General features: G+C 42.5%; 4 protein-coding genes across 7 annotated transcripts in view; 3 read left to right on the forward strand and 1 right to left on the reverse strand.

The window, feature by feature from the left end:
- The first annotated feature begins 9,474 nt into the window (after positions 1 to 9,474).
- LOC118792216 (DNA topoisomerase 1-like) lies at positions 9,475 to 16,226 on the forward strand. Of its 3 annotated transcripts, XM_036549996.1 has the most exons (16): positions 9,475 to 9,564; positions 9,751 to 9,789; positions 11,894 to 11,910; positions 12,142 to 12,257; positions 12,406 to 12,527; positions 12,614 to 12,736; positions 12,885 to 13,072; positions 13,195 to 13,339; positions 13,543 to 13,686; positions 13,879 to 14,064; positions 14,472 to 14,540; positions 14,712 to 14,826; positions 15,140 to 15,267; positions 15,366 to 15,460; positions 15,730 to 15,879; positions 16,124 to 16,226. In XM_036549996.1, the coding sequence occupies exons 1-16, from the start codon at positions 9,532 to 9,534 to the stop codon at positions 16,224 to 16,226; spliced, it is 1,773 nt and encodes a 590-aa protein (XP_036405889.1). In that variant the 5' UTR covers positions 9,475 to 9,531. The 3 variants fall into 3 exon arrangements, with proteins under 3 accessions (XP_036405889.1, XP_036405891.1, XP_036405890.1); XM_036549998.1 differs by lacking the exons at positions 9,475 to 9,564; positions 9,751 to 9,789 and adding an exon at positions 9,595 to 9,699 and having other exon boundaries at positions 11,900 to 11,910; XM_036549997.1 differs by lacking the exons at positions 9,475 to 9,564; positions 9,751 to 9,789 and adding an exon at positions 11,443 to 11,528 and having other exon boundaries at positions 11,881 to 11,910.
- Positions 16,227 to 17,130: 904 nt separating this feature from the next.
- Positions 17,131 to 42,047, forward strand: ylpm1 (YLP motif containing 1). Of its 2 annotated transcripts, XM_036549515.1 has the most exons (21): positions 17,131 to 17,963; positions 18,291 to 18,509; positions 19,726 to 19,923; positions 21,033 to 21,649; positions 22,244 to 24,547; positions 27,010 to 27,136; positions 28,077 to 28,275; positions 28,399 to 28,488; positions 28,767 to 28,944; positions 30,059 to 30,252; positions 30,340 to 30,494; positions 30,611 to 30,673; positions 30,951 to 31,070; positions 31,246 to 31,422; positions 31,632 to 31,715; positions 32,099 to 32,182; positions 32,498 to 32,584; positions 36,592 to 36,643; positions 40,181 to 40,308; positions 40,696 to 40,880; positions 41,352 to 42,047. In XM_036549515.1, exons 1-20 carry the CDS (start codon positions 17,370 to 17,372, stop codon positions 40,840 to 40,842), a joined length of 5,817 nt encoding a protein of 1,938 aa, XP_036405408.1. In that variant the 5' UTR covers positions 17,131 to 17,369; the 3' UTR covers positions 40,843 to 40,880; positions 41,352 to 42,047. The 2 variants fall into 2 exon arrangements, with proteins under 2 accessions (XP_036405408.1, XP_036405410.1); XM_036549517.1 differs by lacking the exons at positions 36,592 to 36,643; positions 40,696 to 40,880; positions 41,352 to 42,047 and having other exon boundaries at positions 40,181 to 40,262.
- Positions 42,048 to 45,453: 3,406 nt separating this feature from the next.
- Positions 45,454 to 55,303, reverse strand: LOC118792465 (prospero homeobox protein 1-like). The gene is made up of 5 exons (XM_036550320.1): positions 54,597 to 55,303; positions 53,773 to 54,527; positions 51,324 to 51,433; positions 49,821 to 50,015; positions 45,454 to 45,621 (listed from the first exon to the last, which is right to left on the reverse strand). The coding sequence occupies exons 1-5, from the start codon at positions 55,301 to 55,303 to the stop codon at positions 45,454 to 45,456; spliced, it is 1,935 nt and encodes a 644-aa protein (XP_036406213.1).
- Positions 55,304 to 59,026: 3,723 nt separating this feature from the next.
- LOC118792081 (dihydrolipoyllysine-residue succinyltransferase component of 2-oxoglutarate dehydrogenase complex, mitochondrial-like) overlaps positions 59,027 to 70,565 on the forward strand; it is a 16,522-nt gene continuing 4,983 nt past the window's right edge. The window contains exons 1-9 of the mRNA XM_036549782.1: positions 59,027 to 59,154; positions 62,766 to 62,799; positions 63,029 to 63,071; positions 63,884 to 63,945; positions 64,193 to 64,267; positions 66,676 to 66,731; positions 68,687 to 68,795; positions 69,198 to 69,383; positions 69,714 to 69,799. Of these exons, the coding sequence (XP_036405675.1) occupies positions 59,092 to 59,154; positions 62,766 to 62,799; positions 63,029 to 63,071; positions 63,884 to 63,945; positions 64,193 to 64,267; positions 66,676 to 66,731; positions 68,687 to 68,795; positions 69,198 to 69,383; positions 69,714 to 69,799 (714 nt within the window). The 5' untranslated portion in view covers positions 59,027 to 59,091. The remainder of the gene's footprint in view (positions 59,155 to 62,765; positions 62,800 to 63,028; positions 63,072 to 63,883; positions 63,946 to 64,192; positions 64,268 to 66,675; positions 66,732 to 68,686; positions 68,796 to 69,197; positions 69,384 to 69,713; positions 69,800 to 70,565) is intronic.

Raw genomic sequence — 70,565 nt, forward strand, 5'->3', positions numbered from 1 at the left:
GAAGGTTGTGAACTGCAACATTTGCAAACCTGACCTTGCCTGGCTTGGGAGCACATGGATGTATGCTCGAGCATCTGAAGAGGTGGCTCTCTGGATGATGAAGACTCGTCTTGTTAAGTTAGTTAGGTAGCTAGCACAGTTAATGTTAAAAGCCATGTTACTTCACATTATGAGCTGTAACGTTTTCTATTTTGAAGTACATTTTCTCTTGATCAATAAATTATTAATGTCGTTGAACATAGAGTGTAGCAAATAATAACCTATTATTCGCAATAACCTGTTCACAACCTGTTCACATTCCAAATGTGCCCTAACATTACAATGTTAAACCAGAGCCCATCTACTATTTAGAAATTCTCTGCTTTAAATGTTGCATCGTTGTCATGCCAACGTTTATGGCTGGAGATAGTGTTGCTGCCGAGTGCACAGCGTGCATTTAGAGAACACCGGAGAATTTGATACTTTCTGAATCGCGAAAGATTGTGTCTATGCTTGCGTGCCCAATGTGGGTTGCATTGGAATTAATTCGAACGAGTTATGGGTTTGTTGGATCTCATAATGCTACCATGGATGGCTTTCTTCAAAGGAAGCAGACTTGTACTCCCCAGCAAGCGACTGCCCTCGCTGAATTAGTCCTAGTAACTATTCATTAAAAGAAGTATTTTTGAATGAAGTTCTCATCTTTATTGTCTTTATTGTTAGTTAGTATATGCCTAAAACAACCTCAAGCTAAATTTAAAAGCCAATAGATAAATAAGAGCCAAGTAATTGTATGATTCATAATCTAAATAGTCGATTATTTGTTTCAATAATCGATAGATTATTCGACTATCAAAATAGTCGTTAGTTGCAGCCCTAGTACCAACCTGCTCCTGGGAAACCCTATGCTGAGCCCACCATCTTTGTGAACGACCAAAAGCTTTCAGCCATTGACAAGTTTACTTACCTTGGAAGTACTTTGTCTCGTGCTGTGCACATAGATGATGAAGTTAACATCAGGATTGCTAAGGCCGGTGCAGCCCTTAGACTGGTCTACGTGACTCGGTATGGGAAAGGACTGGCATCAAACGGGAGACAAAACTGAAGGTCTGCCAGGCTGTCATATTACCAACACTTCTGTATGGGTGCGAAGCCTGGACAGTCTACCACAGGGGTGTCCAAACCTCTCCTGGAGGGCCACTTGTCCTGCATGTTTTAGATCTCTCCCCGCTCCAACACAGCTGATTCAAATGATCAGTTTGTCATTCAGTAGGTTCAGGAGTTCGTTACGAGTTGATCATTTGAATCAGCTGTGTTGGAGCAGGGAGAGATCTAAAACATGCAGGACAAGTGGCCCTGCAGGAGAGGTTTGGACACCCCTGGTCTACCAGGCCCATGCCAGGGAATTGAACCATCTCCACCTGAGCTGTCTGAGGAAACTGCTGAGGATCAAGTGGAAGGATATAATCCCTGACACTGAAGTCCTTAGCAGGGCTAATATTCCCAGCACCCCCACCCTGTTTGCGAAGGCACAGCTCAGACGGACTGGTCATGTGACCAAAATGCCCTGCACGAGACTGCCAAGACAAGTCTTCTTTGGCGAGCTGAAAAATGGCAAGCAAGCGCAAGGTGGCCCAAAAAAGCTTTACAAGGATACCCTGAAAGCTTCCTTGAAGAGATTTGGATTTGACCTGAAAAGCTGGGAATCCCTAGTTCAGGACTGACCTGCCTGAAGAAGAAAAGTCCAGGAAGGTGCAGCCCTCTGTGAGAGCAGATGACGCTCCTGTGCTATGTTGAAGAGGCAGCAGCGTAAATCTGCCAAGGAAGGACTTGTGGCTGCACCTCAGAGCTCTACATCCTCCCTGACCCGTCCAGTGTGCCACAGAGAATTCTGGTCTCAGATTGGTCTGTCCAGCCATATGCGCACCCACCAAAACCCAACAAAATGAGATGTGCCGTAGTCATCATCAATTATGATGGACAAACAAGAGATGGTGTGTGTGTGTCTGTGTCTGTGTCTGTGTGCACATGTGTGCACATAAGCATGTGCGTTAGTGTTTTGCAGGCCTGCCAATGAGCAATTGTGCTTGTGCATTTTTTTCACCCTAATCATTTTTACTTCATTCAGCAGACACTTTTATCCAGAGGGACTTACTGAGCGTGAGTACTAACTGTGTTAAATGAAGTTGCATGAAAAGTTGTACAAGCAGGACACTACTAACCACATTCACACATGCATCTGTGCCAGAAGTGATAATGAGATCACAAAGGCGTACTTGGCTCATTGGGTATGTGCAACTCAAACCTGACCAATTTCATCCTTCATTCTCTTGGAGAAAAGAACCATTCACGTTTTCTAAAGTTAGCATATATAGATACTTCATCACTCTTGGGTTCTAGGACTGGCCAGTGAGACAAATTTCAGCATGAAACAGAAACACTAATCTGTGAACTTCCTGTGTTGCAATTTCTGCATCTTTCCTCCTTCCTGTCTCTGATTTTCTTGCATAGTAATGTTCCTTTACAACAGAGAGATTGTTGGCCTACAAACTAGACCAAAGATTCCATGCCCAAAGATTTTCAGACACACTACTGTTTTCCATACATCTCAAAAATCGCAGAACACACCTACAGTTTTTGTTCTGTTGTTGTCATAGTCCATTAGACTTCCTCTGGTAATAAATGCTCTTAAATGCACAGTGCATCAACCCAGTCTGTACCTTGTGAGTGGATGTCATGTGGTTGAGCCACAGAATGTTGTCTGCCATATTTGAGAATCCTTTGTTCATGTTTGTGGCAGATGTGTAGGATGGAATATTCACAGAACATTCACAATAGGAAAGATCCAGATCACCATCAAGACTTTAAGACTACTGAGAAAAAATGAATTTGTGTCAGGTTATACTGGGTGCAATGGTGTATTTAGGCTTTGTATTGTCAGATCAGATTTACCCAGTTGCTTTTGCTGGGGAACCCTTAGCCAATTTTTAAATAATATGTAAAGACATTATATTAGTATATAATAGTCTACTGATGAATGGTGAGGAATTGGCTTATTTGGCTCTGTGTTATGCAATAAGTCCTGTCTTAATGAGCCCCAAGTTTGTACAAGGTTATAAAGAGATAACAAAATCAGTCTGTTTGCAGAACATGCATCTTGTCCAGGCACTCCCACTCCCAATTTGTGGGATAATTCCTGTTCATCAAAGAGACAAATAGACTCAGATGCAGCCCATCTCGTTTGAGGGACGTCTTTAGATCTCCGATAATCTGTACAGTGGACATCTACGCAGCTAAGTGCCCGGCTTTGAACCAAAACTGGTTATTCTAAATTCATCAATCAAGACCATCAACACAAATAAAGCTCCTGTGTGACCCGGTTTGATTGTTGCCTTGACGCACAATGTTTGATGCAGCACCACAGGCAGGGACGAGCGCTCACGAATGTGCCGGCGCGAATGACGGCAGGATGAATGTACACGGTAACGCGGTACACAAGCATTCATGCTTGATAAAAGGGACAATCAAGGACATTCTCCCGCATTATCCTTTTATCCTCATTTGTTTCTTTCCAAACTAGAAAACTGGACAGGTTGACGTATTGGGCAGCCAAAACGTTTCATCCCCTTAGGCGTCTTGGTACTGCTTACGCGAGCACCAAGCTCCGTAAACGTTCCATGTATTATTCATCGCCTCATAGATCTAAGGCCGATTTGTATATTCCTGCGAATTTAAGCATTCCTTATTTAAATATATGCCAAAGTCCTATCTCTTCCTCCTTGAATACCAGACTCCTGTAGTATGTGAATGTTAACCTCCAGTCTTCATGCCAAATAGACAATGCTTTATCGCCCTCCGTTTGTTTTTTGCTACTTGCCTCTGTCTCTTCTAAATTATTGCACCTGTTTCTCTCTGATTACGTTTGCAGCGGTGCAAACAATTACTTTTCATCTTTATCGCCATGAATGATCAGCCTGTTTTATGGATCTCATTTATTACGGGCGGACAGATACCTGTTTATTAGAATTTAAAACAGTGTGGTGTTGTGGTGATTGCTCCGTTTGTCTGCGTGTACATTTTAACTTCTACCCGGCAGGCTGAACAACAAACACACAATCCAGTCAAATGGGATTTAAGAGTCGCCTGGGGTGCAGTTGCATGAACATTTTTGACCAGTTCAGTCTTTGCATTTCAGAACAGTTGACCATTATTTGTGTATCAAAACAGCCAGGACGTTGGCTCTGAATAGAAGGGCTTCACATGGAAAAGGCCGACTCTCTTTTCAGACTACAGGGCTGTCTCTTTAATGTACCATAGGGAATAACTCAAATAAATTCAATCTCTACTCTCGGATGCTGAATTACCTTAGTTTCCTCCAAGGACTTTTATAAATTTCATCATTAGTAAAATCAGCCAGTGGATCAGTAAGCCAAATAAAGTCTGTCAAGCTATTTCATAACAGTTTTTTTCTGTGCCTTTTTGTTTCATAATATATAATACATTTTGTATAATTTTAGGTGAGGGAGGAAGAAGTTCTGACTGATTCATTAATCTAATTGTCATCACTTCAATTCATCTTTTAATTAGTCAAAATTAATGTTATTAATCATGTTGATGGCAAAGAGCCTTTTAATGTTGGGATTACAATGGCAAACGGATGTGTTCTGGGGTGATAGGAAGGATGGGGGATCCTCGTTTTTATTTGAATAAGTGGCAGGATATCTGTCACAGGACACTTTACATGAAGACTGCTGAAATGTCCACCAGAGGTGCGGCTTCATTGTCCACCCAACATGGCTTCCTTTCTGTCTTACAGTGAACTGGTAGAAACTCTTCATCCTTCATCCAACTTTTGCATTGAAAGTGAAACACACATGAGTCAATGCAGAGTCATAAACATTATGGCCAAAGGAGGATTCAGGAGAATTTTCAGATGATCCCAATATAATTAACAAACTTACGCAAACTGGTCCCACTCAAAAGTGTAAAAATTCCACTTCATTTCCATGTCATCTGTTCATGGCATCCGTCCTCTACCCCACCTCCCACTTTGTTTTCCATGTTTATTGTGACCAATTATTGTGATCACCAGGTGATCAACCCTAACCATTCAAACTCTTTTGCTGTGACACATTATGTTGGCATGTCCATCTCTTTGTCCTATCACAAAATGAATCGTGTTCAGGAGAAAGCAGCAATATTTACATGGATTCCTTTTTAAAAAGGCAGTCATGTTTGCAGAATGAGATAAGGGAAATGAGGGCTATCACATAGCCTCTTTTGCCAGTCCAACCCCAGATCCTCTGCTTTTCATTGCGTGAGAGTTGTCACATTATTTATTTGGCAGAGACCTTCATCAGTTTATGTAGTTGGACATTGGCTAAAGCAGTTTGGGTTAAGTACTTCGCTGAATGGTACGGCAGCAGTGCCATACCTGGGAACCCAATCTGCAGTCTTTGAAGCACAAGCCCTGCACCTCACTGCCATGCCACACTGTAGCATGGACACCAGGAGCCATTTCTGCACAGCATTTAGAGGTGTAGCACTCCCTCCCGAGCAGGTTTTGGGGGATGATGGGTAGAGTGAAATGGAGGTGATGGATCTGGAGGATGTAGAGAAGGGCAAGACTGAGTGACAGGGTGAGAGACAGCATCTAGTCCCCAGCTCCTCCTAGCAGTCCTAACCAGCGTATTACTGATCAAGGCTCAGGGAGTGGTTGTCTGGGTGAAATCCTGTGTAAAGTGCTACCACAAAAATACTTCAGTTAAGAAGAGACAAGCTGATGATGGAGCTGTTGTAAAGGATTCCTAGCTATACTCCAGGGAGATGTACCCAGTTTCATCTCTCTCACAAGATGCTAAAATGTAACCAGAACTGCTCAGATGGTGCTGTTGTACAATGTTGTACAAAGTCCACAGTCCTGCTTCAGCAATGACCAAAATCTACCAGTAGTTCCCCCATGATGTCTGACCTTACCTCTGAAGTAAATAACTTCGTTCACAGTTTTCCTCTAAGTAATTGAGCAGATGACTAAAAAAAAAAAAACAACAATCATAGCAAGGCAATGATGCCCTCTAGTGGTGGTGATTAATACTCAGGTAACAGCAATGTATCTTGTTGGAGTGCCACTGGATACTCCAACAAAGCTCATCAATACCAACTACTTTAATTCAGTATAATTGAGCTTTAACTGGACACTGCTCTGAGTTTTATAAAAGTATCTGCTATTGTTCTTTATGAAAGAAATGTTTTTGGTGTCTGATGACAGGTGACACTTTTTAGGATAGTGTAACGTGCGATGGCATCTCTCTCCCCCTATCATGTTGTCTTACTGGCTACGTAATGTCTTGTTGCCCCTTATGTCAGCCTGTGCACTATGTATTATGATGCAGGAAAGTTGAATGCAGGAAGTTATGCAGATTACAGACTTGTGTGAACTGCTTATTTTGCTTAAGGTTTAATGATATTGAGAGACACTGAATAGAATTCTGATTTCCCAAGAGCAAAGTAGAATGTTCAGATACCCTGGAATTGTCAGAATTCCCAGCTCCTATGAAGTCACAGCAGGGAGAGTTGTTGTTTATAAGTAGGCTACAGTCAGACAGCGTTTCAATTTGGACAAAGTACTGCGAAACTACAACTACAAACTACAACTCTGCTACTGTTATTTCCATGATGGACAAGACACTCCTAGCATGGAGAAGAAAAAAGTACGAAAACTAGTGCTTTGGGACTTCCTGGCCTCATGGCCTCTGCCAACCCTGTGAGTGTAAAATATCTCAATCTCTAGCTTTTCCTCAAGATCAATGTGTTCTTGCTGTAATCTACTAGTCTGGACTGGTCAAGATGATAATTAAACTCTAATCTAGATTTGATATCTCTTGATTTCTCTGCTATGTGTCTTATGAATGTATGTAGAGTTCTGAGGATGTGTTTGTCCTTGAAATGAGACATTTAAAAGTAATGGTATTTAATTTTAAATGATTAATTTATCAATTCATAGAAGTATTCATTTATTAATAATACAGATGATACTTATTTGGTTAAAAGGTTAAAAACATGAAAAATTGGTCAAGGAACAAGTATTAAGATTTTTTTGTTTGTCTGGATCAGTACTTAGTTGATAGGATTACTTATTTGTTTTCACTGAATCATGTGTTCACTGTTTTGATGTAGTTTTTTGTAACACGTCCATAACTCCCTAAAATTGTCATCTCCAACTATGCCAAAATTATCATCAGTTATACAAAAATCTTACTACAGAGGGACACAACATGTCTGCAATTTGTAGAATGCTCAGGTTGCTTGGAATTCTTAGAATCTCCAATCTCTATGATGTCACAGAGAGAGAGAGAAAGTCCTATTATTTTTGTTATTATTGTTGTTGCTGTTATTATGGTTACGATCATCATTAATGTATGGTGTTATTATATGAAATTGCTATGGCAACACATGTAATGACATGTCAACTGAAGGAACCATAGGTGTTCTATGATGATGTATGGATTTATGGATTTATAATGAGCCAACAAATCAGAGTATTTCTTGCTTCATCAATAGCTGAGCTGACTATCTGGTTGATAAATCTGTTCAATCGGAACAAATCAGAGCCATATGAACTGTTACCTGTTTTGAGTTTCAACATGGTAATTAGCTAACATCATCTGTCAACAGGGCATCATGTTTTTCAGGATGCTCAATATGGATATTGAACAATACATCCAGAAAATAGACATTACCTGCTGATATTTATCTGTCAATTTTGGAAAAAAAAAAAAAAAACAAGTAGCACAGCTTGCAAAAGCAACAGCAAAATTCATAGCTTCCCCCATTGCCCAGAAAGAAGAAAGATTTTGGAAATGAAAGAGTCTGAATGACTAGTCCTGTCTGTAGCATGTGAAATGGCTGGTCTGTTAGCAAATGTTAGCGGTTTTATCTAGCTATTTGCCCCATTGTTTGAATGACTTGACCTCTTCAGACTGCATCTCAGTTCCACCTCAATTCCCACCCCCAACACCTGCTACTTCTAGATTTTTATGTTTATTTTACATGTAGTATTTTGATGTCGTGTACCTGGATTCTGTTGCCTACTCAACTCCCGTTGCCTAGCTCAATTAACTTGAATGGATGCACTTATGTTCTGTTGTACTGGAAGCCACTCTGGATAAGAGCTTTTGCTAAATGCATGTAATGTAATATAATAGCATGAAGGTGTAAAAAGATGTCAAATCCAGATCAGTATTAAATAAACAGCCCATCAAACATAATTTAAAAGGATGTTATTTGAAACTAAGAACAGCATACAAAACATTAAATTACAGCAATCCAAAATTGAGTTGGATTTTGTGCTGATCTTTTGAAATGTATCCTCATCTGGTAAACTGAAAATCCCCTGTCAATTAACATGTGCTGTCCTCATCTCTCAGCTCGAAAAAGAGGAAAGGAGAGAGCGAGAAGGAGGAGGGAGATGAGAAGAGAGGAAGGACTGAGAAGAGGGGAGAGGGAGAAGCAGGGCCAAGCAAGGAGAGGAGGAGGAGGAAGGAGGAGGAAGCAAGAAAGGAGAGGTTAAGGAAAGAGAGGTGGAGGAAGATGTGGAAGGAAAGGAGAGAGACTAAAAAGGAGCAAGGAGAGAGAGAGAGTGGCCCAACAGAGGACAAGACAAAGCACAAGGAGGAGAAAGGGGAGGGGTCAAAGATCAAACTGAAAGACAACGAGGAGGAGGATAAGGATAAAAAGGCAGGGTCAGTCAAGATGAAGAGAAAGACTGATGATGAGACAGAGGAGGTGCTAAAGAAGAAAATGAGTGTGAAGAAAGAGGAGAAAAGGGTGTTGCTAAATAGGGAGAAGAAGGACAAGGAGCGGCAAAAGGCACTGTTAATGAAGAAGAAGATGAGGATGAAAAAGGAGTCAAAGGAGTTGGTGCTAATTAAGGAGAAGATGCTTAAAGATCAGAGAGAGGTGGTGCTAACGACAAAGGAGATAATGAAGAAGGAGGAGGAGAAAGAGGTGGTGGTCAGCAAGGAGAAGGTGATGACTCAAGAGGAGAAAGAGATGGTGCTCAGCAAGGAGAAGGAGGTGATTGGAGAGGAGAAAGAGGTGGTGCTCAGCAAGGAGAAGGTGATGACTCAAAAGGAGAAAGAGATGGTGCTCAGCAAGGAGAAGGAGGTGATTGGAGAGGAGCAAGAGGTGGTGCTCAGCAAGGAGAAGGAGGTGATTGGAGAGGAGAAGCAGATGGTGCTTGGCCAGGAGAAGGAGGTGACTGGAGAGGGGAAAGAGATGGTGGTCAGCAAGGAGAAGGTGATGACTCAAGAGGAGAAAGAGATGGTGATCAGCAAGGAGAAGGAGGTGATTGGAGAGGAGAAAGAGATGGTGCTGAGCAAGGAGAAGGAGGTGATTGGAAAGGAGAAAGAGATGGTGGTCAGCAAGGAGAAGGTGATGACTCAAGAGGAGAAAGAGATGGTGCTCAGCAAGGAGAAGGAGGTAACTGGAGAGGAGAAAGAGATAAAGAAGAATGAGAAGGAGGATGAGAAGAAGAAGGCAGGGTCAGTCAAGATGAAGAGAAAGACTGAGGATGAGACAGAGGAGGTGCTGAATAAGAAAATAAGTGTGAAGAAAGAGGAGAAAAGGGTGTTGCTAAAGAAGGAGAAGAAGGACAAGGAGCGGCAAAAGGCGCTGCTAATGAAGAAGAAGATGAGGATGAATAAGGAGCCAAAAGAGTTGGTGCTAATTAAGGAGAAGATGCTTAAAGACAACAGAGAGGTGGCCCCAAAGACAGAGAAGATGACAATGAAGAAGGAGGAGGAGAAAGAGGTGGTGCTCAGCAAGGAAAAGGTGGTGCTGATAAAAGAGGAGGTGATTAAGAACAACATGGTGCTAAGCCAGGAAAAGGTGAAAATTAAAGACCTAAAAGATATAGTGCTCAGCCAGGAGAAGATGAAGAGTAAGGACCTAAAAGAGACAGTGCTAAGCCAAGAGAAGGTGAAGACTAGGGATCTAAAAGACATAGTGCTAAGCAAGGAGAGGGTAAAGACTAAGGACCTAAAAGACATAGTGCTAAGCCAGGAAAGGGTGAAGATTAAGGACATAAAAGATATAGTGCTAAGCCAGGAGAAGGTAAAGACTAAGGACCTAAAAGACATAGTGCTAAGCCAGGAAAGGGTGAAGATTAAGGACCTAAAAGATATGGTCCTAAGCCGGAAGAACGTGAAGACCAGTGAGCAGAAAGAGATGTTGTTTGGCAAAGATAAGATGAACAAGGAGCAGAACAAGTTGGTGCTCCAGAAGGAGATGATAATGAATAAGGACAAGCAGAAAGATGTGGTGAAGGAGAAGATGAAGATGGCTAAGGAGCAGAAACCTGTGGTGATATTGAAGGAGAAGATTACCAATGACCCAAAAGAGATGATGCTCAGCAAGGAGAAGGTGAAGACTGAGGAGCAGAGAGAGGTGGTGCTGATAAAGGAGGAGGTGATCAAGAACCAGGAAGAGATGGTGCTGAGCAAAGAGGAGGTGAATAAGGAGCAGAAAGCTATGTTACTAAGCCAGGAAAAGGTGAAGACTAAGGATCTAAAAGACATAGTCCAAAGCCAGGAGAAGGTGAAGATTAAGGACCTAAAAGATATGGTCCTAAGCCGGGAGAAGGTGAAGACCAGAGAGCAGAAAGAGATGTTGTTTGGCAAAGATAAGATGAACAAGGAGCAGAACAAGTTGGTGCTCCAGGAGGAGATGATAATGAATAAGGACAAGCAGAAAGATGTGGTGAAGGAGAAGATGAAGATGACTAAGGAGCAGAAACCTGTGGCGATATTGAAGGAGAAGATTACCAATGACCCAAAAGAGATGATGCTCAGCAAGGAGAAGGTGAAAACTGAGGAGCAGAGAGAGGTGGTGCTGATAAAGGAGGAGGTGACCAAGAACCAGGAAGAGATGGTTCTGAGCAAAGAGGAGGTGAATAAGGAGCAGAAAGCTATGTTACTAAGCCAGGAGAAGGTGAAGACTAAGGACCTAAAAGACATGGTCCTAAGCCAGGAGAAGGTGAAGACTAAGGACCCAAAAGAAATGGTCCTAAGCCAGGAGAATAAGGAGCAGAAATGTGTGGCCCTAAGTAAGGAGAAGGAGAAGACAGGGGAGCAGAAAAAGATGCTGCTGGAAAAGAGGAAGATGAATTATGAGCAGGCGAAGCCATTGTTCAAGCAGGAGGAGATGAGAATGAATAAGGAGGAGCAGAGAGATGCAGTGAAAGAGAAGATGAAGATGGATAAGAAGCGGATAAAGGAGAAGGCAATGAAGATAAAAAGAAGTACTGAGGATGAGAAAAAAGAGGTCCTGAAGAAGATGCACACAAAGAAAGAGCATAAAGATTTAGTGCGAAAGAAGGAAATGATGACTAATGAGCAGAAAACTCTGATGCGAATGAAGGAGGCGATGACAAAGGAGCAGAAAGAGATGGTGCTAAAGAAGGAGAAGAATAAGGAGGAGCAGAAAGATGTGGTGATAATGAAAGAAAAGATGAGCAATGAGGAAGGTGAAGCAGTTCTGATGAAGAAGAAAAGAACAATCACTGAGGAAGAGAACAGAAAATTTGCTGGTGATATGAAGGTAAGAACGCTCGGTATATAGACAGTGCAGTGCTCTCCAGATGCACACACCCTCACGCACCCCCCCCCCAAAAAAAAAACACATACACATACTGACATGCACCTACACACATACATACCCACAGACAAACAGATCCACACCCCACCACACACACAAAGGGTGCAAGTGACAGAGAAAATGGACTATCAGACCCAGAGACCTAGAGTCTCATGTTGTTTTACTTTCCCAGAAGCCTAAGAAAGATCAAGCATGGCTAAATACCAAAGATGAGGAGGTCAAGCCTACAAGGCCAATGAATGTGAGACATGAAGAGGAGCCACAGCGATGGAGGTGGTACGGCAGGCTAGTGTGTGTGCGTGTGTGTGTGTGTGTGTGACAATGGAAGGGGCGGCAGCTCTGTGGGGACTTGGTCATTAAGAAGTCGGTCACAAATGGTGTGACAAAATGTTTTACTTAGCCTATGAACTGTTAACATGCAATTTGTAAGTAAATCTTTATGTCTCTCTCCCCCTGTTCCCTCTCTCTATCCCTCCTTCCCCTCCCTCCATCTGTGTACCTTACAAGGTGGGAGGAGAAGGGGTACAAGGATGGGACTAAGTGGAAGTTCCTGGAACACAAGGGGCCCCTCTTTCCCCCAGAATACCAGCCCCTCCCTGATGATGTCCATTTCTACTATGACGGTGAGTATCAGCTCCTCTCAGCTTGAACCCAGGAGCCCTTAGGTGATCCAGTATTATTTTGTGATGACTTTAAGAAGGTTCAAGATGAGGTTAGCATTTGTGTGTTATGTCCCCAGATGAGATAAGTGTCTGTGTGTTGTGTCGCCAGGGCAAGCAGTGAAGCTCAGTCCAGCAGCAGAGGAGGTGGCCCTGTTCTTTGTCCAGATGATGGATCACGAGTACACCACCAAGGACGTGTTCCGCAACAACTTCTTCAAGGACTGGAGGAGGGTGAGAGAAGGGGAAGAAGAGTCTGTGTGTCTGCAGGGTGTGAGGGTGGCGAGTGGTCGTTTCATTGGCTGTGTTTCTCTGGACAGGAGATGACTGTGGAGGAGAGGATGCTGATAACTGACCTGAATAAATGTGACTTTGGGGAACTCTTCCGTATGCATCAGGCGAGGGTGGAGGTCCAACACAACATGAGCAAGGAGGAGAAACAGGTGGGGAGGGTTCAGACAGACAGGTGGGCAGGGTTTAGAGCTATCCCTCGATCCAGGGTTTCCTCCCTTTTTTATCCTCTGTTTGTTCTCCCTCTCTCTTCCCCACTTAGCACCTGATTGGTTGTTCTTGTTGTTCAATTATTTTCAGGCAATAAAGGAGGCAAATCAGAAAATAACAGAGGAATATGGCTACTGCACATTGGACCACCACCGTGAGCGCATCGGTAACTTCAGGATTGAGCCCCCTGGCCTATTCCGCGGCCGGGGGGACCACCCCAAACAGGGCATGCTGAAGAGGAGGATCCAGCCTGAAGACATCATCATCAACTGTAGCAAGTAAGAGACATACTGGTAATCAGAGGCATGCTGGGAGTTAGAGGCATAGTAACAGTGAGTGATGAGAGTGATGGGATTTAAAGAGAGATGTTAAATAGCGCACTTCACTCTCCTCCCCACAGAGATTCTCGGGTCCCAGAGCCTCCTGCTGGCCACCGATGGAAAGAGGTGCGCCATGACAATGCAGTGACATGGCTTGCCAGCTGGACGGAGAACGTGCAGGGGTCCTGCAAATACATCATGCTGGATGCCAGCTCTAAGCTCAAGGTAGGAGCAGGGCACAGTGGACCCAACCATTCCTAACATGATAGGGCCTTACACCTCAACAGCACCACGGTTTAACAGAATAAATACACAGGGCAGGAAGTTATGTTACATTCTCTCACCTACTCTGCTGGTTTGAGGACAGGAGGACTGAGAGATGTAGAGGGTAGAAAGTTTTGCAGCCTCCCTCCACTCTGTCCACTCAGGGTGAGAAGGACAGGGAGAAGTATGAGGTGGCCCGCAGACTGAGCGCCTGTGTGGACCAGATCCGGTCTCAGTACTACCAGGACATGAAATCCAAACACATGGTGATCCGCCAGAGAGCTGTGGCCCTCTACTTCATTGACAAGGTGAGCTGGGGGGCGACTTTGTGTCTCACAGGGATCCTTACTGTAGGTGAATTGGTCCAGATTATAGTATGGTACAGGTAAAATGGCACCCCAACACTTTGGTCGACTTTTGGATGAATAGACCTGTTGATCCTGATGACGCCCAGGCTTACCCGAGTCTCTGACCCACCTTCTCACACTGTGTCCCTGCAGCTGGCCCTGAGGGTGGGCAATGAGAAGGAGGTGAGCGAGACAGCGGACACAGTCGGCTGCTGCTCCCTGAGGGTGGAGCACATAACCCTGCACGAGGAGCTGGAGGGAGAACAGCATGTGGTGGAGCTCGACTTTCTGGGCAAGGACTCCATCCGCTACCACAACAAGGTCCCTATCGCTAAAAGGGTGAGTAGGAAGTCAGCCTTGGCCTCTGTTAGCAGAGCACTAATGTTTCCATCAAACCTCATTTAGACGAGGCTCGGTGGTTTAAGAAGAGCTTTTATAATCATGTGGAATAGAATAAGAAATGACATACTAAGAAAACTCCTCTGAATCAGCTTCCTTTTTAAACTCAGACAGAACTAATCAAATGCCATGTCAGCTCAAACAGAACTAAGTATTCCGCCTCACAACAATATTAGAAAAGATATATCTTGAAACCTTGAAAACAATTGTGACAATCATTCAAACCAGGGAAAAAAAGTAAAGAAACGATATGAAGAATTCAGGGAGTGCTTAAATTTAGCTGGGTTATTTAGAAACGCAGAAAGCGATACTTCTTTTGACATAAACATTATGGTCCACTGTTCCAGGTTTTCAAAAATCTGAAACATTTCCTGGAGAACAAGGAGAAAGGAGATGAGCTGTTTGACCGCTTGACAGTGAGTTTCAAACCAGGGTGTTTCTCTCCTCTCTCACTTTGAATGTGAACCTCCCCTGGTACCTGTGGCTGAAAAAGGAAAGATCAGTCAAAATTTAATGCATAAATCTGTGTAACTGTGTGTCTGTGTGTTTGGGTGTGTCATTAACACTCTTACCCTCCCTCTGATCAGACATCCATGTTGAATAAATATCTGAGCTCTCTGATGCCTGGCCTGACTGCCAAAGTGTTTCGGACCTACAATGCCTCTGTAACCCTTCAGCAGAAGCTTAGAGAGCTGTCCCAGAGTGAGTGCTTTTACATCTCTACATGTAACACCTTACACTTCAGTCATATATACCTCTACATATACTACACTTACTCCTACACCCAGTGCAATATGCTTGTACATATGTCACATTCAGTCCTACGCTCAATCATATATACCTCTACATATACTAAGCGTGGCTTCTACATCCAATCTGATATACCTGGAATACCTGTACACCCATAAGCATCACTGCAGGTTGTGTCTCCTACTCTAACCTTAGAGAGTGACTGTAGCCTTTCTTCTCTCTCTCCCTTCTTTCTCTCTCCTTCTCTGTCCCTCTTTTGGCATAGTGTCACACAGCCAGGCTGAGAAACTGCTCTCCTACAACAGGGCCAACCGTGCAGTTGCAGTGCTCTGCAACCACCAGCGAGCAGCGCCAAAGACCTTTGAGCAGTCCATGGTCAACCTGCAGGCAAAGGTGAGGGAGGGAGAAGGTAGTTTAAGTATTATTTTTCTTTCTGCTGTGTTGTTCTGTACTTGACTCCCATTACACAATATTCTTCCTCCCTCCTCCAGATTGACTGTAAGAAAGAGCAGTTGGCCCAGGCCAAGACTGAGCTAAAACAGGCCAAGAGGGAGGCCAAGGCATGCCCAGACAGACAGCTGCAGGAGTAAGTGTCTTGAAAGTGTCCTGCTATTCTTATTCATGCCAGAGGTTTACAGGTGTACACACACTTTTGGAACGGGTCATTTGTACAATTGAATCTCCATGGTCTAATTCTTTCAGTCCTGTCTAAATCTTTCTTTGCACATGTGAGTATTCCTGGGTGGTAGACATGGGCATTTACTGCTCTGATGATGGAACGTGTGCGTATGTGTCATATACAGCGTGTGTGTGTGTGTCTGTTATACATGGTGTGTAACGCAGCTCATGTTTCAGCATGGTGGAGAAGAAAAGGAAGGCCATCCAGCATCACCAGGATCGGCTACTGAATTTGATCATTCAGGCCACAGACAGAGAGGAGAGCAAACAGATTGCTCTGGGAACCTCCAAACTCAACTACCTGGACCCACGTATCAGCATCGCTTGGTGAGCACACACATACACACACACACACACACACACACACACACATACACGTACACACACAAACACCCACACACACACACGTATGTACACACAGTCAAACACACCTCATCAACCCACAGGTGCTAAGTGTGCAAACATACACACAAACTCACACACAAACATACACACACAGACTGCTAAAGTGGATAGCTGTATGTGACCATGGTTTGGTATGCTCTACATACATCCTTTCCACTCTCTCTAGGTGCATGAAAATGAATGTGCCCCTGGAGAAAATTTATAACAAAAGCCAAAGAGATAAGTTTGCCTGGGCTATTGACATGACCGAACCAGACTTTGAATTCTGAGCCAGGAGCATGGACTACTTTCATACTCTTCCCTACATGTATAGAACATAACAATAGTTTTTTTTTTTTTAAATCAATTAAATAAATGCTTTTATCCTCTGCATTGTACATGTCCCATTCCCTTCTTTCAATGCTGCTTCTTGGTTTTAGCATTGTTAGCTCTTTCATTTTGCTTCTGTCTGTTCTGTAGTTTTCACCTTAATAAAATACTTTTGCAAACAAATGTCTTTGTTTCTGTTGTCTTATTTAATGAAAGTTTAACTATGCTTTTAGCTGAAAATCTTACAGCAACGACTCTGTTTGTGCAGTTTACTGAAAGTTCCACCACTGAGAACTTCTTCAAAATGAACTGCTTTTTTAACAATACTTGCAATGTTTTAGACTGGGGGTGTAACTCCTGTGTCTCCTCTGAATTTGTATCTCACACTATTCACAGTATATCACACCAGTCACAGTGACAATAAGGACGGTGATCCACAAAACATTACTGGAAAGGCATAATCATTCTGATTGCATGGATGAGGGAGATATATCCTCTATTCTCCTGAATTATCACTGTATTCTCAGGAATGAGTCTGTATTCCAGTAATATAACAGGGCAACATAACACGTAAGAATAACACAGATATAACGAATCTTACGGACCAAAATCTAAAAGAAGATAATCACCACTGTATAACTTTCACAACTTTAACTTAGAGCATTCATGAAACCTAAATAGCTTCAGAACTACATAATATGAAAACTAAACGTGCGTTCCCTATGTTTTCTGTCGTTGTGTTTTCCCCGACGTTTGTCAATAAAGTTATTCAAAGTAGACAGGGGCGTTTCAAAGGTGAGTGCGTCACTGACAACAACGTACCGTTACGTCATCGCGTCTCCATGAGCCTTCGTAAAAGGGTAACATAGCAGAAGGAAATGGGACGGATAGCTTTGGAGAGATTTGTGTCTTATTGTCCCTCGAAAATATGAATTGAAATGGAATAAAATATGTCTGTATGCTATCTTTCATAGCGAGGTAATTTGCGACACGTAAGCAACGTTGGCGCTAAACCTACAGTTACATAATAAACGTTATTTAACGTGGGCCGGCTTTGTGTGGAGAAGCCAAAGGCCTACACATCGCTAAGCTTAGCTACCAGCATGTATCCCTCCTGGGGAAATTACGGCGGTGGCCATCAGCCTCCTCCTCAGCCGCATTTCGGCGTTAGACCGCCGCATTTACGGGGACCGCCACCGGCGGGAGGTGGATTCGGCGGATATGGGGCGCCTGCGCCCGCACCGACCCAGTCCAACTTCTCGAGTCTGCGGGAGCAGCATCTTCAGCAGATGCAGCAACTGCAGCAGCTGCATCAGAAGCAGCTCCAGTCGGTGCTCCATCATAACACCGGCCCCTATGGCGGCGCACCTCCGGGCCCTTGGCAGGGCAGCGGCTCGGGATTTTCGAGCCTGGGTCCCGGAGCCCCGTCTCCTTCCAATTTCCAAGACCATCAGCCACCGAGGGGTCCCTCCGTTCCTCCACCGCTGCAGCAGCCACCTCCACAGCCGGTACAGCAGCCACAGTCTGACGCACAGCGCCCCCCGCCCGAACCAACACCTCCGGTGCCTCCCCAAAACAGTTCCAGCATCGCACCTCATCAAGCAAATAAACACGATGCCGCAGTTAAAAAAGACACACCTGAGCCCAGCAAAGCGGAGGAGGAGGAGAAGCCAGATTTTTCTTCTATGACTCTGCAGGTGAGTGCAGTTCTTAAATAAATCATTTGCCAGTTCTATCAGTAATTAGGAAATGTTGCAGATACAATACCCAATAAGTAACCTGAACGATGATTGTCGACTATCCAATAGTTTCAGCGGAAAGGTCGAATGCTAAAAAGTGACACTGCTTGTTTAAAATCGGTGCAACTATTCGTGAACGATTACGTTACAAAATATCAACGAGGCTTTGAGGCTTTTAGATTTTTAAAATTACACCGTCAGTTGACTTTATCCATTTTCACATTTGTTTTTGCATTAACTCAATTTGAGAGTAACTAAGTATCACTTTCCATTTTAAACATATAGGAGCAGCAGCAGTACTGGTATAAACAGCATCTCCAGAATCTGCAGAGGTTGAAAAACGAGAAGGCGAAACACAATAAACCTCAAGGAGACAGTCAACCCCCACCTGCCAGTCAGATCCCTGCAGCCCCTCCCCCTCCGGCAGAGCCCCCCAAGAATACGCCCCCACCGCCCCCACCGAAAGAAGAGCCCCCACCTCCGCCCCCTCCAGAGGACTCCAAGGTAAGAAAGAATACATTACCTGTCAAATCTGGTGAACTGTCAGGAGTGCCAACCATTCCCACTACCAAAACAACATATAATATTTTCACATTTGTAGGCAGCAATGCCCCTCAGGATAAAGTGTCCTTTCTTAAAGACTTAATTGAAAATGAGGCAGAGAGTGGTGTCAGTGAGAAACTTTGTCTGCTGGAATGCAAGCTCTGTTAGAATTCAGTCAGACTCTGACAACTGTGCAATAACAACATGCTTGCAGAATTGACAAGAGCAGTTAACTGTGACTTTTCTTTGAGTGTGCACACCTGGTGCGTGTAAACAAACCTGTGTTTCGTGGTGAATTCAAGCATACTCTGGCATAAATATATAATAAATCTGTAGGTGAAAAAGGTACAAGGAACTGTGAACAGGTGTAATAACCAGTGCACGACTTGAACTAGTCATGCTTGACATGACAACATGCAAACCTAGATACAGAACTAGCCCTACCACTGAAGGTTTGCAAATTAAAATCTGATATGGAACTTGAGCAAGAATTTGAACTGTGTTATTATCCACGCTCACACGTGGTTCATATGGTCAGTAAATAAATATGTAGTCACGCTAATATTTTAATGGGGAGTTGACAGATAGAATTTAAGTTCTCACATACTCGTAGTCTAGAAACAAGCCTGATTTAGTGTGGTGTTCCTGCATATTTACATTTACATTTATTTATTTAGCAGACGCTTTTATCCAAAGCGACTTACAAAAGTATATAGCTTGTGTATCCTCAAAAACACTTTTCATTGATTATAGAAAGTGCTATGATACTTGCAGCCAGTGTGTTGACCCCAGGGTGATTTCTGTTGGTATTTTCACACTTGTCTGAATGCATACCTAAAGTTCCTAGAGAGGATTCTGCAACAGTTGGACAAGAGCATGCCTAGTGTATTTTATTTCTGTCTTGTCTTCTGGTACTTTCTCTCTTTGCCCCACTGCCATTAAAATGAACCTATTTGTTATTCTCATTTCTGTGCTGGGTATGAGTGAGAACTAGTTCTGCATTTTTCCCCTCTTTTGTTCAAAACGGTTCAAAACCCACTCAATATGTTACGTCATTGGTATCCACATGCCGTTCAGCTTTACCTGAGCCATGCTGTGTTTAAAACTGCATGCAGTCAGGGGTTCGCTCTTACGCCTGTTAAATGCACCCATTTCCCCTCTCTCCCGTGATGCGCAGCCCAGCATCATCACCCCCCCAGGCGACCCGGCGGAGGCAGCGCGGCTGCAGCAGCTGCAGGCGGCGGCGGCTCAGTGGCAGCAGACACAGCAGCAGCGGGCGGGCTTCCAGTACCAGGCCCTGATGCAGCAGCATGCCCAGCTCCAGCAGGTCCTGCAGCAGTACCAGCAGTTCATCCAGCAGCCTGCACACTTACAGGTAACCACACACTGCACACTGGAGGAGCGTCTACTTTAGTTTAATTTTCATTATATTGTTTGGGTTTCCAGATGGTTTTACGGAAAAGTGGTTATACAAAGGTTGTCCTGCCAGACATTTAGTTTTGTGGAGAAAGAAACAAAATAGCCTTTCTATCATGAAAGGAGATGGTTCCATGTATTAAAAGGCATGCTTTCAGTCTTGTATAAGATTGATTGTTTTGGTGAGAAAGCTTTGGAAATAGATGTAGGTTTTGTGGCTAGGACAGCAGTGTGGTGTAGTGGTAAGGAGCACAGCTCATAACCAGAAGGTTGTTAGATCGATTCCCTGCTGGGGCACTTCTGTTTTACGTGATCAAGTTACTTAAACCGTTAAACAGTTGCCTCAGTAAATATCTAGCTTAATAAATGGATAAAACTGTAACCTATGGGGGCTCCCGAATGGCTCAGATGGTAAAAGCAGTTGTTCTGAGTGTAGACTGAGCACTACGCCCGGGTTTGAACCCGACCGTGTCACTAGCCGACAGTGACTGGGAGCTCACAGGCGGAACACATTGGCTTCGTTCCGCCGGGGATAGGGCTGGGTACATCGGCAGGGGCTTCGGTCCCATTAGCAACAGCAACCCTTGCTGGTTGATCGGGCGCCTGTGGTCTACATGCCAAAGCTGCATATGAAATTTCTTCCTCATCTCTGTGCTAGCTTAGCTTGTGGAACGCAGTGCGAAAAGAAGCAGGGGCTGACATCACATGTCTCGGAGGAGGGCATGTGCTTGTCCACGCTCTCCTGGATTGACAGTGGGGGTTGTGCAATGGGAATGTGCAACATCGATGATGACAGATTGGACATTCCAGAATTCGAGGAATTGGCCATTCCAAATTGGGGAGAAAATGGACAATGGAAAAAAAAAGCTGTAACCTATGTTAATCATTCTCAATAAAACTGACGGCTAAATGACAGTTATGTGTATGTAATTTCGCTCAGGGTTGACAGAATGACTAAACTGTTATGCAGCGTTTATGTAAAACAATGGTCAAGTGATACCTACACTCTTGAGTGTGCTTACTGTCATGGTCGACTGTGTTTTGTTGCTGACCCCTGCCCCCATGTAGACCATGCCCGTGGAAATGCAGCTCAGGCACTATGAAATGCAGCAGCAGCAGTTTGGCCCAGTGTACCAGGAGTGGGACCGGCAGTTCAAGCTGTGGCAGGAGCAGTTCCAGTCCTACCCACACAAGGACGAGCTGCAGGACTACGAGAGCCAGTGGAAGCAGTGGCAGGAACAGATGAAGTCCACCTCCGTCCACCTGCAGGAGAGGGTCACCACCCTCAGGGCCATGCAGCACCAGTACACCGGTGCCCCCTACGGGGGCATGATGGGCATGGGACAGTTTGGGCAGTACCGCCCCCCTGTGCCGGAGGCCCCCATGCCGTCGTCGCTCGCTGTTCCACCTGCCATCCCCCCTCCCTCGAAGCTGGAGCCCACGCCTCCTCCGGTGCCCCCTCCGCAGTCCCCCCGGCCCACGATGCCACAGGGGCCTGCCGTCCCTCCGCCACGCATGCCACCGCCACCCACCACGGAGCCCCACCCCCCGCCTTCCACAGCCCCCGTTCCTGCGACTCCGGCTGCGCCCGCCCCTCCCGACCCCTTCCCTGCTGCTGGGCCACCGGTTCGGGGACCCAGGCCCCCTGGCCCACAGTCCCGCTTTGAAGGCCCAAGAGGCCCCAGGTAGGGTGCAGTTTGCAGTCCATAGTTATGCCATATTAGAAATGAAGCCACTATGTATTTGTTAAAAATCTGGACATAAAATGCAACTGTTTTTGCTTCCCCATATTAGGGATGAAACCACAACATGTGTTTGTTTATAAATGTTTTTGCATTCGCAAAATTTCGCAAAATAGTTGGGGGTGGTTTTAAATTGTTGTCAAGGGCTATGGGATGTTTGCATGAGGGGTGCTGGATGCGATGATACTTTATTACATAAATTTTGTCGCATTGACAGTCACTTTTAAAAGTCCACTGTTTGGCTGTTTGACATGTTAGCAATAAATGGAAGATGTCCACTGTTTTCCTGGAAGAAGGGAATAAATGTGTGCTACGTGTGTTTGCATTACATCATTTTCACTTGGCATGTCCTCTTATCCAGTGCGACTTACGGTTTTATCCATTTATACAGCTGGACATTTTTATTGGGGCATTTGTGGGTTAAGTACCCTACTCATGGGTGCAACAGTAGTGCTCCAGCAGGGAGGTGAATAAGCAACCTTTCAGCTGCAAGGTCACACTGCTTCCCTAAAATGAGTCAATGCTTTTTTGTTGCAGGTTTGAAGGTCCCAGAGGCAACGGGTTCCCAAGGTTTGAGCCTCCGCCAAGATTTAACGTACCACCACGGTTTGAGCTGCGACAGAGGTTTGACCAGCCGCCGAGGGGTAACCAGCCCGCCCAATTCGGAGCGCCGGGAAGATTTGACGCTCCTGCCAGGCCAAGCGGCCCCTCCCGATTCGAGAGGCCTCCTGGACCCCACCTGCCGCCCAGGTTCGGCCTGCCGCCTAAGGCGGATCCCACCACGGAAAATAAACCACTTGCGGCTAAGGCTGATGCACCCTCAGATCCACAGTCACAAGGCAAACCTTCCGAAACACCCAAAATGCAGGCGGTCGCTAAAGCAGATGAGAAAGACCTGGATTCCTGTGGAGCCATGTCTGATGACATATTGGACTCGGGAGATGGCTTTTTCATCCAAAGCGAACCTATACCTCAGACCACGGTCAAGCCAGAGACACAGAAGAAACCCGAAGACCTGGACAAGGAAAGCGGCAACAAGTCCAAACCAGCGGCCGATGCTGTGGGCGCCAAGGTGCCAGTATCTGCAGAGCACCCCGTTCCGCCGAACCAGACTCCCATAAACGGCAACAAGGGCCCCATAAATCAAGGAGGGGGCCCTGCAAATAGCGCCATCGGCGGAGGGGTGCCACAGCGACCCCAGCCTCCCGGACCCCCTCCGCCCAAAACTGGCGCTCCCGAGCCTCCTTCCGGGTTCCACCAGAAGGACCACCCGATGGGGCCACTGCCAATGGGGCCGCTGCCAATGGGGCCACCGCCAATGGGACCACCAGCCATGGCGCGCGGGAGGGGGCGTGGGCTGCCGCTGCCACCTCCGGGCCGGGGGCAGGGGCGAGGGCAGCCTGGGGGACCTGTGGGACCCCCGTGCGGGTTCAGCCCCAGTTCAGGCTCACGGGCCCAGGACATGGATCAGATGGAGTACGACTACAGGCCTCAGCACGGGGAGGAGGAAGGCTATGAATGGCAGGACCCTGCGTTAGACGGGATGCACGGGAGGAGGCCGCCACCCCCTCATGAGGAGATGTGGGGCGGGGAGGAGGAGGAGGATGAACACTACCAAGAGGAATACTATGAAGAGCCAGGAAGAGGAGGCCCCCCTCTGGGCCGAGAGCCCCCCGAAGGGCCTGGGAGGGAGAGACACTGGAAAGAGCAGGAGCCCGAATACTGGGAAGAGGGAGACCCCTACTGGATGGAGAGGAGGCCCCCGATGCGCCATGGGCCCCCATTCCCCCACGAGGAGAGCAGACGCCCTCCCCCTCCGCATGGGCTCAGGCACCACGGCCCCAGGCGCCCCCCGTTTCCTCACGAGGACATGGAGCATGACCCTTGGGGCCCGCCACCGCCACCGCGCCACGACATGATGGAGCGGGACCCCATGGGCCCGCCCCCGCGCCGCGATCATGGGCCCCCGCGGCCGCCCCTTCACCCGGACATGCTGGAACGGGACATGCGGAGGCCCCCTCCGTCAACGCGGGATGCACTGGAGCGGGACCTCAGGGGACCGCCCCCCTACCACCGGGAGCCAATGGAGCGGGACCCAGGCTGGCCCTGCCCGCCCCACGACAGAGACAGGCGACCCCCGATGCCTCACGAAATCCTCGAGAGAGACTCAAGGAGGGGACCTCCCATGGGCCACGATGGGATGGAGAGGGATCTGCGCCGCCCCCCGCCCCCCCACGATGGCCCAGACCGAGGCATGGAGCACGGAATGTATGACCGGGGTTACAGGGGAGAGTTCAGGCCTGAGGGAGATGAGTATAGGAGACCGCCGCACGACTACCACTCCCAGGATTATGAGCGCGAGGAGGACTTCTACCCCCCTCAAGGGGAGTGGGAAGGGGAGCGCCGAGACAGGGAGTATCCCCCTTACCCTCCGCGAGGGCCTCCGGAGCGTTTCCGGGAAGACCAGTGGGCTGGGGAACGGGAGCGGCCGTACCCCTATGAGGGAGAGGCCCGTGAGAGGGGGGAGCTCAGGGCACGGGAGTACCCAGAGGAATCTGCGTATCGGCGTGATGAGCCTGCTTACCCGCCTCTACCCCCGCCAGAGTGGGAGAGGCCCCTGCCCGAAAGAAGCTTCCCCCCGGAGGAGCGAAGGCCCCTGTATGAGGCCTGTCCTGAACCTCCTGTGGAGCTGCCCCCACCCACTGTACCGGCACCACCTCCAAATCCATCAGAGACCCCCCTGGACCAGGCCTCACCTGGAGCTGGCAAGGGTATCCTGGCTCTTTCTCAAAGGCAACATGAGATCATTTTGAAAGCTGCTCAGGAGCTTAAAATGATAAGGTAATTACAGCAGGCCCACCAGCAACATTGATTGTAAACCAAGATTTTGACATTCATAAATATGTCCCTTTTTTGTATTCGACCAGCTGCTGATTTGTAGGAACTAGGGCTGGGCGATATAGCCATCGCTATGTATCGCATAGCTATTTCTAGCGCAATAACCGCTATCTCAGTTATAGGCGTATGTGGCGTTAGGTTTCTTCCCATATTTTTTTCCCTTCAGTCATAGCCCAGCTGATGTGGGAGCACACCTCCAAAGATCAGTGAAATGCTTCCAGGGCAGAAAAATATCACTTGTATCTATATGTTGGTTAACTTACCTATTAACTTAGCATATATTTTCACTCTTTGTAGCCATGTGTTTCTATCTACCACATGGAAGCAGCATAGTGCCATTGCTGTGATGTCAACATTGAATAAATACGAGTGGCATTTTTTCCCCGGAAGCATTTCACATGGCCTCGGCTCCCGCATCAGGTATGACTAAAGGGAAAAAACTAGGGCTGCCCCCAACCAAAGATTTTCCTAGTCGACTAATAGTCGTTAGTTCAAGTCATTAGTCGATTAGTCGTTGCACATTTATGACATTAACTTGAATAATTAAATATATATTTTTTGGGGCATCAGAAAATGGTTTGAGTTCCAGGGCTGAGGAAGAATGTTATAAGTAACATTGTTAACACTGTGCTACAGTGACAGAGAAATACAAAACCGTGATAATGAGCCTTTAAAATATAAATTTTACAAGTGCAGCACGAAGCGAGCCGTCTGTTATTACAATGCTAACAGCAAAAGCAGTAATGATTCTGAATGTGTCAGAACAACCAGCAAGGAGACTGAATTTTGTTAATTTATTTCAACACAGTATAACATAATGCAACTTATGAACTTGTAACACCAGCACAATAACTTAAAACAAATGATAAATAAAAAACAACATGAAGTTAAACATGCAGTAAGCGAGGTAATTAAGTTTCCCCAGTCCCCATTAACACTTGGATAAGTCTAATAGCGCATATGACAGTATATTTATTTAGCTGCATATAGGCTTAACTTTGCAATTCATTAATGTTAATTAGGCCATTAATTATTTACCATAATGGAATAACCCTTTTGCGCGTATGGTCACACCGGTGTGATTAGCCATTTAGCGCATATGATAAAACCGGGTTTTAGCGATTTACAATTAGAACACTAGATTGGAAAAATTCTAGCTAATTTTAGCTTTGAGGAAAGTGATTTAATGTTAAAAAATATAGCAAATGCTAACTGAAAACTACGAGAAGCTTAATAGCACTAATGAAAACATAACGATCCATGTAACATAATGTAGCGCACTACATTGCATAAAAATAAGTTACGTGCGAAAGGGATAATAACGTTAGGCTACTTAGGGGAGAGCTGGGACGAAAGTAACACTTTTCAGATATGTCATTTTAAAAGATAACGTTACAGACAGAAACTAATTTTCATTGTGATCAACAACTCACATGTGTGTTCTATCAATACCAGGTGCTGGTATTTTGTACAAATGTGGTACGACTTCGGTATAATAATATAATAAATATAGTTGTTATTGTAGAGGCACGAAAGAAACAACTGTTACAATCGTCCTGATAAAGACTCCTGACAGTTAAACCTGACTTGCTTCTAAACTGAGAAACTCTGACATGGCAAACTTCAGGATGTGTTAAAGTACTAATTAATCTTTCAAATGATCACGACTATGACACATGAAACAATAGGCACAATATGTCGTTCAAAAAAAATGTACAGCTTGAGTGAATTAACTTTCTGTGATCGAAAACAGCTTCTTGGGTATAACTCCAGTCAGGCAAATCAGACTTGTATGGGCTCGGAGAAAATTCGTCCCGTGTTACGTTTGTACCGGCTCTCCCCTACATGTTTCAGATGATAAGTCATGTTTGAGGTCAACGAATGATAGGCGAATCTTTGCATGCAGAGTTTGCATGTCACCTTCTTGGGGTCGTCCTTTACACGTACGAAATGATCCCACACTTTGGATGATTTCCTGCCTGACATAGTTTGACGATAAGGCTTTTTAACGACAAGGCGCAGCTCCCGAATGGAGTTTGAGGGGTTTTTTTCTGCGACTAACCGACCAATGAAAACTTGGTTGACTAAGACTCTTCTAATCGACTAATGTTTGGTCGACTATTAGGGGGCAGCCCTAGAAAAAACATACGGGAAGAAACCTAACGCCACATACCGGGGATAGCTGTTATTGCGCTAAAAATAGCTATACAATATATTGCGACGGCTATATCACCCAGCCCTAGTAGGAACCATTTGTAGTTTGTAATGTGTACCATATAATGTTATTTCGGATAGTGGTAGTGATTAATAATAATAGTAATAATGTGCTTGACAAAATTAATGAGTTTGACTATATTAATAAACTTTTCACCAAGTTTATTTATTGCATTGTGTCTGGTGGACAGAGAACTCCAGGAAAATAAAAATGTAATGGGTGACTTCCTCAAACCTGAGACCGTGGAAGTGCAGCCTGAGATCCCTCCTGGCCTGCTGGGATTGGAGATTCCCCCGGAAGTGAGGAGCGCCCTTCAGGTAGACCAGTCGTGTAGTTTCTGTTCAATAATTTACCCATCATCCCTCATTAAGGAGGTCACTTGAACTAAAGCGTTTATAATCTGAGCCCAGAAAATAGAATAAATAGATAAACAGTGGATTTCAGTACTTCTCAGTACAGTAGTGAATTTCAGTACAGTGTATTTTCAGTCTACACAATTCTGGATTGAAATACAAAATGGAATCTTACTAGGTAACTATTTTAACTAATAATGCTTTCAACTTCTTAATCTCTGAGCTAATGTAGGGAAGCCTTTGAAATTTTCATCAAAAATATGGCTAATCCACACTGTGGTTATTCTTTAGTCACCTTTTAAGTTCACAACAGCACTTAACATCAAATCACATCAAAACAGATGTACCAAAAACCTGTTGTTGGCTAAATGCTCCATACTGAACTTAATTTGTTTCTCTTAAAGATACAAGATGCATGATAGGTAAGGTAAGATGACTACTGGCAGCAAAATAATGTTGGCATGAAATGTTATTTACTTACAGGTAGCTAGCTAGTTTCAGTGAACATTGGTGAATTACCATGCTATTTGGCTAGATTTTATTTTACTCTTAATGACCCTTAACTTCCATCTTTGATAATGTGTCGGATAATTTCTGGTGAGTGTTGCAATGATGAGTTATAACTGGGTTGTAGCTTGCTCACTTGCTGTTTTCTGTATGACTCTTTCCTTGTCAGTGAGGCTGTACTGACATTTGTGTGATATTTGTTATATCTGAAGTCAGTGTCTGTCTCATACAGGGTAATAGCAGCCATTTTCTCAGACTGAAATTACCATTGAGAAAAGGGTGTAACTTTTCTTATGTTGGACTGCTATATGACTTTGTGTTGTGTAACAGTTTGGTCATCCAAGACCCACATGTAGATTAGCAACTGACCTGACATACTCGATTCCCCCCTCCGCAGGCCACCAACCTTAGGGCTGATCCAGGACAGGCCCCTCCCGTTTCTGTGGGGACGTGGGAGGCTGGACCAGTCCCCCCGGTGACAGATCCAGGTTATATGATGGCACAGCCTCCTGCCATGGATGGGAAGCCCCTGGCCGCACCCATCGTCCCAAAACCACCTATCATCCCGAAGACTGTAGACTATGGCCACGGGCACGGTAGGTGCTCCTAAAGTAGCTGTAGGGACATAAGAGGGAGGTCCTTACAGCTGTACCACATGGGATTTTGATGGGCGCCCCCTGCTGCTTGGCTCATCTCTCGTGTTAAATCTCCTCTTTCAGATGGTGGCTCTACAGTGGAGCGGATCTCTTATGGCGAGAGGATCGTGTTAAGGCCTGACCCGCTGCCGTCTGAGAGGCCCTATGAGAAAGGCAAGTTCTGGTGGTGATCTAAGTGCTGGTTTGAGAAAGGCCAGTTCAGGCGGGTTCTGTTTCATGCTGGTTTGAGAGTTCAGGCAGAATACAGTTTATAATGGCTTGGGAAACATAGGCTCCAAGGGGTTCCATTTCATATCAGTGCTAGTTTGTGAAGGACCAGCCATTCGCATACAGTTTACATAGACCAGGGCACAACAGACAGACTTCAGGCTCTTTGTGAAAATAAACCGTCCTGTAAATGACAAGGCGGAATTTGTGTGGTTCTTCCTCAGAGCCCCTGGGCCCAAGAGACCCCTATGATCGAGACCCTTACTACGACAGACGACTGGACCCATACATGGACCGGCGGGACTACAGCAGAGAGCGCGACCGAGATCTGTACCAGGACAAGCCACCCCTGGACTACGACAGGGAGCGCTATGAGAGAGAACGCTATCTGAGAGACGATAGGTATGGTCAATGCTTGGTTTGGGTTTTTTTGCACTTTTGCACAAAGGATATCATTCATGGCAAGAGCCAATTTGAAGATATTTCAAAAAGTCTTAATTCAAAATAAACTGAAGACAGGCTGAGTGCAATATGGGCTTAATAGGCCTGTAGTGGTATACAGGCCTATTAAAATTCAAACACCCCTACATTCAATCGGCGTTGGAATAGAGATGAAACGGTATGAAAATTTAATATCACGATTATAGTGACCAAAATTATCGCGGTTATCAGTATTGTCACGGTATTGTTAAAATGTGCTGATACACAAACTGAAATCATTTCACCAAGTTTTATATTGAAAACCACAAATAAAGTTAGCAGCACTATGCACTTTTTGTTTGCATAAACATTAAAATAATAACATGGCCAATACAAACATATGTAAACATATGAAAACCATATCAAATATGCATTAACATTAAAGGCGGCACCATGTGGCCATGAGAGGTAACTGCACTTTGTGCATATTGCAGACAAGAAAACAGTATTTAACGTGAGTTTTTCAAAGTGCGGTAATGCTTTAATGATAATTAAAACGGTAATGCTAACCATTACGGTTTACCGTGAAACCAGTAAGCGTTCCATTTTGTCACCATATGTAACGTGAGTTTTTCAAAGCGTGGTAATCAACCGCGGTTTTAATGATAATTAAAAATTGAAACGGTAATACTAACCGTCGGGAATTTTACCACGGTTTACCTTGAAACCAGTAACCATTTCATCTCTACGTTGGAATCACTAAACAGTGCACTACCCAAACCATGATGTCACATTGGCTGTCACTGTACTGTGGACTCTGATCCTTGATTGGCAAGTTGAAGTTATTACCATGCAGCTATACTGCTATTACCATGCAGTTATGTCATCACCCTGGCATTATAGAATCATTACTGTGCAGGTATTATTATCATGCAGTTGCAGCAGTATTAATATGCAGTAGCATTATTGCCATGCAGTTGTGTCCTTATTAACATACAGTTGTAGCATTATTAGCTTGCGGTTACAGCAATGTTACTGTGTGATTATAGTGTTATTACCGTAGTGTGACCTGTGTCTGTCTTGCTTGTGGGTTCAGGCTGCCCCCGGGGCCTCCGCCACGCCCGGTGGGCTACAGGGAACGGGAGATGCGGGACAGCCGAGAGCGGGATCGTGAGGGCCGCAGCAGTCGGGACCGCGACGAGCACTACGGCAGGCCCATGTACGACCGCCCGCCCTACGATCGCGTCCCCGAGCGGCCCATCTACGACCACGGCCCCTCGGCCTACCCAGGTGAGGCGTTGCCCATCAGCCCCAAACATTCAGTGGGCCTGCTAGTGATCGGAAACAGGCAGTAATGTTTGTTTGTGTTTGTCTCAGGTGACCGGAGGCCCTTCCCCGAGGAGCGGCTCCCTGTCCCTGCCCCGCCAAAACCACCCCCGCCACCAGCACCACCACGGGTGGAGAAGAAACCGGAGACCAAGAACGTGGACGACATTTTGAAACCACCGGGCAGGGAGAGCCGCCCGGAGAGGGTGCGACTCGCCAAAGTCCTACAGTTTCATACTTTCCTATCACTTCACAAAACGGCTTTCATTCATCCAGTTTCTCTTCTGTGTTTTAACTCTTCCAATGTGTTTTTTGCGTCTAGATTGTTATTATAATGCGAGGGCTGCCTGGAAGCGGCAAAAGCCATGTGGCAAAGCTGATCCGGGTGAGTGGAATGCCTTTCCTGTTGACACGACTTTCTGTTTGTTCCCCCCGTCTTTTTAAAACGTTTTTAGTGCAATGCATATAGAGGCAGCTCACAAAAAGCACCATAGATGGAAATGCAGTCACAAAGTTGTAGGTACTGAAGGCTAAATTCAGATTCATAACAATGACGCTGCATCGGCATTGTAGCTGCATTGTCCAGGAAACTGCATCAGTTGTTATAGCACAGTAGGAGGTGTAAGAGGGAAGGATCTCATGCTGGTGTTTGCGTCTTGTAGGATAAAGAGGTAGAATGCGGAGGTGCGCCCCCTCGGGTTCTTGGGCTGGATGACTACTTCATGGCGGAGGTGGAGAAGGTGGAGAAGGACCCCGACACAGGGAAGCGGGTCAAAAGCAAGGTGCGCGAGTTGTCTCCGTTCCTCCCGGTTCCACAAGAATTTGGAACCACACAACAAGAGGGCCGTGAAGTTGAGGGCTTTGCGTTTTGATGTTTTATTTTATTAAATGTGTTTCTTACCTCAAGAAAACTCACAGTGAACAATGGATGTTCTTGACAAATGCTCTGTCTGGCAGGTGATGGAATATGAATATGAGCCGGAGATGGAGGAAACGTACCGTAACAGCATGCTGAAAACCTTTAGGAAGACACTGGACGATGGCTTTTTCCCGTTCATCATAATTGATGCAATCAATGACCGGGTTAAATATTTCGATCAGTTCTGGAGCGCAGCCAAGACCAAAGGTTTCGAGGTGAGTCATCAGAACTGCCCAGCGAACATAACTGGACCAGTGGCATTAGAGCATGGCTTACGGTTTACCTCGATATCTCTAACCACCCAACCCTCCACCCCCCTGTGTTAATTCGCCACTGTCTCACAATAAGCTGCTTTGATCTTTTTCCCGCTGGTTGCAAAGTTTGGAGGATTGAGACTTTAACTGGCACTTTGATTCTTTTGCAGGTGTACTTGGCTGAAATCACTGCAGACAACCAGACTTGTGCCAAGAGAAACGTTCATGGGCGAAAGCTGAAAGACATTGTGAAGGTCTGTGTCAAAACAAGGCTGAAATAAAGGATTAAGAGAAACTGACCAATGAAGCTTGTAAAAACATTGGACCGACTAACACTAAAATAAATTTCTCTCAAAGGGTAACTCAAACGTCTGTCATCATAGTTTACATAGTATTGTACGGGTTCTGAAATGCAAAAATTTGGTTTCACAACAGAAGAATCTCCATTTTTTCTATTTTTTTCTGTCCCTTTGTTCCCAGACTCTGACTTTAGCACATGGCGATGGCCCTCTTTAATGCAGGAGAATGAAATAATTTTTTCCTGTTTGAGCGAACATTCTGAAACATCCAGTAAAAAAGCAAAGTTTCCTTCCTTGGAGGCTGGAGCAGGAAGGTGTTGACGTGTTGTCTTTGACAGATGGCTGCTAACTGGGAGCCCTCCCCCCGGCACATGGTGCGGCTGGATATCAGGTCCCTGTTACAAGACGCAGCCATAGAAGAGGTATGTGCTGTGGAAGGTTTTGTGTGAGTTTTTCATCCATGAAAGGTTGCTTTTGAACAAATTTGGCTTCTTAAAAGTGACCTGGTTGAGCTACGGCATCAGGTCAAGTCCCAGATTAGGGGAATATGTTACAGAAATACCTGTATGACCCCGAGATGCTAAACTTAAAAAATACATAAATAACTGGCTTTAGAAATTAGTCTTGGACTGTGTTCTGGAACCTAAACTGGGGAAAAAAGAAAGAGTTGTGTTCCACTCCCTCATGACGGACAGCACTCGCCCAATGGAATGGTTCTGATTAATTCCCGCCCTCAGGTGGAGATGGAAGACTTTAACCCATCAGAGGAGGAGCAGAAAGCCGAAACCAAGGAAGCTGCCGCGGAGGAAGAGGAGGCGGATCTGGTAGGACTAAAGCTTCTTATGCATGTGCCATTTGTTCTTTTTTGAGATTGATAGTGTTTCAGTTTATTTTCGCAAGCTAACGATGCAGTTATTTTCAGCGTGACAAGGCTCAGTTGTATTTTTAGATTGAACATTTGAAAATCTGTGTTTCCTAATAACGTGTTTAAAAACAGTTTCTAAAGGATTGATTTTTTTATTGTATTGTCTGGTTTCTGTGGTAAATGGAGATATAGAAAAATGGATAAACATCAGAATTGCAACCCCCCAACAAATCAAAAATGTGAAATGGTATTATCATATCAATTTGCAAAAATGTGAAGAGTGATCATAAAGCCAACAGACAAATTCTAAAGTACAGATGACGAGATTTCAGATTTAGCCCATGTCTAAGTATTTAGCCCATTAGCCCATTTCAGCCCATGTCTAAGTATTCTTAGGATCTGCAGTATTCATCAGAGGGCTAATGGCCTGGGGAAAAAAGGTTAATTTCTAAATTCTCTAAATGCATAGTGTAAATGTCTTTATATTAAAAAACATTATGTCTGTAAAAATTTCTTTTAGTACAATACAACTAGATCAATGAAGTGATTTAAACACTAAAATACTCAACATGGTAACATACAAAGTAAATGCTTGCATATTTCTCTTAAAAAAACATGGTGTCTGAATGTTTGAAGTGTATTTCAAGCCTTTTCTGGAAAAACCCTGATTGATCCATTTCACTGGTATTTGAATAATATCAGCTGTAGCATGAAACATCTCACAGTTGATGGGAGTGAAAATGTCTGGTTTAAAAATGCAACAGGACAGTGTTTTTTTTCAGTCAAATTAAATTGCACAGAGCAGTTTGCTTTCATTGAAAAAAGTATTTCAGATATCTCATATCTCACCTTACCAAGAATGTGTTACTTTTACATGTGAATTAACTTGTCATGGTGTCCTATGCATTTTGCACAATACCTACCTGGCAATAAGCATTTTGATACAGTGCTTTTAGGATTCATTAATTGACACATTTGACATTCTTGAGTAATTCATCATTTTCCTTTTTTAAAAAACATTTATTCGGATTAAGCAGCATATTGACTGAAGTACAATAATCCAATGCTAGCTATAAATCACCAATAAACTGAATCACTAGAGGGAGAAATGTGATCATGTAATAAACATTTAAAGGCTAGATATATAAAGATAATACTGAAATATTAAATAATTGCAAAGCAATTTTAAGAGAATTTTTTTAAGATATTAGGTATAAAAAAAGATTCAAAGATCATAATCATAAAGTAAATGGTTGCAAAATGTTCCAGCAATAATCGATTAATGTGAAAAAATTGTGCTCTAAAGGATGAAATCCACTTGAGTTTTTTGTTGTTGTTTACTTTTTAAGTAACTGCATTTCTTCAAGACCTACTTTCAGTGTAGCCCACAGACCAATATTGAATCTGTTACCCTTACATGGTCTAAAGGGCCATAATATACTCAGTTTGTCTTTCTCTCAAGTATGCACTCGAAAATGTCCAGCAAGACACTGTGCTTAATGAAAGTGTTCCAAGTAAACATGCAGAACTGAACCTTTAAATTTGACTTTGCTGATTATAAAAAATGGTTGTCAAATCACCAATAGTTTCATACAGGCGCTGTATATTTTCTATGCGGTACAGTAGTACAAATTAGAAATGTTTTCCTGCACTAAATATCTGTGTGTCTTTAGAGACAAAGATTTAGTGCAGGAAATATTTGCACTTTCTTAGCTCTTAAGAGAATAATAATAATAATAATTTATCCTTGAGCAGAGATGTCAAATTGCTTCCTTCTTTTAATTTGCTTAAAATGTTGTTCTTTCATTCACTTTGTTACGGTGAGTGGCAGGCCTTTTGCCCCAGAACACTCACCAAGTGTTACTTTTGGTGGGTATAAGTAGATTTATATACAAATTAAATTCTTAATTAGGTGGACAAGTTTAAAACTCAATAAAAACATTGGTTGACTCTACTCTTTCAAGGATGTGGCATAGAAATCAATAATGGCCACAGTTAGCAAAGAACTTAGGTTGATATATCATACAAAAGCAGGCTCTTGTGGGCAGTGCTTGTTTTAACCATTCAGTCCAGAGGCGAGCTGCCCCCTGGTCCTGCAGCAGCAGCCTGGCTTTTATTGGAGAGCCCATGTCTAAGTATTCTTAGGATCTGCAGTATTCATCAGAGGGCTAATGGCCTGGGGAAAAAAGATGAAGTGCTCTAATCACTCAAAAGGAATTTTAAAAATCATGCATGACAGGTCAAAAGTATCCTATTGATTCTTCAAAAAGCAGCATTAATGCAGTACAGAGGTATAAATTTAGGCAGGATGTGTTTATTAGGGAAATATCCACCATGACCAGCCAGGTGTCAGTGGATGAAATGGGCACATAAGAAAAGTTTGCATGACTTTTATTTTTGTCCAGTTTCTTAACCCAGTGCTATGCTCATAGTGATACTTGTTGATAGTTGAGGATATATGGGAGATGGAAAGACCCATAAACCAATAAAACATGGTCTTACAAAGTAAAAATGAACATTCCAATGAACAGTTCCTCCTGTTAGCATTATTAAGGGTTTTGCTGTTAAAGGTAGAATAGTTTCTAATTGCGTACCTCTAGTAACCTGGCTTACCAGGCATATTCCATGAATGATCACATGCCTGGTGACGTCTCTGCTCTGTACATTGATAATTAGCTGGTACAGACCTCTTTTGCAGGAGGGGAGTTGCCAGTTGCTCATTTGTTAGTTATATTTTCAAATCTGTTGCAGGTTTGTGTGAAAGCTCAGTTCGAAGTCAAGGAGGTGATTCATTCCAGTAGGTCAAGCGCAGAACGAAAACAAGGCTAGCTCCCTAGCTTGCTGCTGTAGCTCTGTAGCTAGCTAACTACAGATGCAGCAGTGTGTGATAACTAATCAGTTAATCAACTCCAAAACTAGCAAGATATTTATACATGGCTAGTCTTAGTTAGATAGCTGGCTACATTTATGATTGCCTCCCCTGGGAAAGCTGGGAAAAGCTGGAGTTCTGTAAACAATTGTTCAATCCCTTTTTGCAATTTAGTTGTTTTTTTTTTTTCTTTCTCCTGTGTACGGCCTATGGCATAAATTCCAGGTATACTCTAAACAAGTCCTCCAAGATCTCCATTTTGCTCTTACAGTCGCTTGTTTGAAAATAATATTAAGATGGACTGGCAGTGGAAATAGTTCTTTGGAGTGGTATGTTCAGGTGATGATAACTGTCAGTCAGAAGCCCTCTGGATACATTTAAGATTTGGGCCAGGTACTTTTTTGATCCATCAATTGTTGGATACCATTATCTCACTGTTGACAGGGAAGTCACCAGATGTGCAGTAAAAGACACTAGCAAGCAGGCCGGTAGACCTGGTGGGCTGATACCATCATGTGCTTACACATGATGTAAAATGTACATGCATCTAATCTGCATTCATATGTTTATATGACATATTATTTACATCCTAAATAGCTGGGAACCAAATGGATGCCAGAGAACTGCAGTAGTTGAATGACTAGTGTTTTGCATGTACATTTAGCTTTGGTTTTGTTTCTATTTAAAAAAAAAAAAAACAACTTTGGTGCTTTAAACTGCTGTAAAAGGCATTGAAGACCAGCTTTATAAGTCCAGAAATACCACATGTATGACACTAATAATTGCAAAATGTTGCTGTGTGTTTTGTGGCAACAAGTAGTTTTGAAAATTGATGACACTGGTGTAAGACCTGCACTGGCCATGCTTCCCGATGCACCATGACATCTGACCTCCTTGCATGCCCATCCTGAAAAGATGTCTGTGCAGTGTTCTTGTTCTTGCGATTGAGTTGCTGACATTGTCGAATTAACTCTTATTTAACTCTTATCCTATTTTCAAGCCTTGACACCCCGTCTTCAAGTCCCGCTCTCTCTCCTCCCCCTCCCTCCCCACCTCACTGAGGTCTAACTGTCTGAGTCTCTCTCTGTGTAATATAGGGTTACATTCCAAAAAGCAAATGGGAGATGGACACTTCCGAGGCTAAACTGGGTAGGTATTATAAACGTTTATAAGTGGCACTATTGGTGTATGTGTGTTTTGCCTAATTATGCCGCATAGAATGACAAATACCCTTACAGTTGGCACTGCGGTAAATTCATTTCACTACTGCTGTTCTCAGTCCACTGTCCCAAAATGTGCCATCTGCAGTTCTGTACAGTCTCCACACAACTGGAAAAGGAAGCCACTGAATTATAACCAGTTTTTCAAGTCAAGAAAATGTTGAAATTAAATTTCAGATTAAGTAAGAAACGGCAAATGTTTTACCTGGAATAGACGTGAAAAAACATGCTGGTCTGAGTGGTGCGGTAGCTCAGTGGCTTTCAGTCACAGTGATGTAGCTGAGTTGTGAAATTTTCTTGGGATCTGTGTTTCGGAGAGTGTGACTTTCAGCTTTTCCCATTCAGTGGTCACGTGTCTTGTTCTCTGCCTCGGCCACAGTTTACAAGATATTCATGGAGTCAGAAATGTGGAAATACATAACTTTTGCCAGAATGTAAAAATATACATCTATTCTATCAGTTTATGAGATGAAAGTGCACAAATAGACAAGTGTGGAATAAGGAAACCTCTCAGTCTGTACATGCCGTGGTTAAAATGCAACTGAAACACAAACTTATCCTTGAAGAAGTAACAGCGTGAGTGTGGGTTAACAGTTGTGAAGATTTTGTTTTCTCTGTGGCCGTGTTTACACTTGGTTTTAAAATGCGTCTTGGGCAATCGGATCAGAAGTGGACAGCCGAGACACATTGCCATTTACACCTGTGTCTAACATGTGTCTCCAAGGGGTCCAGCTGACCACTTGTGTTTAGATTTCGTTACTGCCTACGTCACCCCACCTATGACAGTCTCTGTCGCCAGATTTGTTTAGCACAGGCTAGCTAAGAAAACAAAAATGTTTGAAGAATAATACAACTAATATACATGTACAGGCTATTCCAACTGTTGGGATTGGTCAATTGCGACTTGCAAAAGAGCGCAGGACAAGACGAAAAGGAAGAATGTTAGAAAAGCATTTTTTCGAGCATTGGCACACTGTCACCAAAACAACCACCACGTCCTGCATTGATGACGTATTTTCCTATTATGTCCCTGGCGGGGACGCATCAGGATGCATTAGCGTTTACACTACAAAAGATATATGGTCATATGCGTCCCAGACCATTTACATTTATTCAGACCACCTCAGCAAGTGGTTTGAGTGATCGGATCACAATGCATCTTGGTGGTCGTTTACGCTTGTACTTGTGATCCAATCGCACAAGACACATTTTAAAACCAAGTGTAACCGGGGCCTTTGATGGTTTGTTATGTCTGTAGTCATGCAAAAACTCCAAAATAAGTACCCAAAAAAACAAATAAAAAAACCTACATGACAGACCTGGTAATCCAAGAAAATTAAACTTTAAAACTTTAAAATTAAAATAAAAAAACAGCTTCAAAATTTTGCTCAGTCAGTCTTGTGTTGTTGGAAGAAAATACTACCACTACCACTCCTTCAAGTGCATGATGTAACAGGCAGAAAAATAAGGTGTGGTGTTCCAAATGGCTTTCCACAGTTTGTATGCTGTCCATCACTTAAATGTCTTTGCCTTTTTAAATGCTATATATGATGAAAGACATTAATACCACAGTGAATATTGAATTTTACTGTAAATACAGTAAATCTTACTGTAAGTACAGTTCATGCGATTACTTATAGGATGTTGTCATCACACAGTCCTAGGATTCTAATATGGGGAAGGTATCGTTGTGTATGAGCAGACTGGCAAGATGCTTGTTTTTTAAATAGTAATAAATGGCTAAAATTATCAGTGATTCAAAAAAATAATCAAACAAAAGGCCAAATGGGATTTGATGTCAAAAGAATACAGACACAAGTGACATGGTGAAATGTGCTTACAGATTTGTTTTGGACATTGAAAACAGCAAACAGGACAGTGTGTGGTGTTCATTTCTGGACCCCTCCTGTGAAATCTGTTTGCATAAATGTTTATTCTTTGCAACTTTTTGTTTTTAAACCTGTGTGAGGTGGTGAAAAGTCTTGCCTAGATGAATGACTTCAACAGCAAATGCATTAAATTTACCTGGTTATATGGCTTGATCTGGCCATATGTATGACTTCTTTTAGAACAGTGTTTGTATGTTTTAACTTCTGGTGCATTTCTTGAAAGCAGTGAATATCAAAAAGGCATCAATTCAGAATAAGGCAATCATGGTCCTTTTCCCAAAGCTTTGGTTTGAAGCAGTCAAAATCCATTAAACCTGGTTATTAATAACAAAATGTTTTTTTGTTTTCCATTAGCCATTCTGACCTTTGTGTCATCAGCCCCAGCAAAAAAAAAAACAAAAACAAAATTCCTTACATTTATGGAGATGCATTTGGCTACAGAAGTTATGGAAAGCTATGGAAAATATTTATTATGGAAGTTAACTATGGAAGAAGGTATTAACTGAGGAGGTTAGCTACAGAAGACTATAAGCTACAGAAGCAAAATTAGCCACAGAGGCTAGCTATGTAAGCATTATTAGTCACGGAAATTAGCTACTGAAGTAGTGTTAGCTACAGAAGTTAGCTACAGATAAACTGTAAGCTATGAAAATTGCTACAGAAGGACTATTAGCTACAGAAGTTTGCTACGGAAGGACTGTTAGCTACGGAAGGCCAACGGATGTGTATTCCTTTTCCACCTTTACTCTCTCATGTCAGTAAACAACTAGACACCAGAGCAACTTCACAAGCTATAAAATACAGCATTGGGTCACTTACTAACTGCTAGCGGCCATGCTAAGTGTAAAAATGGTCCCACTTGACAGATTTGCTATCTACTTACCTGGCTAGCAAGTGCAGAAAAGAAGCTGTCCCTCCTCTTCCCACACAGCAAACTATATCAACAGCTGGGTCAGTATCTTCTTTAGCTTTGCTTGTAGGAGATCCCACAGTTTGAGTGCCATTGTGCAAGGTTTCTTTGACCTTCACAGTTCCCTAAATATGCCTATGTCTGCAAAAAGTAGAGTAATCTAGGTACTCAAATGTGCCTTTTGTAACAATTTCTAGTGCATCTCGCCTACACTTTAGGTGGCTTTAAGTGGGATTGGCGTCATTATTGTGACCTCCATGAGATACAGATGGATACATCTAAGGACAACTAAGGTACAAGATTCTTGTTATTGTTGGTACTATCCTCTACTTGGATGAGTAGGGGGTTACTTGGAGGGGAGGTTTACTTCAGAGTCCAGAACTCAAGACACAAGGCCACTTTTTCGTCCCCATTAGCGAAGGGAACCCCAATTGGTTGCTTCCTCTTAACCATAGCTCAACCTATGTGGAACTGGTTCTCAGATTTTGCTAATCCAGCATTGTGCTTAAAAAGGAGGACTGTTTTTGAAGAGTAAGTAAGGGTTTTTTAACGCCAAGAATACATAGCCTTCAGTGGTCAGTGCGCCTTGACCGTGGCTGTGTGCGAACGAGAAGGCGTTTGGTTCCCTGGACCTGAAGGTGACCGTGGCAGCGCTTTTTCTTTGCAGACAAGCTAGACGGACTGGTGAGCGGTGGAAAGAGGAAGCGAGATGAGGACAGTATGTCCGGCATGGAGGACTTCCTTCAGCTCCCTGACGACTACGCCACCCGAATGTCAGAGCCAGGAAAGAAGAGGGTAATTTCTACCCCCCCCCCCCCCCCTTCTTTGTCATTTCTTTGCTGGAGCATTGCTAACATACCTTGACCAATGTTGCTTCGTTTAGCAGGAAACCATTTTAATATTTTTTTTGGACATGTTAAAATAAGTGAGGATCAACTTATCAAGGTCATCATCTTCCCCCCCCCCCCCCCCTCATTCAACCATGTCATTATGAACACACGGGTAAAGTCACAATCCCCCGCCATTCATCTTTATGCGTTTTTCAGTTTCATGAATAAGTGGAGGCTGTTTGAGTTGAATTGTCCTCGCACACATCTGCTGGCAGCGTCTGTCAGAGCCACCAGCTCTACCTCACGTTCATGACACGACGCGTTTGGTATTTTTCCCCCTCCTGTGCTGTAGGTGCGGTGGGCAGATCTGGAAGAGAAAAAAGACGCTGATAGGAAACGTGCTATCGGCTTTGTAGTGGGACAGACGGACTGGGAGAAAATCACTGACGAGAGTGGACAGCTCGCTCAACGAGCCCTCAATCGCACAAAGTATTTCTAAGAAGAGTATTTCACAGTGCAATCTGTCGGCTAATTCAGGTGAGTCATTCCTGTTTTAGCTTTTCGTTTGGTTCACTAGTGTATCACTTATTTGTATTGCATTTCAAGTCATTGGGATCAGTCTTGTATAGTGGAGGAAAAGCAAGATTTGACAATTTTTAGTTAAAACCTGGCATTGTGCACATATTAAGGCTACAGAGTCGTTTTGCTTTGAGCTAGCCATCTGTTTTTTCAGAAAATCAAATGATTTTCTGCCTTACTTTACTAGTTTGTAGTTTCTAACTCATTTTCTAAGCCTTACATTTCCATTTAAAGGTAGTTCAACACTTTACAAAGAATACCATTTAACATCAGTTTGTAATCGACACTGAAATTTGCCACTGTCTTTGCTTTAAGAAAGTCTACAGAGTAGGATGCATATTGTCGTAACTGTCCCCTAAAAAGCAAATCCTTGTTTACATGCAACTTGTCTACATATTTGTTCAGCCAATATCTACATTTTCCTTGCAGATCCCTGACTGTGGGGGGAAGAAAACCCTGCTCCACCGAAGTTGAAAAGAGAGGCTGTTGTATTCATCATTGGGTCCCAAGAAAAGTTTTTCATTTTCTTCAGTTACTCCAGTTTGTTTTTTATTTCATGCTTTAATGGTAAATCCCCGTGATGACGATCCAAGCAGTCCCTTTAGCTGTGCTGGGTGTGCTTCTCATTTTTTATACTCTTGTGTACTGTTAGCACTGTTCATTTTAATTTTAAAAATAAAACAATAAAAGTTCAAAAGAGAGCCTTCTGGATTAGCTCATGTGACTGGTCATATGGGCTTTACCCTTAAGAGTCTTGTTTTTTTTCAGCCAGCGATGGACTCCGTTCTCATTTTCTGAATGAATCGTACACCTGTCTCTCACTTCAAAATGCGGTTCCGTGGTCCCGTCCTGTTTCTTGACTTAAAAGCCAAGGCTAACTGACAAAGTGAAAAACATCCAACAAAGTATTTCAACCTGCACATAAGTCACCTTTGAGACATGTATTCATAATATTTCATTCTTCCATCTCAAGTCTGCAGAAAAGTGGGTGTAGTCTGAAGCTGTTTTTCATACTGACTTGCCTTAGCTGTACTTGTGCCATTCTAATGCAGTCCAGTATGGTGGTTTGCATTTCAACGGACAGTCTAACCTGCTGCTTAAGTACAGCTGAACAGCCCGAGTTGAACTTTTTCTCATTTACATTGTGTTCATAAATAAATGAAACCGCTTGCTCATTTGTTTCATGTTTTCTCACCTGCCCGTAATGCAGGTGGAAGTCCCAGTGCCTTTGCTTTTGTTACTGTTTTGGAGGAAATACAATGGCAAATGATGCATTTGCATGTCTGTCTATTGTGTAAACTGTTAATGATATGCGGAAAAGACCGTGCTACCAATTTCTGTCTAATTAGAAAATTAGGAACACACTGTGCCTGTGGTGTTTTTTTACACAGGATAAACACACCTTCCACTGCTTGACTTACCTATGATATCTAGGGTGGGCCACACACTGTGGGTCATGGTAATGCCTCAGATGTTAGCTGCTACAGCTAAGGCAGGTCAGTGGAAATGGAGCTGTAGTGATTGTGTCAAGGCAGCTGCTCTTTCTGCAACAAATGAAACTGAAAACCTGAAAGCTCATGAAAATAAGAATCTTGTTTCTTAGCACAAGAGAACTTTTGTATTCTTAAGGTCTTCCTTTAGAAAATCAAAAGTGTGAGTTTCTCTGTCCTTGTCCTCCAACATTCAGGATGTCATAAATCTTAATTAAACAAAATATACAAATAGGAAAATGTCAGTTTCGTGTATAAAAAGGGTGTTGATAGATCATGGATTCTGGTTTCAAAAGGTACTTTAGACAGACGTGGACATTTTGGTGTCAAGCCTGTATCAGTGTATCAACTAAACAAAAATGGAACAAAAAACTTACATTGTCCATGTATACTGACTTATTATATTCTGTATTTCTGTATTCGCCCATAACTGTACATTTACTGTAGAATGTATGGCATATCTTCCCCCCAAAAAAAAACAAAGACAGGTAATCTTACATGTTGTGACTTGCTGTCTAAAGTAGCTTTCAGACAGCACTACTGAAACTACTGTGATTCCCAAAGTGAAGTCACCCATGGCCATGCCGTCCAAGTCCACCCTTGGTAACAGCTGTGATCAGTTCTCACCAGGAAGTGGGCTGAGAGACTCCTCTAGTCTAGTTTTGGATTCTGGGTTTGTGATGCAATCACACCCTATGTGTTGACCCTTGGAGGAGTAGACTTAAAATACCTTGTGAGAAATGTTCTGAGATACTACATTGTATCTCAGGCCAGTATTCACATATCCCAGAATGCATGGGTTTTGTTCTTAAGATGCGTCACACCCAGTTGTGACAAATGCTTGTTTTATCACAAACTGGAAGCACCTTGATTGTACTTCAAGGACCACGCCAAATTGCTGGATGAATGTTTTTATATATATTTAAAGTTAGACAAATGCTCTTATGAAGTAACGTTTCTCCAAAAGTTCTATTACATTAAAATGCATGTAGGGTTAAGGAAGAAGTATATCACAGAGACGTGATAGTTTGGGCCATTTACTTACTTTGTATTTTGTACATGAAGCTAAGCACTTTCCCTGAGGTACAGTCAAAGATGTATATTTTTTTAAAATAGATTTCAAGCACAAAATTGATATGCACGCACATGATATACATGGTCAATGATAATTTATAGGGCACCAGGCATATTTATTGTTTTCCTCCAAGAATGAAGAGGAAAATACCATCAGAACCTGGGGGAACTTTTCAGCAAATTTCACATTTCAGCCATGCTTATTTGTAGGGACAAATGGGGAATATACAGGCGAACAGGTAAAACAAGCCAAAGCTACAAGAGTCATATTTGCTGTCTGCGTTGAAGAATGGATCATACTAGAACAGTGACACATTAAAAATGTAATCTGTTTTAGGAATATGTTCAAAACAAATATTCCAAACCTTCCTGCAGAAATGATGTGATGGTAAGTATCTGTTGCTCATTTTGGCAGGGTGGAATTTACGATTTTGATTTGTTACCCAAAGGCCATGATTCTACAGCAGTGCCCTTTAGTGTGGACTCTTCCTGTGCAAATAAGTGATAGCCAAAAATATCAGTTCTGCTTTGGGAACTAAAATGTGCATATTCATTCAAATGATGGTCAGATTTGGTGTCCTTGGGAATTTGATTTAATTACATGCTTGCAACTCTTATTTAACAAGTTTAGTATGTAGAAACACGTACAGTTTTCCTTCAGTGTCGGTATAGAATGAAATCCAGGAAACGTATTTCTCATGGGAAATGTAAAGGAAAAAATTTCACATATACACAATCATACTGTGTAATCAGTAATATGGGATTGTTCAACATTAAATTTTCATGTGAAGATTTGTGGATTCTGACCACATTTTTGTGCTTCTAAACACTTTTTTTCTAACTTTCTAACGTCAGTTTTTTTCTGGATCAGTTTTAATCACAACAAAGGCTCTTCAGTGAATGAAATGGTGGCTACATTAAATATTTAAATTAATCGGATCTATGTCAGTTTGCCTAAACAACAGACCGTTATAAAATGTGATGCAGTAATTCAGTTTTAAGGTGTAAACAACGCAAATTATTTTCATGTGAGAGTATTAATCTGATCCTTGCTTTGAGTTTGCAGTGCTACTAATGCTATCCAGTGAATAAATATAACGGCACAGAGAAAGCAGCTAGTTTAGTCAGCTATAAACTGTTCAACCAGACTTTCCCAAAAAAAAAAAAAGTATACATTTACTTTCAAGTGTTGCGCTGTTCTTGTTCATTTCAACTTTTAAAATTTTGATGAAATGTGATGCTGGAGTAGCATTGATAGTACATTGAACTGGCCCCCTGAATGTAATTGGTAAGTAACTCTTGAACCCTGGAATTGTAGTATTATTTTCTGCGCTGTCATATTCTCCAACTTAATTATGTAAATAAACATTCAACACTTTATGTACATTATAAAAGCTGTTACACTTAATATTGATACAAAAAAAAACTTTGTCCAAAACCTCTGTGTCTGTCTGTAGCAGTATTTGACTTTGAGTAATGAAGTTTCACCTGCACAGCCACTGTTGAGCAGTGCTTGCAGTAATTCTGGTGTCTACTTCACAAAAGTATTGAACATTGTAAGTGCTGAAAAGAAAGGTAAGGAAAGGAGACCTGATAATACGTTAATAAGATTTATAAACATTCTTGGTAAGTCCACTGCAGTATGTGGCGAATATGCAATGACACAGAATACCCTGATCGTTTTTGAGTTCACCTGTCCTGTTTGTTCACAGATGGGGTCATCTGTCCAGAAAGGCCATATTGTTCAAAGCGATCTTGTACACATATGCAATGTCCCTAACCCCAAATTATAGAAACCTTTAGTTAAATTTATCCAATATTTTTCTGGGCTCCGATTTACCCCATGGTACTGCAGAGATTAGCTAGGAGGACATCTCGTTCAGGGACAGGATCGCTTGGACATCGCTTGGTCTCCTTTGACAGATCTGCCCTTGGTGCCAGCAGCAATTTACAACCGCTGGCTTGTTCTACAAGCAGACAGTGGATTTGAATTCCTCAGGGACATCACTGTCCAGCTTACAGATGACCTTGTAGATCGCTTTCTTCCATGATGGGTCTGAGTCTTTTGCCTGCGAGATAGCGTTGAAAAACTCTCGAAGTGTAATTTCGGCAACCTCCAGAAATCTGCCAGGAACCTACCAGCACAAAGAAAGACCAGTATCACGCATAAGACCGTAAACTAGCATGTGGCGGTAGAGTCAAAGTAACCACATTCTGTTTACCTTCTAGCCATTAAATGTATCACTAACTCAGTAGCATGCACTGAATCAACAGTGTAATCCTTAATCAGTAAGTAACACTCAGGTGTGTTACAGATGGCTCATAAACCCTAAATCATAAATTTGCCCATCCTGTTGGTTTTATATGTCAAGACATCTACATCTGCAAAGTGCCTTTAATGATTGGTTGGCCACAGTCAATGCTTATTTAAGGTGTGATTGGTTATTGTCTTGTCAACCACACACACCAGGAGAGGGAAGGGGCAGCTGTGAAATGTAGCCATGGTGACTGGTCCCTGGCCAAGAAAAGTCATCTAATCATGGGTAAGCAGCCAAGGCTTAGATGCTTAGTCTTTTTTTTCTTCTTTCATTCATTTTTGGGCCTAAGAGATAAATCTGTATAGTGGCTAATAAAACCCCACCTCCACTCACAAATCAAGATTTTGTGTAGCTATTGCTGAGCAATAGTGCTATGCTATGTAACATTAGCTGACAAGCTAACATAACACACAACGTACCTCTCCAGGTCTGTCTTTACACTAAAAAAAAAAAAAATATTAACAGGCTTTGTGCACCACGGTCAGGGTCATAACCTTTTCAGCTGTGTATTAACGCTTAATGTAATTCAGGCATCTCCTCAGTACACTTCCCAATGGACAGCTTTACTAATGTGTTGATATGTGTTGACACAGTGTGCTCCGTAATGTATTCAGTCTTCATCAATTTAGAACTGTGGTACATCTCATAGGCTTGTGCAAACCTGCTGAGTTTCATAACTAATTTTTTAAATGATGAGACATTAAAATACATCTGCATGTTCCTTGACCCATGTTTTTTGAAACAGCCAACTTTTCCTTCACAATTTAGATGGAAAAACATTACCAAGGTCATCCATTCCGAATTTTATGCTAATTTGGCAAGTGATTCAAGAGAGGTCCTGTGTGGCAACAATGAAACAATCGTGGTTTTTATGTAATTTGTGTGATTGTTCTGGAAATTACAACCATTGTGAATAAGACTAACGAAACCAATAGGTTACTATCGCAAATAGTACAACATAGTACAACCCCACTTCCAAAAAAGTTGGAACAGTCGAGTGTTTACCACTGTTGTAACATCACCATTTCTTTTAATAACACTTATTGAGCGTTTGGGCACTGAAGACACCAGTTGGTTAAGTTTAGAAAGTGGGATTTTCCCCCATTCTTCCATTATGCAGGTCTTCAGCTGTGCAGTTGTACAGGGGCTTCATTGCCGTATTTTGCGCTTCATAAAGAGCCGCACGTTATCAATCAGAGACAGGTCAGGACTGCAGGCAGGCCAGTCTGGCACTCACACTCTCTGCTTACACGGCCATGCACTTGTAATCCAGGCAGAATGTGGTTTGGCATTGTCCTGCTGGAAAATGCAGGGACGTCCCTGGAGAAGATGGCAGCATATGGTGGTCCAAAATTTGTATATATCTTTCTGCATTAATGGTCCCCTCACAGATGTGCAAGTTACCCATGCCATGGGCACTGACACACCCCCATACCATGACAGACGCTGACTTTGATGGCTTGGATGGTCCTTTTCCTCTTTGGCCGGGAGAACACGATGGCTGTTTTGTCCAAAAACTATTTGAAATGTTGACTTGTCGGACCACAACACATGCTTCCACTTTGCTACTGTCCATCTCAGATGAGACCGAGCCTAGAGATGTTAGCGGCGCTTCTGGACAGTGTTTATGTATGGCTTCTGCTCTGCATAGTAAAGCCTTAACTTGCATCTGTAGATGCAGCGGCGAATGGCGTTGACTGACAAAGGTTTACTGAAGTATTCCCGAGCCCACGTCATGATATCCATTACAGACACAACAATTTTAAGACAGTGACGTCTGAGGGATCGGAGATCATGCACATTCAGAAGTGGTTTTCGACCTTGCCCTTTACGCACCGAGATTTGACGGAATTCCTTGAATCTTTTAATTATCTCGGGCACTGTAAAGGGTGAAATGCCCAAAATCCTACCTATTTGTCCTTGGGGAACGTTGTTCTCAAAGTGCTGGATTATTCGCTGATGCATCTGTTGGCAAATTGGCGAGCCTCGACCCATCCTTGCTCTTGAAGGACTAGGCCTTTCTTGGAGGCTCCTTATATACTATAACACGATTGCCTCAACAGTTTAACATCACCTGTTTCACATCGCCTTGTTATTTCAACTTGTCACATCGCTATTAGTCCTAAATTGCCCCTGTCCCAACTTTTTTGGAGCATGTTGCAGGCATAAATTTCAGAATAAACGTATATCTTAAAAAACAATGACGTTGATTAGGTAAAACATGAAATACCTTGTCTTTATACTGTTTTTGTTTGAATACAAGTCAAAGTAAATTTATAAAAAATACTGCTTTCTGTTTTCATTTGCATTTCATTTACTGTCCCAACTTTTTTGGAATTGGGGTTGTAAATATATCTTGAAGTCTTATAAGTAAAGCCACAGTTTAAAAAAGTGACTGCCATTGACAGTTTGGAATTCAGTCTTATAGTATTTGTTTTTTTTTCCCCATTACTCCCATTCTTGTTAGATAACAAGAAGTAAACTAAAGTAGGTTTTTTTGTTTTTTTTTTTTTGTCACAAGCTGGGTAAATGGTGGAGTTCACCTTATACACTGGGTAATTCTTGAGAATATGAATCGGTACAAGGCATTTAATCAGAACTCTTTAGTAACACAAGGATTTAGAATTTAGTGCTTTGTCTCCACTTCAGGTCCAGCTCATTGTCTCACTCTGCTCATGTGACACAGGACCATAGGGAGACAATGTCCCATCAAGTCAGTCTGTTCCAAGGTCAGGTTCACCTTTATACTTACCATGGTTCACCAACAGTTACTTCTCTGTGTGTGCCAAAAGGGCATCAGAGTTCATGCTGCAGTAGTACACACACGGTCATTTTAAAGATTTATACTTGCTTTCTGGGGGTCCTCAACATGAATATTAATGACAGACAAACAAAGGAGAAAATTATCTAATTTAAGACTTTTAACTGTAGCAATGGTTCTCTGGAGTTGCTGATACTGTTCTCTGGTTGCATGAGCCAAGAAGTAATCCATTAAGAAGTAGTCTGTTAACGGGATGCTTTTAGGATGTCTCCTCTGCTTTCAATCAAGGCTTCCCTGGGAAAGGAATGTTTTAATTCCCTGATAAACAGTGCCAGCCCTTTCCCATTGAAGTGCACCTTGCTTTGGAAATTCAGAGCTTCCTATTTCCTCAACACTGTCCATCCAAACCCCCAGGCACTTTCCTGCTTCCTCTGTTTACAATTTACTTGCATAATACACCAAAATTTTAACCTTACTTACCAGGCTTATGTCATGAATTTGTCTGGTGATGGCCCTGCTCAGTACACAGCTAATTAGCTGATGCTGTTTTCATTTGCAGGAGAAGAGTTACTAATTGCCCATTTGTCAGTTATTTTTCAGACAAGTCATAGTCAAAAACATTATTTTGTAAATTCTTCCCAGAAGGTATGACTTGTGTTGTAAATAAAGTTGGAGAGGGGCAAAGCTGTTTTGCTGCTACATAGTTAGGTAGCTAACATGCTGGTTACCTTGCTAAATAATTAAGTGTATCATTGCACCAGAATGATGTGATTGTTGTTGATGATGACCAGCCAGCCTTGTTAGTTAAGTAGCTTTCTAGCTATCATTGCCTTTATCATTGCCTACAAAAGCTTCTAGAGTTCCATAAACATGCAATAATTTAACAACAGTTGTGAAATCCCCTTCTGCAATTGTGTTGATTTGGTCTGTTTCTCATGCATATACTCTACAGCATGAATTCCCATTTCACATAAAATTTCATTGGGGTGAATCTCACTTATAAATTGTTTTTAGGAAACCTGTCCTTCAGTAAAAAAGATGTGAAGTGAGCATTGATTAGGTGTCCATTTGAAGTTCTGGTCTCTCTCAATATTTAGAATGGTATTGAATTCTGTTTCTTCTATATAAAAGGTAGGCATCTGACTATGTTGTGTGCATTTTTTTCTGCTCTAAGATTTTTGCATTTTTGAGATTGTAATAAATTCTGTATATAAAGTAAATAACATTTTAGAATCCAACAGGGGCGGTAACTTACTTGGAAGTCGCTGGCTTTGTTGTAATGTGTGTTAAGGGCTCGGAACAGCTCTGAATCCCTGGTTACAGACAGGTCCTTCACATTGGTGACTCCATCCACTATGGACTGCCGGGCAAACTTCTCCATCTGGATGTAGTAGAACTCGCGGAAGTTGCTGAACCATTTGATCAGCTGGGAGGTGATGCAGCGATTGAACTGGGGAGGTAAGGATGATCTTCAGGTCAGTGTGTTTACAGTATTATGTATTTATTTACAATTGTTATGCTGCAGTATTACAGCATGTACCGTTTAATGATGGATGCAATTGTATCACTGTTTGACCCTAAGTGGAAATAAAAAAGAAAAAAAACTGAGTGTTTTCAATTACAAGAGTCTCAAAACTCAACCAAGGATGACAAGAGATGAGTGCCCCTACTCCCTACACATACAAGTATCTAGTAAACATCTCTGAAGCCGTAAAAAGGTAAAGTGCTCTCTTCACCCATCAGTGTACCAGTTGGTTCTTGGGGTACAAACAAATGGACCACTGTGATGCATCTCTGTCAGTTTCTATGGGTTCCATCAACACCATTGACCAACAAAATACCATACAAGTCACAAAAACAGCCAATATAAACATCCACTCCACTGACTGTTCAGGCAATATAATACATTGTGTATGTGTATGTGTGTGTGTGTGTGTGTGTATATATATTTATATACTGCAGTGCATTAGGTGGTGGGGGGACAGAATCTGTGAAGAGAGCATTGAATAATGTGCTGTGAAATATTTTAAAATGTGACAATTTAAGTTTGATGAAACATTTAAGATTAAATCTGTGGGATATTCATAGATGTGGTGATGTCAAAAATATTTAAAGACAAATCAATAGTGGTGGTCTTAAATGCACGTTTACTTCACATTTCAACAAAATGTGAAGATAATTTCAAATGTAGACATTTGTAGAACAAGAATGTGAAGTCACATTAAATACAGTCAATGGATATTAAACAAGGCATGACATTGCCTTTCAGGTCTAAACTGCTGTGTCATCTCATAGTGAACAAAAGTGGTTTGTACTCATCTAAGCATCCATATTCACTTGACTTGTTCACAAAATGGGAATGAGTACAAGTTAGACATGCAGATTTCTTAGTGTCACACTGAAATTCCCTCCTACGTTGCCTGTTGGACATTTGGGTGCATTTTTGGCCATTGTCACTTCCTGTTTAACTTTCCAACATTTTCAGGGGAGAGGCATTTCATTGTCATTTCACTCTTGCTTATTTCTCTAAAAGCAGTCTTTCACTTTGTTTTGTGTTCAGGTGAATGAAAAGAGGGTGGTCAGTAACAATAAATTGGACTTATATGAGGTATTGACTAGAATGTCAGATGTTGGTTCCCACTGACAGTATAGATAAATATTCCTCCAAAAATAAATAATAAAAATAACCTGCTATCCATGTAAGATTTCCACATTCTCCTTTACTGTGAGGACCTAGAAAAGATATTGATGTCCTTACCTTGATGTCAGGGAAGAAAGTTTTCAGTACGTTGGAGTTGGGGTAGCGGGTGTAGAAGAACATCAGCTTTGCTTTCTTCAGATGGTTGGGAGTTAAACCTTCCTGAATGTGTAATGGTTAAGGAACCCTTTGGTATATTCTACCTCTTTTTATTTGAAAGACAAGCTGGTTCTATTACCTAAATAAGAGTTTTTGAATTCTCTCTGTAATGGAAGGAATAGGCAATGTTATAAGAATATAAATAATCTTAGGTCTGTTTGGTGGTCACATTTGAAAGGTGGGGAGTCTTACAGTCTTACAACACAGCTGTAACAGGTCATGTTCAGACCAGCAACCACTGAGAGAGGGAATTATCAGAAAAAAAAAAAAAAATCAAAATCCAAAATGACTGGCAGGGTGTCACAGGAAGTTCCCGTCTGTGTTATTTGCCATAGTATGGTAAAGTAGGTAACATGGTAAAACATGGTCAATGACCATATTTTCTCTGTAGCATGCACTGAAAAGACAGCTGAGGAGTTGACACATCCGAAGTGAAATACTGCCAAAACATTTTCTGAGAAAAAATTAAGACTGAAGCTGTATCAAAACCATGGGCGTAATTTATGGTAGGCACAATGGGGATATGTCCCTACCACTTTTCTGATTACCAAACAAAAATAGTTAGGCATATTAACGTTATACTAGTAGCTAGTATACTTAGCTAACATTATGTCCCCACCACTTTCCAAATCAAACCTACACCCTTGATCAAAACACCTGTTTATCTCCGCTAGTCTAGTCTCTGGTTCTGATTTGGTGACCCATTTTGAAAGACAATGAAGTTATAAAAGAATTTGTGCCATTAGCGTCATGTCAGCTAAATAGCTCATTGGGTACCATTGTGGATTCTAATGAATGATTTCCACATGCATTCAGACTAATCACCAGTAGTGATTATTCCTTTGTGTGTAAGTAGCAACATATTATTTCATTACATCAATTTCATCCTTTTTTCACTACATTACAGAAGCTGTGCAGGAAGCATTTTAATTAGAACAGTAAACTAGGGAAACTAAGGAAATTGCTGATGCTAATAACACAAGCATTACAGATCAGTAAATAACAAGCTGCTAAAAGGCTGTTCTCCCCTTGAATTATTGTATAATTAAATGGCTTCTGAACAACCTCATTTTGGTGGGTTAAGAAAAAAGAAATTTGTTTATGCACGAGGGTATATGACAATTCTTCATATGATCTTTTTTTCAATACCTACTTGTTTGGAAGACATTAATTATTTCAGACAACTTTCATCCATAAATCAAAACCCTACCTTCAGAAATATGTCCTTATTAAATAAACAGCAAATCTGATAAACACTCATGTGAGAGGATTGTGTGTCTTTGAAGTGAAGTGCAAATGAAGGATTTATTAGATTTATATTCATAACTCTACAGCTCTTCACATCCAGAGGTCAGGGTGCATTCTATAGACTACTGTAGTAATATGGTTACACCATGAAATGCTACCAAGAAAAGAGAAAACAAACTGTATACATTCAAATTGAAACTCATCAGCCCTCAACAGGCAGTGTCATTGGAAAAGGCATGACAACAGCATAGGTTTCATTATTTTGGTTTGTTTTTTTAATAGAATACTTTGTGTTGCAGTGCAGAACCAGAAACTCCACAAACAAATCCTGTTTTTGTCCACAACCAACCTTGGGTGACCTCACAAGTGACCTTGAATAAATATAGCACACTCTGAATATATAGAGCTATATCTCCTGTATACTTTTAGGTGCAAAAACGGTGCAGAAACCACTTCCATCTGTCTTTGAAAACCAGCTTTTTCATCGACAGTTCATAGCAAAGCCCTTTATTTTTATAGCTTTTTATGTTTCCAAATATAACGTTATTACTATGCCTAGACTGCAAAAGAAGGTATAATGTTTTGGTGGGGATGGGGGAGTTATCGAGATCAAAAGGAAATTTTGGAAAAGGAAATTTAAATTTTTAAGTCTGTGCAACTGTGATTTGTAGGTCCACCATGCTGCTTGACTGTGGTGGGAAAGGAGTATCGTAGTTGCAGAAGAGGAAACTAGCATTTGTTGCTTCAGTGTTGCTTTCAGTGGCACGTATCTCAGTAGAGCAGTATTATTAGTCATTAACCTCCACAATGCACTGACATTTCAACTGTTTTGTTGCATTAGTTGCCATTTTATCCTGAAATTCTATGTTCAAGATAGGGACTTCACTGGCAACTGCAGGACTGATTGAAGATTATTCTGTTAATTGTGGCGTCACATATTGTTAAAGCAGAAGCATGCCCCCGTATTTTCTCACAGGTGTTAAGTGTAGCTGATGTTTACAGGTGCATTGATAACCTATTGCAACTGATAATCAAAAACAAAACGATCTGTATTAAAACTCACCTGCTGAGTACAAACTGGGACTGTCATGAAAGGATATATTGAGTGACATATATAGCTTCCGCTCTGTCATGCCCTGCAGGTTTCTTGTCTCCACTGAGACATGAGAGTGACAAAGACTGTCCACTGCCACCTGCCCTAGTGCCAGAGCTGGGGCCTGCTGGTCCATAAGACTGGAGTTTACTTTAGACCTCACCTTGATAGCCTCCCAGGCAACTGGATTCAGCGAGGCAGGGTCCACTGCTTGGGTCAGACAAGAGAGACTCCCCAGGTTACCATGGGGAGTATGTTTGAGGAGGTGCTCCAGAATCTGGTTCTCTTCCAAAGAAGTGCTGCGGTTAAACCTAAGCGGCACCTGATGTGTGTGGTACGCCATCTTCACTGCCTTGTCCACTGCACTGCAGGGCCTGAGAGGTGGTCTGCAAATTACTAATGAGAGAGCTTCTGTCTGGTCTTCAGATGTTTCCACCTTTTCATAATGTTCCAGAGGTGTAGACTTTGCATCTTCTCTGTTAGGTGACAGTTCTAGAGAGCCTGGGATCATGGTCTTGGTCCCAGATGACACATAACCATGCCCTGGAACTTGCTCCACCTGTGGCTGGGATGAGTGGTAACATACTGTAGAGGAAAGGTTTTTGAACACCAAGTCCACACTCTTACTCACAGCTTTGGAGAGCTCATACTTCAAAGCTTCTGGTAGATTCCTGTCCCCTTTGTTGAATGTTAAGTGGATGCTGTCCACCTCTGTAGTCTCTCTTTGACCCACTTTAATGCTGTCTGGCCCTGCCTCACACTGGCTGTCCAAGTCTAAGTGGAGCTCGCTACTGGACTCCTTAGGCCCTTCGTTCCTTTTGCTGTTGCCGCACTCTGGTGGATCCATCATGTCCTCCACCTCCTCCCTGTCCTCTGCCTCGGACTCATGAGGCTGGCAAACCTGTAGGAACCTCTGCTGGAGATCTCCCAGGAGTCTCTGCATTGCTTGCAGCTGTGCCTTCAGTTTCTGGCATTCCTCATCTTTGCTGCTCCAGCCCCTGCTGGAGCTGGGAGCTCGATGCTGCAGGGGCCTGCATTTCCTTCTGCTCTCCTTGACCGTTTCCCCGGCATCTCTGGCATCCGTGTCTTTCCTCTGCCCTTCTCCAAGAAGCCCTCCATTGGGTGATTCAGACATACCTCTGATGATGCTCTCCACTCGGGCACGCTTGGCCTGGTGGTGCTCGGTGAGGGGCCGGTCAGCCTCGAGGTTGGCCACAGTGGAGGTATGACTCATCAGGGATGAGAGCTCAGCAACGCTTCCTTTGGAGGAGTTGCTGCTCCGGTCCTCCTGGCTGGGGTCAGTCAAAGTGTGACTGGGCATGGCGGTGGCCGGCAGGTAAACGACTCTACCCTTCTCAGCCTTCTTGTCCTGGACGGTTTTCCACAGAAGCTGGGAGATGACGGATTCACTGCAGTAGGAGGTCAGGGGGTCATCATACAAGCTTCTCTGCAAGCTGGATTGTTGGAGTTCAGCCTGACTCTCCTTCAGGTGGAGCTCTCTGCTGGTGTGCATGTCATGGTTTGAGAAACTCAGGTTCATACTTGTAACACAATCTGTTACTGATTTCCTGGACACAGAATTCAGTATTCAGTATGCAAGGTAGTGTAGCTGAAAAATAAAAATAAAGTATTATTAAAATTAGTAATTAAACAATAATGATGAATATTTCATGACACTTCATTTAAATACTGAAGAAAATTGAACTTTTTGAGTATTTTAGTATGTCAAATGCCTGAATACTACTTTCATTCTAAGGTTTAAAAAAGATTTAGTTTTTTTTCTTCACCCACTAAACCACTGATTGTCTAATAATCCACAGCTGTCCTTTCACCAGACAAAATCCTTACAGTTAGTCCTTGAATGCCTGAGTCTTCCTGCATAAACAATTACATGCACTGGAAACCTGATTGCAGGTGTGTCTACAGCATCATCAGCTGAATAGGTCACGCTAGGATGCAACCAGCTGAGCTGAGTTTTTTCCTTGATTTCAAATAGACCTATGAATAGACTTTCAACATAATTACACATCTGTTATTAAATTTGAATTGTATATGCCATAAAAGGGCTGGTTGTTTTCGACATGAAAATCACAAATTTCATGAAACAAAGAATGAAGATTGTTAAAAGCTGATAAAGTGCACACTCCATTAGCCTTTCATCTTTGTTTTAAAGGAAATTTCATATGCATGATAAAAGGTTTATGAACACCATAAAAGGTCTGCTTTAATTAGGAAATGAATAGCTGAGGCCTCCCCAAAACCACACAGAAGATCAATGGATGTTTCTTTAAGAAAATAAATGCTAATCCTTCTACAGAACAGGTTAAAATTCAGTTAAGAGTAAAAAAGTTAACCAAGAACTGTATTGTGTTAAGTGGTAGTGTGAAAATACCATTTTAATGTAAAATTGAAGTGTATTGTACACTACTCTATTAAGATGCTACACAGCTTTGGTGGGAATAATGATTCAACAGCTAGAATTGTTGCTGATATCAAATAAGGTTTGTTCATATAAGTATATAATAATCACTTATATGAATATAATAATTACTGTAAGGTAATCTTAAAGTAAAATGGAACTTAAAAGAAGTGCCTGATATGTTCACCTTGATTAATGTAAAAATCCCGAAGTTGTCCAGAATAGTCCAAATTGAGTTAGTAAGTCTGTAATTTGTATAGGGGAAAACATATATATATATATATATATATAATTATTATTATTATTATTATTATTATTATTATTTTATTTTACCTTTAAGCCAGTTTGGATATACGATTTCTTATTTCTCTCATTTCAGTAAGTGTTTAAAAAAATCACTGGTCTTTCACGATTTTCACAGGTACCCTTAAAAAAGTTTGTTAAAAAAAAAGTTAAGCAGAAAGGGTGTGTGGAATAACTGCAAGATAGCATTTGTGCAAGTAAACCCACAAATACTAAACCGTTTATAAATACAGAACTGAATTAGCACTGACTATCCGTGCATGGAAAACAAAACACATTTATGTTATGTTACTGTTGTAATTTAAAAATATAGGTTAATATTATACATTCTAAATTCTTGAGTTACATACTAATTTAGTCTATCAAATTCCTCTCTATAAACTTATATATTCTGAACTTCTGTCAGTTCTGAGTAAATTAAAAACGAAACGCGAATCAACACATTCTCACTTTCTGTCCACGTAGCTATATTGTCTTTACCAGTGTCCTCTCATGTAGCCTACTGCTCATGAAGCTGTCAATAAATCTCTTATGTCAGAAAGAAGAGAATACCAGAACTGGGTACTATTAAGGTGTAACTTGGCTTCCCAGAAATAAAATGACGCATCTAAGGTTTTAAAAGCTATAAAAGACTAAATGTAATATCTGTTCCGTAAAATAAAACACTGTGTGTGGGAGTTTTATTAGATAATTAAAGAAATCCCAAATGTAAATATAGATTGGCGACTTAATTTTGTCATTTTAACCCTGTTTTTTCCTTAAAGACTTAGTTCAGCCATGTAAAAACAGGTTACTCAGGAACAGCCTAAATAAAGTTGTCCACATGTGTGCTGTTGCAGTAGCCTGAAACGGTACACAATGTCGGAATACTACAATGCAAAACGTGTCATAGCATTTCTAATACAAGCACACCAGAACAACATGCGTGACAAACACCCTTACATGTATATCCTGACATTCGGCACACCGGATGCATCTGTATCCACTAAAAACACGTTATTTTCTTTTTGGTAGTTCAATAAAGCATGCACACATCTATGACAGCAAACGTAAGATAAAGCTACCGAAAGTGTCAGTGGTCGGCTACATTGCCTCACGGTGGTATTCATAAAGTTTGATTTTTTTTTTTTTTTCATTTAGTCCAAACTAGCCAATGGTTCGTAGTGATAAGTTAGTTCATCAACAGGTGTCTATGAAGAAAACATGTATTATTTCTTTAGAATTAGGCTTCATATTCATCAATTAAGACTGTATATTAGCCATCACAGACATAAAATTGTACAAAGCGCATAGTTTACACTGTCTTACCTGAAGCTTTGATGAGAGGAAAGTGATGCTACACCCGCGGAGCGAGAGTTTAAAGCCTGCATGTGCGCCTGCGGTGGCTCTGCCTTCGCAGCAATCGGATCAATCCACAAACGGTGGGTGTGGCCACCTGAGCGCGCACTTGTGATAATGATCTGAATATGTCGTGAGGTGTGACTACATAGCGGGGTACCAAACAGCGAAGCGATGCAGGCTGTGTCTGCATTGCGTGTAAGTGTTTAGACTACTTCAGTACTTAGCTGAAGCTTTCGATTTTCTGTATTTGGTATGCAGCTGAACGATAGGCTATTTCTTGGTTCAACTGCATCTTCCCGTTCAGAAAATGCAGATCATCGATTACGTTGTATATTGACATGATCAGACTTGAATCCCTGCTTGAACAGAGTGTGGTTATGCTTATTAGTGAGCTTATTATTATTATTATTATTATTATTATTATATATTATTAAGGGATCGGGTGCCTTTTAATTTCACGTTTGAAATAAAATGTTTGACTATCCACATTATTTTTATTTGTTCCAGGAGAGATGCATCTGTTTTGCTGTTCTACCCAGCTCCTTGAACAGACGAGTGTGTTATTACAGCACACTGTATGCTGCTCCAAGTGTTGATATCTTCATGCTCCACCAATGAAAATCCTCCAGCCTCAAGGCAAAATTGCCCAGAGGTCAGAATTCATTAGTGAAAATAAAATTGTGCTTCAACTGTGTAGTAATGTATTTCTTTTCTGTGTTGGACTGAAGTATTTTCAGAAAATGCTCTGCTCCCGTGTAGTGAATATATGTTGGGACCACCCCGGGACTAACTTGTAAGTCCTCACACCATTGAGTCAAGTATTGCGCGGCCAAGAGCAATTCACAAATAGTCGTGAAGGGAAGGTAAGATAAGCATACTAGGTCATAATCATCCTCACGGTAATAGAAGGGAAAATGGATCCTGGTAATTTGCAGACATTTAAAGTATTAATTTTTTGCGTGAGGCTGGGGTCTGCATAAAACCAAACTAGCTAATGAGGTTCTTAACGAAAAACGAATAAAAGTAATTCCAGGTTTCACTAGGCTACCCTTTAGAAAGAAATAAAACGATGGCATGTCTTGTAAAAAAAAAAAAAAGTCTTTGCTTCAGCTACTATTTGGTATGCCCCTTTTCTCCCCCTTTCCCAGCGCACTTTGGTTTGTCCCACACTGCTTTCTCCCTGGCGGTCAGCAGCGGACTCGCAGTTGGGGTGTGCGTATGAGTGGCTCACCGGTCCTACCGCAGCTGCTGATAGCTTAGCCGTAATGCTTTCCCGCTCCAGATGTTTCTCCCGGACTCTAGGGCGCTCTCTCTCTGCTATAAGCCAGGTAGGCCGTGTCCAGCAAAGGAAAGGTCTTTAGCTAACTGTGCTAATTCACTGTTAGTGAAACGCGCGATTGGATGGGCTAACTAGCTGATATCAGCCAGCAAGCTAAGTCCGCACTAGGCCATAGCTAGGCCTCGGCACAACCCAAGGGCAGAGTGACACCAGGTTCCTTGGAAATAAAATTATTTCCCCATTAGAAACACTGGAATAAAGATCCGTAACGCTGAAGCGATATCTGGGCTTCAAGTTAGTGATTGAAATCGCTTTTTATACAAAATGATTAGTGGTTTAACTATGCATCGTTAAACTGAGTCGGTCAAATAGTATGTAGCTGGCTAGCTAACTTAGTAGTGTGGGATACCTCTTGAGGTCATCGTAGCTAGCTCGCTAACCAGCTAGCTGTGTGATTAGTTAACATACTAGCGAGCTAGTTAGTTAGCCAGGTAACTGAATGCAGCTGCAATGTCAGTTTTAGCTGGCTATCATTTTGCATAATTCAGCAGTTGTGCAGTTACAAAGTATGACTACCCTTGATCGCGACTTGTAAGTCCGGTGGTCCGTTAAAACTTCATCAACCACCTAATTACAATAATTAGTTAATTGGCTATCTAAGCACAAAATAAAGGAAAATAAGTTGATGCTAGAACAGTTAATTTCAGCGGGGATGGTGACTAATATTTCAGCTTTACGGTAGCTGGTTAGTTCACAAGCACAGTGGTGGTCACAGAGACGCAATATCCACTTAAGCATGATAGCCATTGACGTATATTCAGATTCTACAGCTTTGCCATTCAAAAGGCCGGTCCGGTGTCAAGGTCCAACATGTGCACCACCGCATGGCCCCACTGAACAGACCGTTAGTGTTTGTTCAGCAGTGTTCACTTAAGGCAAACAGTGCTTAACGTTACAGGTTTTAAGAATCGGACTAAACGACTGATCTCTTTTAAACAAATGTGATCTTGAGGCGAAGGACCTTGTGCTAGACCATGGTAAACGTGTCGAAACCTGGAAAGCCAGCTTACTGCCACTTTAACTATGTGGTTATTTACCTGAACCAATGCATGTTTGAGTTGACTGACCAGTCACTGCATGGGTGCTGCCTGATACAAGCCTCTGTTATCTGGGTGTTGAATTGTCGGTATTATATTCTGCGTTTAAATAACTTCTCATACATCGTGCCATTTACGTTCAAGTAGTTGACAGTCGACAGCAGTAGGTAAGGACAATGACTGCATATCCAAAATGATCCATACAGGGTACCAGGATTGTTTCAGTAATTATCGTGCTGTACAAATTGATAATTAAGCCTGAGATACTTAACTTTCCATGCATAAGGTGGTCTTCCAAACCAATATGTAATAAAGAATAAAGGCCTGACACTTACATTCTGCAGATCAGATTTTCCATAGGGTGTAATATCTGTGAATCTATTGCTTGACCAATGACATGGGGAACCTTTTGATTCCAAAGTGAGGTAGCTGGGAAATACAAATCTTAATTTTATAAACAGTAATGTCAGTGTTTCAGTGATAAAGGTTGTTATAATAAGATAAGCAATGACAAAACAGTATTTGTCAATCATATCTTTTAGATAAACTGTCACATTGTTAATTCTTGTGTTGGATTTCTTAATTATGGATGCCAGTTACCACTTTGAAATAAGTACGATGCCATTGTGAATAGTTTGATTAGATATTCTTTCAGATGAAGAAAAACTGTTTGATGTCAGTGAACGTTTTAGATGAAGAACTCTCTGGGATTGTGCTTTCATTGTGATAGTGGCTGTATCCCACTTCCTATAAATCTGAGGTTGAGTTAGCACTTGTTAATGTTTTCCCTTTTCCTGCAATGAGATTGTACAACTACAAAGTTTAATCTAACCACTGATGAATCAGGTTGTGCTCTTAAAGTCTGTGTTTTTGCCAGTCAGCAACATTAGGTCTGCAAACCTTGCTGTTCAACTGGAAGTGAAAGTGACCTTAACTCCAAGTTAGATTCTGTTTAATAGTTCATCCATCTTATTGTATTGATAGGAGTTTAACTTTTTCCTTTGATAGGCATTTTATATGGTCCTTTTTATGGCCTTTTGTGTTATTAGTATAGTTTATAAATACACCTTAAGTAATTAATTTGCCTGCTGTTACTAAGAAGTTGTCTACAGTGAGCTGGAGGAATACTGGCAGCCTCATTTGCTTTTACACACAATAGTCATGTCACACATTGAGTTGCTGGTGGCATGGGTAATGGTGAGTGCTCAGTGCTGACTGCTTCTCTTGAAGTCTGCAACACAGACACAGAAAAGTTCCCACCTGGAACTGGAGACAAAGACTTTTTTTTTTTTTTTTTTAAATCAGACCAGTTACGGAAAATGGAGACTAAGTCTTGCTTAAATGATTTGAATTAGTCACATAAGGTAACGTGGGTGAGGCCGTAAGGGTAGTGTGGCAGGAAAGCATTGCATGCCTGGCTTTGTGTCGTCCAGGTCATTGGGTTTAGGTTAGTGTCCCTTTTTAGGAAAGGTAGGCAGTTGGTTGTGGTTAGGGGGGTTATTGATGCTTGGGGCTGTTAGAGTCAGCAGGTACTTTGCGTTAAGCAGAAGTTCTGTATTCTTTCAACCAGCTATGTTAGAGCAGTCTACTTGAATGTATGTGCTTGGACATTACCTCTGCTTGATCAAACAAAGTGAAGCTGTTGGCTTGATGACACGCCTCATTTAATGAGAACAGAAACACACAGACATGTTAGGGCTTGCACTTTCTTTATTTAGTCTTGACCATCAATAAAATATCTGTGCATCTGAATTTGACATTTTGTTTTTCCTGTTTTCCCTTTACAGATCACAGCACAATGTGCTGTGTAAGTTAAGTTACATCAGATGAGTCTCCTGCATATAGCTTCCAGTTAGGTTTTGTTTGTGCAGTGCAGTGCAGTGATGAAGTGTGACCTAATTTTCCCTACAGCAAGGGTTTAATGGCAACCCAGTAGTCTGTCTCATTTGAGAACAGCTCTGGGAGGAGTGACCTTGCTGTGTGGACGCTGAATACCGAATCATGAGTTCTTAAGAAAGTGATCTAGATGTTACCATTGTGTTTTGACAACACAAATATTCATAGCGGCTAAAGTGCTTCTGTGCATGTGTGTCAGTAAATCTAAATGAACCCACTTGAGTAATAAGTTCCCTCTAGTTTCAACATCCCTCTGTTGAAGCATGTGGTTTTTTAAAGCTGACTACCATGACTACAGTATGTACCAGTTAAGTATTCAGCAGGGATGGTAGTTCTCGGTGTTCCTCCTCATTTTGGCTTAGGATAGAGGTGGAAAGATGGCAAGTTTACAAGGTGGGTCACCAACTTCTTTAGCTTCACTTTGCTTTTTTTTCTCCCCCGGAGGTGTAGAACCCAAGGCGGTGTCATTGAACTGTTCCTGGGAACGCAGATTGCATCATTCTACATTGTACTCTGGCCTGGTGGGCCTGGTGGAGGGAATAGCTGGGGGGTGGGAGGGGGCCTGTCCCAGTGACCAGAGGGTACGGGGGTGTCACAGCTCGCAGAGTGTGGTGTCCTGCATCACAAGCAGGACTCTCAGTAACGCACTTTGCCTCTTCTCTTCCAGGCGAACAACGCGTTGGGGCGGAGGACGGTGTCAGGTGAGTGGGCTTGGGCTCTGTCTCTCTGTGCGAACGATGAAACCCAGGTCCCTCTGCGAACACCCCGTTAGTGGATGGGCGCTTCAAAATGAACCTCGCAACCAAGGGTAACGGGGAGAGGTGGAGGGGCTATGTAGGCATGTCTGTCAGCCACATTTAGCGCAGCGGATGGCCTTTTCAGCACCAAGCCTGTTCCTGAACCGCTAATACCGTCTCCTTCTCTCCACAGGACTTGCCGCCTGCCGTCGGGTTGCCTATGAAAACAGCCGCCTGTAAGTGCCCCCCTCCCTCAGAACCCCACTGCTTGTGTCCAGTTCTGTCTGAAAAAGGCTCCAGTGGAAGCATGTTCCCCTTATGAGGAATTTTACACATGGTGGTTTTACTACAGGGAATATGGTAGCTTTCCCTTTGGAATAGGATGGTTATTGTGTAAAACATAATGATGTAGTTATTGCATTGCACCTATGCTATGAGCCAAGTTTGCATTTGTGATCTCAGCACTGGCGCATGTTCCAGTGTGGTCAGTAGTGTCCTCTTTGCACGGCTTTTCATGCCACTTTATTAGATGCACTTTGTCCTTGCACCTTAAGTTGCTGTGGATAAGAGTGTCTGCTAAAAGGCAAAAATGTAAGCGTAAGCACACATTCCTTAGTTGCCAGGTGGGACTTATTTTTCCATGTGGAGACCAGATTTGACAACATTTGGACCATTTTCCTGCCTTTGTCAGGACACTACACAGATTATTAAAATTGTGTAGCATTGTCAGATCAGTTGGTCAAGATTGCAAGAGGAGGTGCAGGGTTCAAGGAAAAAAATCTCCTGCCATTGCCTGTCCTGTTGAGTGTTCTAGTTTTTTTTTTTTTTTTTTTTTTTTTCTGTGGCTTTATTCTTGCCCTGGGATTTCCGTCAAGTAGCTCTATAAATTGCCAGTGCTCTTGTTGCATGAATAAAGTGCCATCGTTCACTAACAGGTGGCACTTTTGAATGCACCACCGTTTCTGCTGAAGAGTAGAGGCCTAATCGCTGTAGAGTACAGTTGGACCAGCAGAGAACGAGCCTGAAACGTGCTTTGTTTGGCTTTCAGGGAATGTGACACCAGGGGCAGCGTCTTCCACATCCGATTCTTCAGGACCTCTTCAGCTCGCCGTATGTATCAAAGGGTGCCGCCGCCTTGTGATTCTGTGTGGCAGTCAAACCTACGTCATGTGCAGCACCACTGAATGAACTGACTGCTTGCTTGTATTAGGGTGATGTAGTTAACTCACTATGGTATGTCTATGTCTGGTTTCCTGTGCTGTATGTATGACTCTGTTCACGCCTCTGAAAAGAAGTATTCTGTCTGAGGACTGTAAACGTGCTCTCATTCTGTCGGTTGTTTTCCTTTTATTCGCAGATGATGAAGTTGTCACCATTAACACACCCGCATTCGCGGAGTCGGTCACAGAGGGGGACGTGAGGTGGGAGAAAGGTGGGTGTCACCAGGCCCGGTACGGTGGGTAGAGCCCTGGACTCTGGACCAGGGGGTTATGTGTTCAAATCATAAGCAGTTACGTCACCGTAACTGTTGTCATAAAAACCCAGCAGTTTAACAGGAGTCTGTAGCTACAGAATGTATACAATGAATAACTTTAGCTGGGAAGGTTCTCTAGTTTCCTCAGCACTGTAATGATTCATGTACTATAATGTAGTTGTGTGGATTTCATATTTGGTGTGTGTATATAGGTGTATGTACGTATGTATACATACAGTATGTATACGTACATACACACATACTTTGAATTATATACACACTTGTAACACTTTAATTATTTGAACACCTGCACAGTGAGTTCTGTTGACTGATAAGAAAATAATAAACAAAACATTGCTGAATCATCAGTTGGCCATTTTCTTAAATAATCGCACTGTGACTTCTGTGTGACTGATATAGAAGTGTTGTGTATAGGGTTGGGAACCGAAACTCGGTTCCAAAATTAGAACCGAATCCAAGTACCGGGTACCCGTAAAAAAATTGAATTTCTGTTTCTAAATGTCTACGTGTCCATTTGTTTAGCCCTTTTGCACGTACAGTCACACCAGTGTGATTAGCCGTTTAGCGCGTACACTAAAACTGGTGTGATTAGAACCCTAGATTGGAAAAATTCTAGCTAATTTTAGCTTTGAGGAAACAATGATTTAACGTTAAAAATGTAGCAAATGCTAGCTGAAAACTATGAGAAGCTTAATAACACTGATGAAAATATAAACCACGCAACGTAAGATGCGCACTACATAGCATAAAAAGTTATGTGAGAAAAGGTTAAATACGAGCTAGCATGCATGGCTAACATCACAACAGTGTGAAAGATGGACCGCAGTAAATGGTCAAAAGTGTGGCTTCGCTTTAGAAAACAAAATGACAACAAGGCAAAGTGCGATGCATGTGGGAAGCTAATTAGCTGCAAATCAGGTTACACATCAAATCTGACCAAACATTTAAGGCAGCACGGCGTCGATCTGAAAGATTGTGTTTGATGTCTTGCGATAAGCAAGAATAAGCGGAATCGGAATCGATAAAAATTCAAACGATACCCAACCCTAGTTGTGTATCAACATGCCATCACATGATCATTAATCTGCTACCCTAGCCTAACTCAAAACCCAACTATACTCTAAACCAGGGTGTCAGACTCAGTTTCTGGTGGGCCAGTAGATAAACATGTTTTGGATCTAACTTTGTGTTAAGCCTTTTAGTAGCTCCATCATTATTATTAAACCACGGTACAGATGCAGATTGCACATGCGTGGGTCAAGTACTGTATTTTTGGTCAAAATGTTGTAACTAAATTTATTCGGAAGTGGTATTCAGGTTCTTGCTGAACAATTAGTACATCATAGGCTTCCAGCTTAAAACGTTTCCCTTCGGGACTGTGACGTCACCGCACCAATCCTTATTTGAGGTAGTCATAAGGGTGTGCTCTGATCCCTGAGGTCCTGTTGCCAAGGTTGTCATGGCAACTGCTCCAGAGACGGGAGCGGAAAAGCGAGGGAGTGGCAGGCAGACCAACAGGCAGGAAAATGCCAAAATCTGGCAGCTGTACTCACTGTGGGACTTCAGTTTTATTCATTTTCTCTTTTTAGTATTGTACAGAGAACCTGTAACCAGGAATAGCTGAAGATTTTATTTGTTTTGGTTTAGACTCAAGAATCCTCATATTCTATGACCATCTATCAACTGTGATACCTCTTATGTTTTTCAGATTGGTGACTCCTGAAACAGTTTATTGTAAACATTTTAAGAGTTAATTAATGTTAGTGTAGCTAGTGTTGATTTACAGAGACGATTATGTGAGGGCATAAGATTGATGAGTCTTTACACTACGATTCTAGTAAACCTTAAAATTTACTTGTACCACAGTGACTGGATTTCATTACATATACTAGTTAAATAAAACTGAAACAAATAGCCTACATAATGTACACGGAGTCTTTGAGCTGACGTTCTGAGTAAAGTATAATAAAAGAAATTAATCTATTTTTGGATAGGTAGCTAACGTTAGCATCACTACATGCCTGAAAAAGCACAACACCTTGCTAGTTGACTTAGACAACATATAACACAGAATGAACCTTCATTTTGCAGATAGACCTCACCTGTCAACCACACCTGTCAATTTTGTGATGCCAAATTTCTAAGAAAACTTGATTCACTAACCTCAGAAATCGATCTCTTTAATGTTATTTTTATATATTTTCTCAAAACAATGGAATACTGACCCTGCAATGAGTTAATGGCACATACCAAGGTAGCCAAATTGTTTACTTTTCACTGCAGCCCATCTTTAAATATCATCAATGCCTGTTTGTGCTTAACCTGTGAATGCCTTTCTCTTGTAGCTGTTGGGGACACGGTCGCTGAGGATGAAGTGGTGTGTGAAATCGAGACTGATAAGGTATGAACTCGCCAGCCCTCTCCTCTGCTGTGGAAATGAACAAGCCTCAGGCCCCTCCAGCACAGGCAGCGCTCTTGCGATACATTATCGATAGACTGGCTCCAAATATCAGTATTTTTAATTAAAACATGCAGGCGCTCTAAACGGATTCCCCCACCAACTTGACTTACCAGAGTCACTACTTCATGACTCCTCCTGCTGGTGCTTATCAAATGAATGAGGGTAAACTTGCGGTGAAGAAATGCGCACAACTTCTCTTTCTCAGTCCTCCCTGGAAACGAGACCTGTCCAACTCAATTTCAGTAAGTAACGCTGACTAAACAGGTTGGATGACAGAGACTGTTCTTTTATATAAGTAGCTAGCTTCAGTTGAATAGGTAGCCAACTTAGCTACGTAGCTCCTACTTACAAAATTGTCTAAATTGAAAGGTACATACAGGTATATCGCTAGTATTCTGCGTGATTAGGCATTTAAACAAAAGCTCATCTACCAACATTATCCAAAAAACAGAAAGTGGTTAAAGCATCACAGTCTCAGTTCGAATTCATTGTTGGTTCCCATTAGCAATTACTTAACTAACGTTACCTTGTCTTTTCCCTGACCACCCTGAACGTAGCTCCAGACCTACAGCCCGGTGGTACTAGCTAGCTAACGGCTAGCTCGCGAATTTACACCGTTACGTTGCATAATCCTTAAACTTAGACGTTCATTTTAATAACTTGCTTTATGGTCAATTTGATGACATAGTTATGTTATTATCGGACAACTGACCGCCATAAAGATGTAACAACTGTTGGATCAACTAGCTGGCCAGCTAGTTGGCTAGCTATAATGTCATGGGTTGATGAAAACAGGGCATCAACTTAACTGAGATAAGTTAGCTAACGTTTCTTGGCTGGCAAAGTAGTTATGCAGTTTAAAGAGGAAAAATATATCTTCACTTGCGGCTGTCAAGTTGGCCAACTGGTCCCTCATCACACTTCTTTTTTTTTTTCTACCAAAGTTGGCTTTAAAAAAACATCAGCTAGCGTGCTAGCTAACATTAACGCCTTCTTACGATGTAATCCAGTGTCTTGGTACTGTTTCCCAGAATGAAGTTGAAAATGTATCCACACTCATCAGTTGTTGTATACGGTGATTGTCACGTTGAATTTTGCTGTTAACTTTTCACTGTATAAGGATGAGCAGCAGTGCTTAGGACTTTTTGTGGTTTGTGTCTTCCCTTACCTCCCAACTCCTCAAAACTGTTTAAACTGCGGCTTGGCCTCAGAAACGCCTCTATTCGCTCACGATTGTCCGCACACATCATCACCACATCAGTGGAGACCGGGGAAAGGGTGTATTGAGTAAAAACAGTTTCCGTACTGATGGTGTGGGGATGTGTAGCACTCTAATATGGAAACTAGACTGAACGATGTAACCATTACAAGCCAATCCGGGTAATTCATGACACATAGGAGCTTGTCATCACCGTGTCCCTACAAGAAATAACGGAGCCAGCTGATAATGGGAAATACATGAATTACTTTAATTGCCGCAAAATGGCTGCATTTTCCGACACCTTCCGGAGTTTCATTAGCAAAGTTTAGAGAATTAATTGTCAAATTCTGTGAAACTGACACAACAACGCAGTGAATAAATACAAAATTCCTGCTTTTCGCGTTTTTAGGGGTATTTTTTCTTCTTCAGTTATACAGATATAGTGATGTATTGTAGCGTACCTGGATCTTGCAATGTATCGAGTACCGCAAAATCACTGTATCGTGATACTATCGCTATCGTGGGCAATGTATCGTGATAGTATCCTATCGTGAGTTACTCTGTGATTCCCACCCCTAGTGTCTGTGTTTGTCTGTCTGTCTGTCTGTCTGTCTGTGGATGTGTGCAGTTGTGTGTGTATGCGCATGTGTGTGTATTGGGCTTCTGTGTTTTATACGATTCTCTGGCCTTTCAGACCTCTGTGCAGGTGCCCTCCCCAGCCGCAGGCGTGATCGAGGCCCTCCTCGTGCCCGATGGAGGGAAGGTGGAAGGTGGAACACCCCTCTTCAAGCTTCGGAAAGGAGGTCAGCCCCCTCCCACTGTATACCATATACTGTACACTATATACCACACATTATACACTATACACTGTTCACCATACACTGCATACCTTACACCATAGACCATATACAGAGTACCACGGTACACCACTGCGCACACACAAGTACATGCAACAGCACAAGAATAAACTACTCTATAAATGCCAAAATGCTCTCACAGAGCCAGAGTACCACTGTGCACACAATCAGAGGTAGTTTCTGCCCCCTGAGATATTACAGGGCTATTAGAGGATTTTAATATCACGGTAGAGGCATGCTCTTATCAAAATGATATGTAGTTTCCTTCACTTCCTGGGAAATACCAGAAACCAAACACTTTCTGGGGTTTTTTTGCACACATGCTAAATCAGTTTCTGTCCCCCTCAGCTGGTGCTGCCAAAGCTGCCGACGCACCCCAGCCCGCGGCGCCCAAAGCAGAGGCTCCAGCCGCGGCACCTCCTCCACCACCGCCGCCCCCTCCCCCTCCCCCTCCCGCTTCAGCCCCAGGACCCATCCCCACCAGCATGCCCCCTGTACCCCCCGTGCCAGGACAAGCCTTCGATGCCAAACCAGGTCAGTCGGCTACGTCTCGCCTCTTGACTGCAGCACTTCTGCCAGCATTAGAGAACTGCAGTTCAGTTAAAGGGCACTGACTCAGGTAGCAGACACAGTGAGAGTGAAGGGTCTGTACATCAGAGAGCAAAGGGTTTATATATCAGAGAGTAAGGGTTATGTCTACATAGCAAAGAGAGAAAGACCTGTGTGGTAGAATGAATGGTCTGAATATTGCAGATTGAAGGCTGTATTTAAGAGAATGAGGGGTCTGTGTATCACAGTATAAAGAGCCTATGTGAAGATATTTCCCGCAGTAACTGATGGTGTTACTCACCTCTCCTTCCACAGTTTCTGCTGTCAAACCCACGGCAGCCCCCGCTGCCCCAGTGGTCCAGGCGGGTACTGCAGCCAAAGGGTCCCGATCAGAGACCAGGGTAAGGCTCGCCTCTGTGACTACACACTGTAACCAGGCAGAAGTTATTCTTATTCTGCCCCACTGTCACTGGCTGTGTCACCATCTCACCCTGTAATGGCTGCAAACATTCAAAGCACATTTTTCTTTGAATTACAGATCCTGCTATAAGAGCTCAGTTTTGGCTCTTTTCTCATGTGGAAGACTCCTTTAATGCTTTAATTTTTACACTATCATTCATGCTGTGTTGGATTGGGCTTTGGCCTGTCTTTAGTGAGGAACTGACTGATAATGACAGGCTTGTGGCATATGTATAAGTCTTAATGGGGTTCAGAATGACAGGGGCTCCCAGTTATTATTTATAAGTGCACACTCGCAGTTGCTTTCTATGATGCTCCAGTTTGGTGTCATAACCTGCACCATTTTGTTACATCACTAGTAGTCATTGTGAGTCAACACTTGAACGAACCTCTGCTACACATTTTGCATAACCCATTCATACACCCACATCACTCTGTGATTAATGACAGTAAAACTCCTCGTAGGAGGCTGTTGAGCATCACCCTTCCAGGAATAAGAACCTACAGATCCTCCACTACTGAGCACCCCACTGGTTACCACTGCTAATGAAGTTGGTCTAGTTGAGAGTCAACACATCACGTACAGTGTTTCCCACAGGTCCGAAATATACTTGTGGTGGTAGCCGACGGAAAGGGCCGGCATCACCTGCCGGCACAAAAATGGTCTACTACATGTGACAAACAACAAATACGCGTGACCTTTAACAC

This window comes from Megalops cyprinoides, chromosome 17, assembly GCF_013368585.1.
Source record: "Megalops cyprinoides isolate fMegCyp1 chromosome 17, fMegCyp1.pri, whole genome shotgun sequence".
Lineage (NCBI taxonomy): Eukaryota > Metazoa > Chordata > Actinopteri > Elopiformes > Megalopidae > Megalops > Megalops cyprinoides.

Coding starts and splice junctions, on each gene's coding strand:
- LOC118792465 (XM_036550320.1), bottom strand. CDS start 55,303: ATGAACCTGAGTTTCTCAAACCATGACATGCACACCAGCAGAGAGCTC. Junction 54,528..54,596: donor GACATGATGGATCCACCAGA/GTGCGGCAACAG, acceptor AGACTTGGACAG/CCAGTGTGAGGCAGGGCCAG. Junction 50,016..51,323: donor CTTTCTTCCCTGACATCAAG/GTAAGGACATCA, acceptor TTACCTCCCCAG/TTCAATCGCTGCATCACCTC.
- LOC118792216 (XM_036549996.1), top strand. CDS start 9,532: ATGAAGAGAAAGACTGAGGATGAGACAGAGGAG. Junction 12,528..12,613: donor TCTTCAAGGACTGGAGGAGG/GTGAGAGAAGGG, acceptor TTCTCTGGACAG/GAGATGACTGTGGAGGAGAG. Junction 14,541..14,711: donor AGCTGTTTGACCGCTTGACA/GTGAGTTTCAAA, acceptor CCCTCTGATCAG/ACATCCATGTTGAATAAATA.
- ylpm1 (XM_036549515.1), top strand. CDS start 17,370: ATGTATCCCTCCTGGGGAAATTACGGCGGTGGCCATCAGCCTCCTCCT. Junction 32,585..36,591: donor AGGAAGAGGAGGCGGATCTG/GTAGGACTAAAG, acceptor TGTGTAATATAG/GGTTACATTCCAAAAAGCAA. Junction 40,309..40,695: donor CAGAGCCAGGAAAGAAGAGG/GTAATTTCTACC, acceptor CCTGTGCTGTAG/GTGCGGTGGGCAGATCTGGA.